At 33.9% G+C, this 72,089-nt stretch overlaps 2 protein-coding genes across 3 annotated transcripts; one reads left to right on the top strand and one right to left on the bottom strand.

The window, feature by feature from the left end:
* Window positions 1–33,920: 33,920 nt before the first annotated feature.
* On the bottom strand, window positions 33,921–34,831 carry LOC120167337 (vascular-related unknown protein 1-like). Its single transcript, XM_039176388.1, has 3 exons — window positions 34,368–34,831; window positions 34,183–34,257; window positions 33,921–34,075 (listed from the first exon to the last, which is right to left on the bottom strand). Exons 1-2 carry the CDS (start codon window positions 34,725–34,727, stop codon window positions 34,255–34,257), a joined length of 363 nt encoding a protein of 120 aa, XP_039032319.1. The 5' UTR covers window positions 34,728–34,831; the 3' UTR covers window positions 33,921–34,075; window positions 34,183–34,254.
* A 31,638-nt stretch (window positions 34,832–66,469) lies between these two features.
* LOC120169568 (homeobox-leucine zipper protein HDG2-like) lies at window positions 66,470–71,364 on the top strand. 2 transcript variants are annotated; one of them, XM_039177694.1, is made up of 13 exons: window positions 66,470–66,583; window positions 67,078–67,296; window positions 67,871–68,091; window positions 68,200–68,317; window positions 68,465–68,653; window positions 68,746–69,168; window positions 69,290–69,391; window positions 69,475–69,675; window positions 69,768–69,942; window positions 70,036–70,307; window positions 70,383–70,478; window positions 70,563–70,958; window positions 71,097–71,364. In XM_039177694.1, the coding sequence occupies exons 2-12, from the start codon at window positions 67,195–67,197 to the stop codon at window positions 70,920–70,922; spliced, it is 2,259 nt and encodes a 752-aa protein (XP_039033625.1). In that variant the 5' UTR covers window positions 66,470–66,583; window positions 67,078–67,194; the 3' UTR covers window positions 70,923–70,958; window positions 71,097–71,364. The 2 variants fall into 2 exon arrangements, with proteins under 2 accessions (XP_039033625.1, XP_039033619.1); XM_039177688.1 differs by having other exon boundaries at window positions 67,853–68,091.
* Window positions 71,365–72,089: the final 725 nt, after the last annotated feature.

Here is a 72,089-nt window from a genome sequence, read left to right as displayed (position 1 = left end):
CTTTGATGTGGGGCATGTTACCCAAACAACATGATATTTTCAAAAGATTTTTTAAAAAACTAAGCCTTCAGGGGTTTCTCGATTTGTAAGTCCTTCGGGTCATCCATAAGACCTTCAGTGCAGGATGTTTTCAAATGAAACTAAATCTTCGAAGGTTTCTTGATTTTAAGTCCTTCGGACCATCCATAAGACCTTCAGTTCAAGATGTTTTCAAATGAGATTTTAGAAACTAAACCTTCGGGGGTTTCTTGATTTGTAAGTCCTTCGGGCCATCCATAAGACCTTCAGTGCAGTATGTTTTCAAATGAGATTTTAGAAACCAAGCCTTCGGGGGTTTCTTTATTTGTAAGTCCTTCGGGCCATCCATAAGACCCTAGGGCAGGATGTTTTCAAATGAGTTTTAAAAACTAAGCCTGATTTTTAGGGATTTCTTGACGATTATTTCAAAAAAAAATTGAGACAATTTTTACTTAAAACAAGTTTTGTCTCTTTTGAGATAATTTCTCTCAAAACAAAAGCCTGAGTCAGTTTCTTTTGAAACAAAGTTTATCTCCCTTGAGACATTTTTTGAAACAAAGTTTTGTCTCTCTTGAGACAGTTTCCCTTGAAACAAAATCTTTGAATCTGTTTCCCTTGAAACAAATTTTGTCTCTCTTGAGACAGTTTCTCTTAAAACAAAGTTTTGTCTCTTTAGAGACAGTTTCCCTCGAAATAAATCTCACTTGAGATAGTTTCTCTTCAAATAGATTTCTTTTGAATCATTTATTTACCTCACAAATGTTTAATATTTGACAGGAAGTAAAAAAAGATTTTGTTTCACAATTCCATGTTGAAGAAAAAGATTTCAGCAAAGAATTAGTCCATTTTTCAATCTTTGAAAATGTGGATCTCAGCGATGATTCGAAGACCTTTGGGTTAGTACCTTAGGGTACTTTAAACACAATTATTATTGACACATAATAATATTTTACAGGTTTGAAAATCTTTAAATAGAAGATAAACCGATCAACATTGCAGTAGAGAATTCAATGAAAAGAAATTGTTCAACTTTTAGCTTGATTCTATCACAGAAAGAGGTAGATCAGCACCGGTATCTCGTTCGATTCCATCACAGAAGGAGGTGGATCGACATTTTTTTTCGTTCAAATCCATCGCAGAAAGAGTTGGATCAGCATCAACTTTTTTTTTGTGATTTTATCACAAAAGGAGGTAGATTAGCACCAACATCTCGTTCGTTTCCATCACAGAAGGAGGTGGATCAACATTTTTATTTCGCTCAAATCGATCGCAGAAGAAGTTGGATCAACGTCAACTTTTTGCTCGATTCTATCACAAAAGGAGGTAGATCAGCACCAACATTTCATTTGATTCCATCACAGAAGGAGGTGGATCGACATTTGTTTACTCAAATCCATCGCAGAATGAGTTGGATCAGTATCAACTTTTTGCTCGTTTCTATCATAGAAGGAGGTAGATCAACACCAACATTTCATTCGATTCCATCATAAAATGAGGTGGATCGACATTTTTATTTTTACTCAAATCCATCGCAGAAGGAGTTGGATCAGCGTCAAGTTTTAGCTTGATTCTATCACAGAATGAGGTATATCAACATCAACATATCGTTCAATTGGATCAAAGAAGGAGATGATCGACTTTTTTATTTTCGCTCAAATCCATCGCAGAATGAGTTGGATCAGCGTCAACTTTTAACTCGATTCTATCACAGAAGGAGGTAGATCAGCACCGACATATCATTCGATTCCATCACAAAAAGAGGTGGATCGACATTTGTTCGCTCAAATCCATCGTAGAAAGAGTTGGATCAGCGTCAACTTTTTGCTAGATTCTATCACAGAAGGAGGTAGATCAGCATCGACATATCGTTTGATTCCATCACAGAAGGAGATTGATCGATAATTTTTTTTTCCGCTCAAATCCATCGCAGAAGGATTTGGATCAACGTGAACTTTTTACTCGATTCTATCACAGAATGAGGTAGATCAACGCCAACATTTCGCTTGATTCCATCATAGAAAGAGGTGGATCAATTATTTTTATTTTCGCTCAAATCCATCGCAGAAGGAATTGGATCAGTGTCAACTTTTAGCTTGATTCTATCACAGAAAGAGGTAGATCAATATTGACATATCGTTTGATTTCCATCACAGAATGAGGTGGATCGACATTTTTATTTTCACTCAAATCCATTGCCGAAGGAGTTAGATCAGTATCAACTTTTAGCTTGATTCTATCACAGAAGGAGGTAGATCAACATCAACATATCGTTTGATTTCCATCACAGAACGAGGTGGATCGACATTTTTTTTCCGCTCAAATCCATCGCAGAAGGAGTTGTATCATCGTCAACTTTTTAGCTCGATTCTATCACATAATGAGGTAGATCGACACCGATATCTCATTCGATTCCATCACAGAAGGAGGTGGATTCACATTTTTATTTTCTCTCAAATCCATCGCAGAAGGAGTTGGATCAGTGTCAACTTTTAGCTCGATTCTATCATAGAAGGAGGTAGATCAGTACCTACATCTCGTTCGATTATATCACAGAATGAGGGGGATCGACGTTTTTATTTCACTCATCCATCACATATAGAGCTGGATCAGCATCATCAATATATTCATTCTTGCTCAATTCATCATAAATGGAGTTGAATCAACAACACCTCTCTAGAGGGATCAACATTTCCAGTGGAAAGACAAGGATGAGAAGAACCCATAATAAGAAGAACTGAAGATGAAGACTCAAACAAGAGAACGAAGCAAAGATGACATCATTTGTAGCAAAGAATCGACAATTTCACAGAAAGAGAAGAATTGACATTCCCCAGTGAAGAGTTCGCAGCGTGACAAGAAGAGACCAAGATGAAAAATGGTGTTTTATTATCTTTGCTCAATTCCCGTTTCACAATAATGAGCAAAGAGGGGCAGCTGTAATCACCATTTTTCAACAAAAGCCCAATACCGGTCCAAGCTCAAGACCCGAGCCCAACAATAGAACCCGTTCATCCAGCCACCAGAGACGCGAGAGAGTTTCATAAAGCCTCCCCAGTCAAGCACCATGCTATCATCATCAGTATTGACCGAACAGTGATCGAAGGCCCCTAAAATATTGAAAACAAAACATTAGTCTACCAAAATCCACCGAATCATCAATGAAAGTAAAAACAAAAAGGAAAAGCATAACCCCGAAAATTACGGGGTCTACCCAATCCAGTCACCAATCTCTTTCTCTTTCGGTGGAAAAGCAAAAATGAGGCAACGATAAAGGAGAACACATGGAACAAAGATAGGGAGGATTCGAGAATTCACAGAGGGAAAACTCACTAACACAGGGGGTTTCGGTTTTTTTGGAGGAGGAACAAGAGAGGCTTTTTCTTTTTCCTTCAAATTTACGCAATAAACAAATGTAAGAAAAAGTGTAATCCTACCATTGTGAGGAAAAAAGAGCAAGCAATACAACAAGATGAGTCTCTCGACTCCTATTTTTCCTCTTGAAAATCAACGTAAACAGAGGGGTCTTCCCCATTTTTTTTATTCAAAGAAAAACAAAAACAACAGAGTTTGTTAAGGTTTCTTCTTACCATGGTTTCGTTTTTTTAAAAAGCATTTTTGTGTGTGCATGTGTTATTTCGAAACAAAAATAGAGTAATGGAAGAGAGTTTTCATTACCTCGTGCTTGTGGTCTCGTTGTTAGAGTTGAGTGTCGATTTAGATTCTTAAGGTTTTCGTTTTGGTTCTAGGTTGTGTGACAAAAAAAGGAACTTAGGTTTAGTCTAAGCTGGGTTTGAGAGAAAGGAGTGCCAATTTATGACGTGTGGTGGTCGGTGTTTTAGGGATTGGTTCTCGGTCGAACCTGGGCATAGGAGAGCATTGTGTTTGCTGTTTTGAAGAAAGAAGATAAGGATGAATTAGGCGGCTGGGTGTGAGTTTAGTTTAATAAGGCTATGTTTAGTTTATGATAAAAATAATATATATATTAATTCAACAAAATGCAATGTTTCAATAGTCGTTTTCATGTGTTTTGCACACAGGGAGGGGTAAATTATGTGACTAATCATTTGAGTTTCAAGGTATTCCATTTGGGTCTTTAAGTTTTTTTAGTTTCCGATGGTAGTTCCCAAGTTTTTGTGTAATTCGTTTTAGCCCATAGTCTTAGAAAATTTAAATCTTTACTGGTTTATACATTGGGCAATGTTATTTTCGAAGTGTTGCATTTTAATCCTAAATGTATGGGTTTATTATATTGTCAATGCTTGTAATACGTGATTTTTGCATTATGTGTTGTGTTATTTATTTATTTTTCTTTTGAGACAATAAATTTCCAGTTGTAAGTATTTAGTCCCTCGTGTAGTATTCTATTGTGATTTCATCACTTGCTTTTATGCTAGTCGCATATTAATTTTGATACTTTTATCATATTTACACTAATATCTTTGTTATAAATAATTGTTTCATGTACATGTACATATATATTATATTATTTAAGTGTATTATATACATATATATTTTATTGTCCATATTATGTAATATACATATATTATAGCATATATAAATAACATGTGTAATACTTTATGTATATTTATAATTATTTTATTAATTTACGCATATATATATATATATATATATATATATATATATATATATATATATATATATATATATATATATATATATATGATTTACGCATATTATTATTTTTATTAAACAACTATATTTGAATATATATATATATATATATATATATATATATATATATATAAGTTTTTATGAGATTTTATTTTATAAGTTTATTTTTCGTGTTAAATATTTCTTTCTACTCTTATATGTAGCATTATTTATGTACATATATTTTACGATTATATTTTGCATGTATAAATGTTTAATATGTTAGTTATTCCCATATTTTGATTATTTATTATGTGCATGGATAATATATATATATATATATATATATATATATATATATGTATGTATATGTTAATTTTTTTATGGTTGATAAATAAAATTTCGATTACATTTTTAAACCTAAGGTAATGTTCACTTATTAGGGAATTAATGGTATATCTCCCGCGATTATGGTCAGGGAGTGACTACTGGTAATTCCCTAAATAAGTCGACATCATTTTCAAAAGCACATCATGTTTTCTAAAATTGAGCAATGTTCGGTTATTAGACAAAATAGTCGATCTCCCGCATTTACGCTCGGGGGCGAATGCTATCGGTCTCAATAAACGAATACCCATTTCAAATTCTGCATCCATAATGATTTTCAAGTTAAATAAAGATCGAACTCGAAATTTCTGATTTTAAATATAGGGTAATCAACTAGGTACCAATTTTTGGGTGCTTGTGGGGGTGCAAATCCTACCCCACGCGTAACTGACTCCCGAACCTGATTTCTGGATTTTTCGTAGACCTCAAAACTCGATATTTTATTAAAATAAAATGTTTTTTAAAATCACTCGATTTTTATGGTGCTCCAATCTCACCTTAAATGATTGGTGGCGACTCCTCACATTTTTAAACGATTTTTCAAAGATAATACCCCCGAGTCGGTATCGGTCTTTCCCCGCCTGGACGAAAAACGGTGTAACACTATCGATTCCTTAAACTGATAGAAACCTTCTCTGGTTCTAGGAAAATCCCAATCCCAGAAAAGATTTTTGAGCCTCAATCTCTCTAGCTTGTTCATTTGAGAGGAATTCATCTCATCTAGAATGAGTCATCCATCCATTAATTCTCCTCTTCTCATCATCCCCGATGTTCATGTTCTTGATCGCATCGATAATGGAGAATGTCTTAAGCTGTGCCATGGCTAGTCATTTATCTTCAAAGGGCTGGAATTCATCTCCAGTTTTGTCAGCAGACATAGTGGCCCGAGATTTTCCCCGAAGGTTCAGATTAGTAGCACCGAGAATAAACTGATGATCCCTGGTGTCCACATTGGTTTGGATCAAATTAGAAGAAACAGCATCAGTCCCAACCATCAACACCGTCTCCACCCCCGTAACAACAACCTTGCAGCAACGTGATCAAGGGGTTCGCGAAACTAATACAAAAATAAGATACAAATCCACCATGCTCATACTTTAAATTTAGCTTTTGAATGCCACAATAATATTTTGTTTCACTTACTGAATAGCAAAATTTAATATTAATAATATTACATGTTGAAAAAAGGGTTTCCTTTTGTTCAAAGATATAAAAGAAAAGAGGGTTTCGCTTTATTCAAATGTGGTCTCGGTAGTGTGAATAAATAGATCTCAATGGTTAAAGGATTTGTTGTTATCCTTTGAAGTCTTGGATTCGAATACAGTGTATATAGGATATGAGCATTTATTACTAAATAGTTAAGAGTAATCTTTGAACAAATGTTATCATACGATAAGATGCAAACAAGACCAACAGGAAAACTCCAGTCGTAGGGGTAAGGGATGAATCATCTTAATTGATATAAAAACAATTCACATCGTATGGTAATGTGATCATCTTATTAATTAAGATGCAAATTATGACCACACAATTCACTAGCTATATTAATGTGTATCCATATGTCTTGTTATTTAGATAACAATATAACATCAAATATAAATCATATATCAACCTTTTAATCCGACCGTTTAATTTAAAGATTAGGCTTTTTTAATTTTTTTGCTATGAGATATTAAAAAGTTAACGATACGACAATAAATCACAATGATCCGGTCGTACAAACATGTGGACATGTTTTTTCACTGGTAATAGTTCAAGGATAGATTCATTCATCTAACATAAAAACAAAGAGATGAAAATGGCCTACATTAATAGTACTCCAAATGTTTGTTTGGAGGAAAAAAGAAAATGAAAAAAAAGTTTATTATTTTTTTCAAATATAGAGAAGAAAATAAGAAAATTATTATCATCGTAGATGGATAGAGAGATAGAAAAATTTTAAATTCACATATAATTTATATTTTTTAGTGTTTTATTTTGATAATATAATTTTGTATATTTGAAATTTATAATCTTGCACCCTTTAAATTTTTAATATTTCTTAAAAGTTCATACACTTGATATAAAATATCTCGCATGTCCCTAATTATCATTGTAATGTATATTGTATATTGATTTGTTAATTGATTATTTAGTTTATTGTATACTTTTTTCATGTAAGATGTATAGAAATACTAATTTGTTTATATAGAGGTATATTATTATTATTTAGTTATTTCTTTTAATAGTTTAAAGTGATTACAAGATAATATATATTCATAATTTTTATTAATCATTAACAAATACATAGAAAGTTATAACTGCTCGAACTCAAAATCTTAAAGAAGAACAACACTCTCTTTCACCATTGAGGTCATCAGTGATGAAGTCACGTGTTGTTGAGGATAGATACGTGTCCACTCTAAAATCTAAATTTTCTTCGATGAGTAACTTATTTTGCTGATAATGTCTACTTTGAAAATTTATTATACCTCACAAAATATTTTTTTTATAGTCGTCTTATTTAAATTTTTATATTATTAATGTATATGTATCACCATCAAAATTATTTCGAGATCCTTTACCGAAGGTCAGTCAATGCGTGTGTAAAACGATGCTACTATTGAGTTGAGCTTTGAGTAATAGACACTTGATCTACCATTAACGATCACAAATCACATCATTAGCGGTTGTTGATAAATTTGATTGATGAACTAATCCATTTAAAGCCAAGAGGTTAAAAAATAAATTGTTTCTTTGATCGGACACTGAGTAATTTTCAATAATATTGGAACTGTATTATTAATTCAATAATCCAACAATGCTAGTAGACCCTTTTATTTTGATTGTTACAGTATTGATATGATAGTTTACAGTGTTAATGTGACAATTAACGATGATGTGATATAAAGGTTTAATTGATATTTTTAGAAAGTTTAAGGGTTTAATTGGGTTTTTACAGAAATCTAGAGGTTTTATTTAATTTTTTTAAAATATTAAGAAATTATTTAAATTTAAAATATAAATTTTTTTGTAAAAAACATTAAAACATTCTAAAATAAGTTATTTAAATTTAAGTTCTAGTTTGACTTCAATGACCATATTGATTATTTTTCCAGTTTAAAGGTTACATTAGGTGAAAAATAAGTTTAGAAAGATTCCTCATGTATCCCAAATTATTTTATTTGTAAAATAAGTTTAGAATTTATTAAAATCTATCACTTTATCATAAGAAAATTATATGATATATATGCTATATAAATTAAAATTCACATAAATCTATATATTTTAATGTTGTATATTTTATTTAAGTATTAGAATTTAAATTTTTAATTTTAAAAATGTTAATTTTTAAAATTTAAGATTTAGGATTTAAATTTTAGAATTTAGAAATTTTTTAAATCTAGGGTAAATATAAGATAATATCTGTTCAAATATAACTCTCAATCATTTGATATTGACTGCTCATATTCCTGACATTCATGATGCTCAAACCTGTAACCTTAATAAATAACAACAATTTCTTTATCATTTCGCTTGATTCGTATAAAATTTATAAAATAATATAAAATTTTACCAAATAATAACCCCTTTGCAATATTACTTCTCTTATGATAAAATTATGAGCAACAATAAATTTTTAACTTTATTTATTCTAAATATCTCATTAACTATAAAAAGAATATCAATAATTGTTTTTTTTCATATATACTAATATATATTACAAATAATCATTTATCTAAAAGTTTATTTTTTTAATCAATCAAGTGATTTCAACGGTGAAAAGGAATGTCGTTCTCTCTAAAAATTTTAAGTTCAAACAATTGTGGCTATGAGATATGTGCATGTGTAGATCGAGGGAGCAGTTGGGGCAGTCGCCACCTGAAATTTTCAAAATCTTCTATAATTAAGATTTTTATGTGTATTTTATGTTGATAATATGTTTTCGTCCTCCCTAAAATTTTATAAGTTCACTTTCCTCTTTAGTTTTATAAATTTGTTTTCTAACATAAAATTTTGCGTTATTCGTTAGGTGTGTATACATTGTCAATTAATTAAGAAAATTTTAAATAGATATCATACTAATCAATTACTCCTTGCATTATTCTATGTTGATCTGCATAAACTTATTTAATCTTCACCATTTGAAACTTTAAAATCAGTTACCCTTTATGGGGTACAGCAAAAATAAAACAGTATATAGTGTTGGATTCCATATAATTCAATTTAGTTATTTGGGTAATCTACATTGGTAGTCACTAAGTTTTTTAAGATATTTTCCTTTGATCACTAAACTTTTAAAACTTATGTTATAGTCTCTAAAGATTTAATTCGTTTTTATCATGATCACTACTATTAGCAGCCTTTAAGAAATATTGATGTGGCACATTAAACTCTTCTGCCCCCTCCACCCAAAAAGAAAAAGAAAAAAAAACTAAGATTCCAAATTGATAACTGTCGTAAAAGGCTAAATTTTAATGAACGGGGCAATAGTTGGTCAATCCTAACAATCAAAAGGATTCATTTGGGCAGAAGATTAACATAGTTTGGTTTCAAGCTGATCCAACGGTTGATTGTGGTGGATCAAAAAATTTTAGTTTTTTTGTTTCGATCAGGATTTGAGAAGATTATAAGGTTATGAAATGAGTTTGAACCAAAGAAAACAAAGAGAATAAGAAGAGATTTTGGTGATCTTTTCGACTGGAGAATCTATCAAACTAAAAGACGATGAAATGAGACGATGATCTAATAGAAACTAAAAGTTAAAACTTTATGGTATGTCATTGTTAACCGTTAGATCAACTTAAAATCAAAATATGTTTATCTTCTTGAAATCAAAATGTGGAGAGGACCACTCCGTTCATCAAAAATTTAGGCTTTTGTAGTGATTGTAAAATTTGGAAAATTAAGATTTTTTTGGTGTAAGACTTTAACGTGCCATGTCAGCATTTTTTAATGATAGTGACCTTAATGAAAGTAAAGTAAAAGTTTAGTGAATAAAGTGAAAATATCGTGCAAAGACTACTAGTATAATTAACCTTTTTAATTTTAGGGTAAAGTACACAAATGGTCCTTCGATTATAAGATACTAAGTTGTTGAGTCCCTCGACTATTAAAAGTTACAAAATGGTCCCCCGACTATAGGGTGTTGCTTCATTGTTCCAAATTCGTTATTTTCTATTAAAAAAATTAACGTCATATGAGCATGATGTTAACATGGTTACTGAGATATGATAGTTGTTTCATATTATGAGATCAGATTTTATCATATCTCAGTCAGGAGGTCAACATCTAGCTCAATCTGCCATCAATTTTTTAATGGAATATAATATATAGTCGGGAAACCATTTTGTAGCTTTTAATAGTCAGGGGATTCAACAAAGTAATATCCTATAGTCAGGGACCATTTTTATACTTTACCCTTTATTTTAATCAAATTAATTCAATATTTATATCAAACAACATGCCTTGCAATATAGCGACAAATAAAGCTTTAAAAGTAATATAGGTCTCTCTTTATGTAGCAACGTAGCTTTTGAATTTTTTTCATATCAACTAATCAACCTTTCCAGAATAAATATGAATAAATAATTAAAATTAGATTTTGTCGTACTGATAGTATATATGAAAAATATTTTATATTTTTAAAATTCATTTAATAATAACCATTATAAAAAATAATAAAAAATTGTATATAAATTTATAATAGGATCATTTTAAGCATCTTTGAATTGTATAATATTTATTTGTAAACAAATTAAATTAAAACCTAAACGAGAAATTATTCAATACAATAACTTATTATTTTCTTCTTCTTTTGTATTCACTGAATGGGGTCATCTTTATTAAAAATTAAAAAATAAAATCCTGAGAAAATGAGATTTGACTAAAATAATATTATCCATTTGTGGCTGTGAGAGATTAAATTATAATGAATTCTAGAAGAATAAAATGGTAGTGTTTTTGCTGAATGGTCGTAACAACTTCGGCTTCTTCACCTGCCCTTAATGCTTGTGCACATGGAGGGGTCTTCCATTGCAGCCCTTTTTCTGAAAAAATTAATTGAATGTCCTGCGAGATGTTGGATTATTAAATATTATTTAAACTTCTGTCCTTTTTCTTTTTATTTTATTTCCTTTCATGGTACAAGGAGTGATAGGTACAGCTCACAAATATACCAGTAAAGAGAACAAGGGATGGAGCGGAGTGAGCGAAGCGAACATCAACTGTCCTTACAAAGAAAGTCTCATAAAGAGGGTTACGATTATGTGGGTTGGGGGTGCGGGGGTGCAGCCCTATGGTACGGTACAAGGTTAATTATGTAATTATGTACTAGGTTTTTTATTATAAATAGAGATGTAACATAAACCTATGAGACATTGAATAAAATTTCTAGCGCCGCCTAGGCACCGAGGACGTAAGCACATTGCCGAACCTCGTTAAAATTCTTGTGTTCTTTCGTTTACTTTTCCCGATTCTTCAACAATTGGTATCAGATGCCAGGAGCAAAATTCGAAGTTGCGAAATTCGATGGTCAGGGTAACTTCGGATTATGGCAAACGAGGGTGAAGGATCTGTTGGCGCAGCAGGAGATCCTGAAGGCTTTGCGACCTACAAAGCCGACGTCGATGGAGGAGGAAGATTGGGAAGAATTGCAACAGCGAGCGGCAGGAACCATACGATTATGCTTGGCGGACGAGGTCATGTATCACGTCATGCATCTATCGTCTCCAGACGAAATTTGGAGGAAGTTGGAAAGTCAGTTTTATGTCCAAATCCTTAATGACAAACTGTATCTAAAGCAGCGGCTATGGGCTGAAGAGCAGGACGATCAGATTTGGCGCAACACGTGAATGTCTTCAATCAAATCGTTTCTGATTTAGCTCGGCTTGATGTAAAAATTGAGGATGAAGACAGAGCGATGATTATGTTGTGTTCGTGGCCTCCCTCTTACGAACACATGGTGACTACTCTTACATATGGGAAAGAGACTATCAACGTTGAGGAGATTACTGCAGCCTTGTTGGCTCACAACCAGCGGAAGCAGAATGCAGGGGAAATATCTCAAGCCGATAGCTTATATGTCAAGGGTAATCGAGATCGTGGACGGAAGACAGAGAAGGCAGGGTCTGGCAAGAAGAATTCCATATCCAAATCTAGGAATAAGAAGACAATTCACTATTACAAGTGCAAGGAGGCAGGATATATGAAGCGAGACTGTCCGAAGTTTAAAAAGAAGACTGATGAGAAGTGTGATGATTCATCCAAGTCTGTGAATGTGGTCGAGGATGATAATTCTGATTGCAGTGAGGGTGATATGCTTTCTATTTCAACGACTCAATTGACGGATGTTTGGATTCTTGATTCAGGATGTTCTTATCACATCACGCCAAATAGGTAATGGTTTTCGACATACAGGTCGGTTAATTCTGGTTCTGTTTATTTGGGTGATGATCGATGTTGCAATATTGTTGGTATTGGTGAGGTCATAATTAAGATGTATGATGGCTCTGTTCGGACGTTGAGTGGTGTTCGGCATATCCCAGATTTGAAGAAGAATTTGATTTCTTTGGGCACTTTGCACAAGAATGGTTTTATCCCTAAGGCTGATGATAATAGGGAAACCATTCGGATTGTTAAAGGTGCTTTGACTGTGATGAAAGGCAAGATGACTGCAGGGAATATTTATAGATTGTTAGGGAGTAATGTTGTAGGTGGAGTTCATTCAGCTGAGTCCTGTGATGATATAACCAAACTGTGGCATATGCGTCTTGCTCATCTTAGTGAACGTGGTATGACTGAATTACATAAAAGAAATATGTTGCATGGTGTTAAAAGTTGTAAGCTCGATTTTTGCAAGTATTGTGTTCTTGGTAAACAGACTAAAGTTCGTTTCAAGATTGCGAAGCACACAACTGAAGGGATTATTGATTATGTGCACTCTGATGTATGGGGGCCTTCCACGACATCGTCTTTGTTTGGATCTAGGTATTATGTTACTTTCATTGACGATTTTTCACGGAAAGTTTGGGTGTATTTTTTGAAACACAAGTCCGACGTTTTTGAGAAGTTTAAGCTGTGGAAATCTGATGTAGAAAGCCAAACAGGACAAAAATCAAGTGTTTGCGGTCTGACAATGGTACGGAGTACACAAATACACAGTTTCTAAACTTCTGTAAGGAGCACAGGATTAAGAGGCATTTTACAGTGCGCAAGACGCCACAACAGAATGGTGTTGCGGAATGGATGAACAGGTCGTTGAATGAACGAGCCAGATGTTTGCGGTTGAATGCGGAGCTTCCCAAACACTTCTGGGATGAGGCTGTTAACATGGCGTGTTATCTTATCAATAGATCGTCAAGGGCATCATTGGCTGGGAAAGTTGCAGAAGAGGTATAGACTGGTCATGAAGTTAGTTTTGATCACTTACGGATTTTTGGTTGTCCTGCTTATGTGCATGTACCTGTTGATGAGAGATCCAAACTTGATGCAAAATCGAATGAGTGCATTTTTCTGGGTTACAAGAAAGGTGTCAAAGGATTCAAGTTCTGGGATCCAGTTGCGAAGAAAATTGTGATCAGTAGAGATGCTATTTTTGATGAACAATCCATGTTACAGCAAAAGACAGGTACAACAGTGGTGGATTTCGAGCAGTTTCCAGTTGAGAAAACAGAAACTTCTCAATCAACTTCTGGTGGTTCCGCTACGGATGATTTGTAGGATTATAGTCTCGCCAGAGACAGGGTGAGACGGAAAAATATAAAGCCTCCAAACAGATTGGGTTTTAAAGACTTGGTCTCTTTTGCACTTATTGTTAGCAGTGATGATCCAGTTACTTTTCATGATGTCGTTACTAGCTAGGAAAACGACAAGTGGATGGCTGCCATGGTTGAGGAGATGGAGTCTTTGAATCACAATCGTACATGGGAGTTAGTTCCCCTTCTTGAGGGTAAGAAGCCGATTGGTTGCAAATGGGTGTATAAGAAGAAATCGGTAGTAACAGAAAAAGAGGGGGAGAAGTTCAAGACTCGCTTGGTAGCAAAGGGTTTTTCACAGCAGAAAGGATTTGATTATGATGAAAATGTTCCTCCTGTGGTCAGGGACACTTCAATCCGAGCAGTATTTGTATTGGTGGCTAGTTGGGATTTGCATTTAGAGCAGATGGATGTTAAAACTGTTTTTTTTTTGCATGGTGATTTAGAGGAGAAGATCTACATGTGGCAGCCTGAAGGTTTCACTCAACCAGGAAACGAGCATTTAGTTTGCAGGTTGAAGAAATTTTTGTACGGGTTGAAACAGTATCCGAGACAGTGGTATAAACGGTTTGACTCCTATATGATCAAGATTGACTACAACCGATGTGAGTATGATTGTTGTGTTTATGTTAAGAGCCTTGATGATGGTTCTTTTATTTTTCTGTTATTGTATGTTGATGATATGTCGATTGCTGCGAAGAACATGGATGATGTTATTGGTTTGAAAACTTTATTGAGTCAGGAATTTGATGTGAAATATTTAGGTGCTGCAAAAAAAATTCTTGGAATGGAAATTTGCAAGGAAAGAGACTCAAGGAAACTGTGGCTATCTCAACGGGGTTATGTTGAGAAAATGCTAGAAAGGTTTGCAATGAGCAGTTCAAAACCAGTTAGCACTCCATTGGCGAATCAATTTAAGCTCTCATCAAAACAGTGTCCGAAGACAGATAAGGAAGATGAAGATATGGAAAAGGTTCCGTATTCTAATGCTATTGGTTACTTGATGTATGCAATGGTATATACTCGTCCTGATTTAGCTTATGTTGTTAGTCAAGTTTGTAAGTACATGTCTAAACCTGGTAAGCAACATTGGGAAGCAGTCAAGTGGATTTTTCGGTATTTAAAGGGTACTGTGGGACATGAAATTGTTTTTGGTAGTCAGCGGGATAATCCTTTAGTTGTAGGATATGTGGATTCAGACTATGCAGGTGACTTGGATAATAGAAGATCTTCGACAGGGTATGTGTTACTCTTAACCATTATGACAGACAAGTTCAAGCATTTGGTAAAGAAGCTTTATGGCGCTGATGAGAATGTTTCGAGTTGTTAAAGAAGTAAGGTAACCTAACCCACATTGAAGTTTCCAAGGGTTAAGATATTCGCCTCACAAATATACCAGTAAAGAGGACAGGAGATGGAGCGGATTGAGCAAAGTGAACATCAACTGTCCTTGCAAAGAAAGTCTCGTAGAGGGGGTTACGATTATGTGGGTTGGGGGTGATGGGGCGCAGCCCCCGCGATACGGTACAAGGTTAATTATGTAATTATGTACCAGGTTTTTTATTATAAATAAAGATGTAACCTAAACCTATGAGACATTGAATAAAATTTCTAGTGCCGCCTAGGCACCGAGGACGTAAGCACATTGCCGAACCTCGTTAAAATTCTTGTGTTCTTTCATTTATTTTTCCCGATTCTTCAACAAGGAGCTTACACTAAAATATTTTTTTTCTATATCTCCTTAAAAATCCTTTACCTAGGTTTTAGTTGGGGTTTTCCAACTATTACTAATTTGATAAATAAATAAATCTTAGAAATATTATCTTGTTTTTCTAAAATTTTAAATTATCATATTGAAAATTGGCTTTTCAAACTAAATATCACCCTATTTTTCTAATATTCCCGATATAATACCGTTTTTCCAATATTTCCCAAAGTAACACCCATTCGGCTGATATGGAGCTAAGGTGCGTTCCCGGGAGCGCACTTTAACGGGATTTACTGATGTGGAGGTAAGACCCATTTTAGGGGAATATTATTCCAACTGGTGTGGTGCCAGGGTGGAAAGAGCATTTTAGGGGTCGCCTTTCAAAAGCTCTTTTAAGGGAATGTGCTTTTCATCTAGTTTTGAATTAGGGTTTTGGTTTAGGGTTGAAGGTGATAATGGTTTAGGGTTATTAGAATTTGATAATTTATTAGGTAAAGGGCTTAAGGTTTTAATTTAAGAATGATTAAAAGTATTTTTTAATTTTTTATTTAGGTTAGAGTGATTTTAGGTTAAAGTGGTATAGAGTTTATTAAGGTAAAAGTAGTGAAGGATTTTATAGGTTAAAGTGGTTTAGGGTTTTTTAAGGTGAGAGTGATCAAGGGTTGTGTAGGTTAAAGAGGTTTAGGGTAAGGTTCAATTAAAATGAAAATGTTAATCACTTGAAGTAAGAGGTAAGTGGGAAATTTATGTAGACAATACACATACATTGGGAAATTGTAGAAAATGCAATTACATTGAAATATTAGAAGCAAAGACATACATTGAAATAGAAAATGCAATTATATAAGTAAGGGTTAACGGTTAAGTGATGATAAAAGAGCTGGACATTTTTTCCTATTGTGGTCGATGTTTCTACAATGCCCACATCATTTTTGTTCTATTGACCTCTCCCGAATATCCATATCACAATGAATTCGAGTCGATTTTGGATGACCTGGGTCTCTCAATAGCAACGAATATGATATAATTGTAAGCCAAGTTTGAATCTCATCTGGGTCTTTTTCGTTACCTATGGGGGAACTCAAATTCATATACCTTGAATACCCTTGAAAGTTGTTATACGGGATCAACATAACTTTTGTAGTCCAAATGAGAATGTGAGCAAGCTGCTATGACATGAGAGCATGGATATTTAAGTTCATGAAAGAAACCACAATCACACCACCTTTTTTACAGATTAACTCCGAAAGAGTTAGATTTAATTCCTTAAAGAGGACGTGGCATTTCGATAACATGAAATAATTCATAGGTGCAAGAAAAATTCATAACCAGCATCACATTTAATGCTGCCACTTTTTTATGTAAATCATCTATTAGTCTTGGGTGATAAATATGGTCGTTCTGCATCCAAGTAAGAGCTTGTCCCCCGAGCTTTGTAAATAGTTGACCCAAGAGAAAATAAGTCATTTCGACCAACTCTATGACTGGTAAATGACGCACCCCCTTTAAGGTTGAATTGATTGCTTCAACCAAGTTGGTTGTCATATGACCATAGCGATACGCCCCGTCATAAGCATTTGTCCACATTTCTTTGTTGATATCCATAATGTACTCGCACCTCTTCTTATTTTTTCCAAACAATTCTTGTAGCATAGACTCAAACCTTTGAGGTAAGAGTTCGTAACCTAAGTCATAAGGAATATGTAATAGTTAATATAAAGTATAAATAAGTAATATGAAAATGATTGAAAAAATGGAAAAAAAAAGTAACATACCCATGCGTACGACTAACTGACGTTCATCATTGTTCTTTTATTTTCCAAAATAGTTTGCAATGACAGACACAATAACAATATTAAACATATGGGGGTTTCAACATTGGACCCAAAGAGTCCATTGCTGCTTTGATCTCGGCTCCTTGGTATGAAATAATGCATATGTGTTCCCTTGTGACAACATGTAAACATAATTTTTTGAGGAAAAAAACCCAATAATAAAACTTGCTTGTATTTCCCATACAAGAAAGTACCATCAATTTGGACAACTGGTTTGCAGTACTTCGATGCATTAATACACTGAGGGTAAGTCCAAAAAACACGGTAGAATTGGCATCGATCATGAACCGCTTGATCATTCACGTAATGATGTTGAGTTTCGAACTCAACAATTGTCCTGGGATTAAGTCTTTGCATAAATTGAAACCAACTGGCCAGCTCGTTGTAAGAGGAATCTCATTCGCCATGAAGTTTGACAATGGCATTATGTTTTGTCGTCCAAGCTTTTTTGTAGGAGACAATATACCCATATTGTGATTGTATAGCATATATCAACACTGTAACAGCTATATGAGAGCTTTGCTTCACAATGGGCATGATAGCTTGGAAAATAATGTTCAAGTCCAAGTTGAGATGGTCCTGGTTTATACCTATTGCACAACATGTATGAGGACCTTTGTATCTTGTTAGTTCCCATAAGTTGTTCTTCCTCTTCCTCTTTGATACACGAACTATCCACTTACATCCTTTATCACGTTGGACACAGTAACAAACATATTTCTCCATGGTACATCGATCAACTCGGGAGTGAACTGAGTTACGAATATTGTAATTCTTAATTGCATTCATTGCTTCCTATTTCGATGAGAACTCCATTCCAATATATAAGTCACCATCATTGACTGATGAGTGAAATCTATAGTTACAAACATTAGGGAGATTCAGAAATTCAGGCCCGTACATTGCATCATAGTCAGCCCCATACATATGTGCAGGAAGTTTGAATGGTGTTGGATTTATGGGAACTTCATCTGCATCATCATCAGAGTGTATGTTAAATTATGGTGAGTCAAGTTCAACGAATAATCCCGTTTCAGTAACATCTGCACCTGGCTCACGAAGAGGTTCTTCTAGTGGAGATCAGGGTTTCTCGGATAATATAATATTGAGGTCAAAGAAGTTTCCACTTTCATGTCATCCCCTTGAACTTGAAGCCATTGTACCATATGGGTTGTAAACAGACTATTGTGGCGATGGCATTTCCATATTCAAGTTGAAAATGGTGGCAAATGAATGTCTACCCCTTGAAGTAGAAGAGATGTTGCCATATGGATTATTGGTGAAGCCACGTGGGTTGAGATCATAAGCAGTTGCTGGTGAATGCCTTCCTATTGAACTTGATGGCATGGTAGCTAGTGTTGGATTTGCCTTTAATGATGTGAAATCATTACAGATCAGTTGAGTAGGGCTGTCAACTTGATCGGCTTGATATGCCAAGTCATAGTGAGAGGAATATGACATACCACAAGAAGCACGAACCTTAATAAAAGTGGCATACATTTCAATAAGAGATTGTGAACTTCCCATATGAGCAGCAACCATCATAGTAACATCATCATCGTTGGAAAGCTGAAATGATGTATATGTGACTGGAAAAAGTTCAGTAGGAAATCTATAATGAACTGAATATAGTCTTCTCATACTTGTAACATGAAGTTTTAACAAAATTTTAGTGATTAACTCCTTAAGAGTGATGTTTCTCTTCAAGGTTAAGGGGAAATAATGATTTGATTCAAAAACAACCCCCACTTTAGATTCCCGAATTTCTCCATCATAGTAAACAGTAGCAGAAAGACGACCTATTTTCAGAGAATATAGGTTTGAGAGTTTGAGAATTTTAGAGTATGAGAGATTGAAAGGTTGAGAGCAATTGTGTGTTTTGAAATTTTAGAATATGTTGCATTTAATAATGTCTATAACCGGGGCACTATTCACGTAAAAGCGCTTCTTGTGGGATGCACCTTTCCTTTTTCTCAGAGATTCTCTGCAGTTCATCAGGTTATAATTGCCCTACTATGTATGATGTCCCCCGACAGGGCACTATTCACTTCAATACCTATTATGTTTGATGGGACACAACAATGTGGTGAAAGCGCTTCTTGTGGGGCATGTCTTTCCTTTTTGTCAGAGAATATGTTACAATTACCCTATTATGTGTGATGTCCCCTGGCAGGACACTATTCACGTCATGTTTGTTACCAATGGAAAGCGCGTCCCCGGAAACGCTCCTTCCGACGTGGCACAGAATCCCGCTAAAGCTCCCCTGCAAAGTGCGCCTTAGCTCCACATCAGTAGAATGGATATTACTTTGGGAAATATTGGAAAAACAGTTTTACATCGGGAATACTAGAAAAATAGGGTGATATTTAGGTCGAAAAGCCTTGAAAATTCTTCATGGAAGTGGAACTCGAATTTAAAATCTCACTGATCTAAGATTTCAATATTTATCAACCAGGGACAGAGCTCTCTTAGGGCCCAAGGGACCTGGACCCTGTTAAAATTTATATATTCGATATAATTTTGATTTAATAGTATTTTGGTTCATGTAAAAATAAATATTTAAATTTAAAAATATAAAAAATATTAAATATTTAATCAAGTAGTGGTCGAACTAAAGAATGATAGTACATCTTCTCAAATTTTTAGTCTAATAACAATTTAGATTATTGTAAATTTAAATATTAGACAAATTAAAAGTTGTCTTGTGAATTTTGAGTTTTTTATTATAAATTTAAGGAAAAAACAAGGTAGTAAATGTATAAAGACTTGCGACTATTTGATAATGAACATTTATACCCCTACATACGCAGTGTTTGAATTCAGGATATCAAGGATAACAATAATCCCCTTAATCACTAAGGTCGATTGTTCATGTTGAATTTTAAGTTTAAATACCTAATAAGTCTTTATATTTTTTTAAATAGTCTAATATTTCGGCCCTATCAATATTTAATTTTAGTTCCGTTCTTGTTATCAGCACTTTGCATTTGAACTTGGAACCATTCATGGTAATAAAACTCGAACTTAAAACCTCAAATATATGATATAAGAGTTAAGAAATAAAGAGGAAATAAAAAACACGTGCAAATGATGACCAACCTCAAAACTGTGGTTTCGCCAACCAAGTAAAAAACAAAAAACAAAAGTAGCGGCACGGAGAGAAAACCTAGACCCTATGTTTGTTTCTTATTTTGCACATGTCGACTCTAATTTTAAAAAAACAAATTTTATCAAAAAAGAAGTTTTCAAACCTAAAAATATCCCCAAAAATAAAATGTATACGTTCAAATAATTTTATTAATGGTTTGTTTGATAAACCAAAAGCTTAATAATTAAATTTATATTATAAAAACCATTTATTTTATTATCGATAATTGATATTAAACATAATTATATTATTCATAACAGTTAAAATTCAATATTAAAAAATCACTTTTAATTTTTACATAAATTTAGGATTATTGGATATAACAATAGATGACTGAGATTAACTCATTATTTATTTCTCAATGAATATCTTCTCATTTTTTATTGTTAATCTCAGTTATCTATTTTCATTCATCCAACAATATTAAATCTATGTAAAATTAAAAGAATTTTACATTATATAATTGAATCATAGAGAGAGGGGGGTTAGAATCCACTTACACAATGTAAAATTATTTAGTTTTACACAGATTTATGATTGCTTGATGAGTGGAAATATATTATTGATATTGACTCTTTGTTTTTTTTTTCCAGTGAATATCCTTTCATTTTCTACTGTTAATCTCAACAAATTATTTTAACTCATCTAACGATCCTAAATATGTGTAAAACTAAAATAATTTTACATTGTGTAACAGAATTATATATATATTAACGTGTAAATGTTGCGTTGGCTTATTTAACTTGTAAAAGAACCATGCACCGGCTATACAATATTATATTACGAGACTAAGCTTCGATTTATTACTTTTTCATTTATTATTTAGAGTAAACTGCAGAGTTGGTCGCTTTCGTTTGAACTTTATAAACTTATGGCCACTAAATTCAAAAAATATAAATTTTGATCACTTACATTATTGTTTTATTAAGATTTGGTCAATGAGATGTTAGTTTCCGTGAGTTTGATGATGTGTCACGTTAGTAAAAAAAATTAATTTTTATTTTAACCCTTAAACTTTAGATAAATTATTAATCATGGGTCATTTTTAAACCCAAAACAGTTTAGGGATAAAAAATCAATTTACCCCCTTTTTTCCAAATGTTTTCTTCCCCAACCCCCATTGTTTTTATCTTCTCCATAGCCTATGACTGCCCTTCTTTTTGGCTCGTCACAAGTGACGCAGGTGGAGTAGATCTTGGATTTTTTTTTCAAATTTATTAACATGATAAGTGTTAACAAAGAACCCTGGTAACCCCAAACCAAAACCCAAACTTCATTAATCCTTTTTGAGATATTCCATCATTTTGTTTAGTAATGGAACCACCAAACAACCCTGGTAATTCTATTACCAATCTCCTCTTGTCTAGTAGTTTGGAGAAATGCTTTGATTTGTGTGATGGAAAGTGTAACACTCCAAATTTAATTAAAAGAAATTTGAGGACCAAATTGCAAGATTACGAAACTTGCAGTCTATTTTAGCATCTGTAAGAAGTTAAGGTCAGTGAAAAAAATAGAGTTAGTGTTGCGGGGTGTCGAACCTGTGTCCCTCGGGAATGATCGTCCATGCCCTAGCTGTTTAGGCTAAGGTATTGTTATGATTTTTTAATTAAAATTATATTTAAGGCTTATAAATTGGGTTTTAATACCTAAACCCTAAATTCCCAAATTTACCAATCTATAAATTCCTAAGCCTTCCTTACCGACCCTCCCCGATTCTCCACCGTCCGGTCGTAGTTCAACACTCCGCCACCCCCATCGTGACAATCGCATTGCTCAGACCAAAACCCCTCCAACCCCGCCCCAGAATTCGTCGTCATTTACCTTAGGGGAGCTCACCGAGGCTACGCCGAAAACCCACTCGACGCCTCGATTATTCCTTGATTCTGATCGTTCAAGGTGTTGACTCTCCTTATCATCGCTTCCACTGAACTCCTCGTCCCCGTGCACTCGAAACCTAAACAATGGTGTCCCCCGTTATTACTTTGTCATTGGAAAAATTAAAATATTTTAAAATTCCATTGCATCCTCTGTATTATCACGGATTTTGGAACAGAGTTAGTTTATGCTTATTACCCATATACCGTCTTGCTTCTTCTCTGGGAAAAGTAATTCAAGACCCGTGGGACATCTATCGTATTTCGTCGAAAAATAACACATGAACGATACTCCCGAGGTACCGATCTACGAATATGGAAAATTTCACACCGAACTGATGATCAAAGCCACCGAACATGCCGCTCCCTGCGCGTAGGTGTCATCTGTCAACCTGGGGAGTGTGCTGACCAATTGAACCGGCTGGACCGAACCGCCTAGACTAAGCAGAGCCGCTTGGACTGAGTCGAGCCAAGCCGAACTAAGCCAATCCATTGATCAGGCATTGACCAAACGTTGATCATTAACTTGTCGTTGACCAACCAAAGATGGTTCTAAAGGTGATCTGTTTGATTCTGCAGTGCAACCAGTTTTAAGAAATAAATGTTCGTAAAGTTTCTCAACCTGCATAATTGATAAGTGTCACCTTTGCTGGGAACTATACAGTGTGATTAGAATTGAAAACCTGTTTAGATGCTTGAAATCTATAATTATGTAAATCAATGCATTCCTTTATTAAACTGAATTACCAAAATTTCTCAAAAATCAGGTAACTAAAATGCCCTTATAAGCATGATTGATGGAATCACTTTAGGAATGTCTAAACCCTAAATAACTTTTTATACAATAATTCCTAAATACCTTTATGATTTATCTGAATACTATGATCTTGATAAATCACTTCCTGAATGACTGATGAATTCATTAGCTATCAAACCCCCTTTTATAGTGATCTCATTTCTAAAATTCAATTAGTTTGAATAAGTTTTGTGTTTTCCCCACTTGATAATTTCTAAGTACATTTGAAAAATAATTGGATCCTCTAGTATGTTCCCTATGCGCTATATGATTATTATATCTGTCCTGAAATGTGATTTACCGAAGTTACTGATTTACTATTTATGACCTATGGCTATATGATGTGTGCTCTTTGATTAACTATTTTTACTGGAAAATATAATCGTTCCTAATTTATGGATCATGGAATCTACTGTTTACTGTATGAACCTATTATTGGGATATTGTCTGAATAGGATTCTTGAGTATGGAGGTTCAGCTCTAATCAAGCTGGTAATTCCTTACAGACCTAAGGTGACCTTGGGTAGGCTCTAAGGCCCCAAGACATTTCCTTGGGTAGGCTCTAAGGCCCCAAGACATTTCCTTGGGTAGGCTCTAAGGCCCCAAGGTACTTTCTTGGGTAGGCTCTTAGGCCCTAAGATACTCCATTGGGTAGGCTCTCAGGCCCCAAGATATTCCCTTAGGTTGGCTCCTACGCCCAATGGGTCTAAGGTAAGTCCTTATGGATGCAGTTCTAGGAACTGCATATCGGGGTTCTGTTGGAGGGTATTATTATGGTTGTAAATTATGTTATAAACTACTATTGTTTTTAAAGGATATGTACACATTCCTTTGTTTTGTTGGAACAAACTAGACTCCCCAATTCAATCTTCTGAATATGTCTCTCTCTGAATACTTGTCATAACCCAATTTATAGAAAATTAGAAATAGAATAAATAAAGATTAAAAATTTAGAATTTATTTGGTTGAAATTTGGGGACTAGATTGTAAAATATTGAAGTTGGGAGACTATTTTAGGAAGTTGCATAAAATTTAGGGCTTGAACCCAAATTTTACAACTTTTATTACCCAGTAAAAAGTAAACCTCTGATCGGTTAACCCCAATTTTCTCCTAAATTATCAAACTAAATCCCTAAACCCAAAAAATCATCTCCCTCACCAACCCCCTTTACCTCCTCAATCTGCCACTATCTAGCCACAATTAGTCACTCCGACACCACCAATAGACTCATTATCGAACATCGATCAAAACTCGACCCCTATCCCAACGTGAATCTCTATCGTTCGCCGTGGAAGAGCCAATAAAATCCCATAGAAAAACCACGTCGCTGAGTATATCTATGACAATTCTGGTCGCCTCCGACGTTGTCTCGCCTCACCGCTACCTCCATTGTATTCATTAGTATCATGCAAGCAAAACCCAACTGGTTTTCTGGTTGATCCACCGTCGCTGACTGTCGTTTGGGGTAAGTTCGATTGAAGATTTCGGTGATTGGTTGGCTTATATTGTTGAAATTGAGGATTGATATTGGTAATTTGGACTGTGTAGAAGATATGGGAGTAATATGCCTGTGAAAATGGCCCCTGTCGCAGGCGCCACACGTCGGCAGTACGCGTGGTGGTCTCCAGATGGTCCAGGAAATATCTGGAACCCTGTTGACCTGACCCAAACTGGGTTGACCCGTCCTAAACCGGGTTGATCGGTCTGACTGTTGACTTTGATCAATCAGATTGTTAACTTTGACTAGTCAGATCGTTGACTTTGATTTGACTGATCTGACTGTTGACTTTGACAGAAAAATTCAAATTTTTTGAAAAGTCATATTTTATGTTTTTCGACATCATGAGTCCAATTTTGAAGTCCGTTTCGCCAAATTCAAAACAAAAAGCCTCCAAATTGATCGTCAAACCCAAATATGCTTATGTAATTAAATGTTTTAATTTTGGAATGATTAAAGAAAGACTTGAGACTGATTAATTGTTGTTATTTGAAGGTACTCGAGATTTATCTGATCGCTTGCCAGCTCGACCCAGCTCTTCTCGATCCGCTAGACCACATGAGCCAATAGTCACTCGTATGAAACATAAACTTTAGGAATACCCTGACTCAAACATTACTTCAACATTAACTCAGTTTGCTATGAATAAGGTTCGAGCATTGTAGCAGAGTGTGACGATGTTTGTTCTCAGTAGATTTACTGTTTGACCTGATTTTACGAGGTGTGTTCACCATGTGCTACCCGATTGTTTTATCTAATTTGAAATATGTTTCAGTGAATAATGTATGATATTTGAATATTTGTTTTCACTAAAAAAATTAATTTTGTTGAATACAGATCATGGAAATTACTGCTCCTTATATGAACTGTTTTATTAATATGTTTTCTTTGGGTAGGCTGGAGAATGGAGGTTCAGCTCTGATCAAGCTGGTAAATCCTTACAGACCTAACCTTAGGTAGGCTTTTTGACCCCGAGATCTTTCTTGGGTAGGCCCTACAGCCCCGAGATCTTTCTTGAGTAGGCCCCATAGCCCCGAGAACTTTCTTGTGTTGGCTCCCAGGCCCCAAGATGCTCCTTTAGGTTGGCTCCTTATATCCAATGGGTATAAGGTAAGACCTATGGATGCAGTTCTGGGGAACTACATATGGTGTACGGGTGGAGGTAAACTATGAGTTTTAAAAACTTAAGCTTTATCAGGATTTCCATGATATTTTATTGGATTATTAATTGATTGCTTTACATATTATGTTTTTATTGCACTATTGGGACACACTGAGCCCTTAGCTCACTTTTCAAACTATTTTACCCCTTTCAGATACTTTTGGATAGGCACCCGAATCAGGCACTCGGAGAATCGACACATTCTTAAAGAACTTTTTGTTGTAATGTTTTTATCTTTCAAACTTCTTTCAATTATGGGGACATGTGCCTTTATTTTGAAGTACTTATTTTTATGATGATGTTTACTACTTTTGGCTACTGATACTCGTTTTACTATGATTTAGATTTATAACATGTATGGTTTTACTTAATCATTTTTAGTTTTATATTTACCAGTTTGGGTTTTTATCGTTATTTATTTATACTTTTACAAATGTTATTTATAACATGATTTTAAATTATCGAATAACATTTTTGGAAAATGATTTAAGATTTTTTAATGTAATCCGTTAGACTTAGTCTAAATGCATAAGCTGAGTCTAGGGGGCTACAATACTTCCTTTAGACTGTCAATTCATGTTTGTAACTGAAGACATAGCTAATGGAATTTGAATTCACAGCTAGAATATGATGATAACTGTCCCGCTAAGGAATATATACTTTACCTTATACCCAATGACCTATTGCATTCATCTGGTAGTTTTTTATTACTAAACTTCCCAAAGCTCACTCTTTACTCACCATTTTAGGTTAAAATAATCGATCCAGTGCAACTATCAACTTCAGTATTGGGAGTTTCTTCGGCTTTGCTTGTAGAGTACAATACAATGTGTAATTAGGGGGCATGTAAGTCATATTTGATGTTTTTATATATATTGAGTCTAGAACTTGTATTTTATTTATAAATTGTTTTACGATTTTACACGTTTTAACAAAAAATTTAATTTTTCCTAGATTTTTACTATGGGTCGCTCTAGTGGCCCTAATGTGATATCTCGGATAGGGTCGAGTCACCCACTTCGATATGAGGGTGTTACATTTAATGATATCAGAGCCTAGGTTGAGTCGAGTCTTTTGGGTAGATCGGTTGATCGACTGTCATAGGATGTCTGGTCTATACATGCCCCTAGATTATGATCGTACTCTTCTGAGCCAGAACTCTGATGTCATGTAAGTATTCTGTAATAAGTATACCAAAATATCTTATCTGTTATGACTCAATCTGTGAAAAAAGAGAATAATATAAGTATTTGTCCCAATCTTGGAAGTTACCTTGTGAGTAATGTTGGAGATTACTTGTTTTCGAGAATTTAAACCCAACTCCCAACCTGAATTTGAGTTGTTACCCTCCAAACGTTCTGTGATGATAAACTCATAGCCAAACTTTATAAATGATGTTATGATATTAAGAAATGCTACCTAGGTGGATTAAAGATCATGATTTTGGTCCAAGATGTGATAAGGTGTTCTCCCACCAAAGTTCTGCACTGATGTACTGAATTGAAGATTTTTTTAGAATCATTTGTGCTCCAATTTTTATGAGTTTGAAACCCAATAAGTGATGAGTTTTGCACCTCAATGATTTGATCTGTATGAGATTAAAGTAAATGTTTGAATGCTTGGTAATGGTGTAAATCTCGAGGTGATGCTGCTCTTATAAAAGAAAATAATTATGTCTACATGTTGTACTGAAAGTAAGCAAGTGTTATTCTGATTAAGGATTGGTAATTAAAGTATGATTGGTTCTACGAGAAGAATTATGTTTAGATTCTGAAATTTTGAAAAAGAAGAGATTTGTGCCTAATCAGCTGGTTAAGGTTTAGTAGAAGCAATCGTAAACCTTTAAAAATATACCTGAGAGATTGAAAAATTGATTAAAGTATATTTCCCACATTTTTATAACTTAGGTAAATTTTGAGGACATAATTTCTTTTAACGAGGGAAGAATTGTAACACCCCAAATTTAATTAAAAGAAAGTTGAGGACCAAATTATAAGATTTCAAAACTTGCAGCTTATATTAGCATCTATAGGAAGTTTAGAGACTTAACTCTGAATTTCCCCATTTTTTTAGTCAGTGAAAAAAATATAGAGTTGATGTTGCGGGGTGTCGAACCGTGTCCCTAGGGTATGGTCGCCCATGCCATAGCCGTTTAAGGCAGGGTACTACTTATGATTTTTTTAATTAAAATTATATTTAAGGCTTATAAATAAGGTTTTAATACCTAAACCCCTAAATTCCCAAAATTTATAATCCCTCAATTCCTAAACCTTCCCCGTCCGCCCTCCCGAATCTCGACCGTTCGACCGCCTTTCAACTCTCTGTCACCCCCATCGTGACCACCGTATCACTCCGACCAAAACCCCTCCAACCTCGCCCTAGAACTCGTTTATCGTTTACCTTGGGGGAGTTCACCAAGGCTACATCGAAAACCCACTCGACGCCTCGGTTATCCCTCAATTTTGACTGTTCAAGGTGTCGGCTCGCCTTACTATCGCCGCCATTGAACTCCTCATCCCCGTGCATTTGAAACCCAATCGATTACGTCCCCTCGTCGTTGTTCCTCCATTGTCACTTGTCGGTCATTGTTGGAAAATTTTGAACATTTTAAAAATTTCACACTCTGCCGTGTTTTGTCAAAAAATAATACATGCACAAGACTCTCGAGGTATCGATATACGAATCAGGAAACTTTCGCATCGAACTGACAACCAAAGCCACCGCACGTGCCACTCTTTGCGCGTGGTCATCGTTTGTCAGCCTGGGGAGTGTGTTGATCGATTTAACCAGTCTGAACTGAACTTCCTAGACTAAGTCGAGCCGAGCCTAGTTGCCTGGACTGAGTCGAGCCAAGCCGAGACACACCGAGCCGAGTCGTTGACTAGGCATTGACTGGTCGTTGACCAGCTGTTGATCGTCATTGATCGGCCGTTTACTTTTTTGGCAACACATATCCTGATGTTTTTCGACGTCGTGAATTCATTTTTAGGTTCGTTCTGCCAAATTCAAACTTGGTAAGTTGTTTTTCACTAATTAACCTTCCAATTCGATCAATTTTTCATAATTAAGCTCCGTTTATGATGTAATTTCTGTTGATATGTATTCGAGATATTATTGGACATTGGATTCAAGTTCGAGGGTATCAAATAGAGTTTAAATGTTTGACCGATATAGCTCGAGAATCGAGGTAATACTTTATTACCCTATTCATGCTTTATGGTACATGTTGGTATTGCTAAGTGCATGGATGAATATATTTGATCTCATTTTGTATAGTTAATTATTTCTAAACTTGATTTGAATATTGCAAACAAAAAAGTAATTGAATCAAACTCTGATGGTTTGTATAAGAAATTAGAAGATTTATAAGGAACAATTTCAAGCTCCGTGATTAACCAGTGAAGCGTTTAACCTCATAACCCTTAAAATTTGATTATTTTCATTAAAAATTGAAACATCGAAAATACTTAGATAAAAAATTACAGAATTACCCCTAAGAGGTCAAAATAGTTCAGATTGACCTTGATTGAGAAAGTATCCCTGAGAATTCATATCTAATCCAATAAATTCCTTATTTAACTGTTAAGTTCCTATTTTGTTCGAAAGATTTTAGATAAACAGTTTGTAACCTCTAAGAAGGCACTAGACCCATAATTTCTAATTTATGAGCATACACCCGAAGGCTAACTTATCGAAAGTATTCTTATTGTCATAATTGTTTGAAATGACTGAAATAAATGACAAGTTTGAATTAAATGGAAAGACTGGACAGAAAGAAAGGCTGAAATACCCTTGAACTATAAAATGACCAAAAATACCCCTAAAGTGAGAAATGACCTAAAATACCCCCAAGCCATGGAATGACTGAATACCCTTAAGCTCTAGAATGAATAAATCTATCTCGAATAAAAAAATGATCTAAATACCCTCATGACCTGGATTAAGCAAATGCTTATGGTGAACTTCTGAAAATACTGGTGAAGCTTTAAATAATGTAATGCCCCTAAGGTTTTACAATATGACCTAAGTAGGTCGATCATCCCTAATACTATTACAATACGAGAAGTAAATAAATATTACATAAATACTTGTTTGTCTCCTCATAATCCACCCAAAGATAGTTCTAAAGGTGATCAGTTCCATTCTGCAGTGCAGTCAGTTTTAATAAATAAATATTCATAAAGTTTCTCTACCTGCATAATTGATAAGTGTCGCTTTTACTGGGAATTGTACAGTTCGATTGGAATTGAAAACCTGTTAAGATGCTTGAAATCTAAAATTTTGTAAATCGTTGCATTCCTTTATTAAACTGAATTACCAAAATTTCTCAAAAATCAGATAACTAAAATGCCCTTATAAGCCTGATTGATTGAATCACTTTAGGAATGTCTTAATCATAAATAATTTTTTATGCAATAATTCCTGAATACCTTGCTGATTTATCTGAATATTATGATCTTAATAAATCACTTCCTGAATGACTGATGAATTCGTTAACTATCAGTTTGTAGAAGTTTCGTATTTTCCCTGCTTGATAATTTCTATGTACCTCCAAAAAATAACTGGATACTCTAGTTTGTTCCCTATGTGCTATATGATTATTTTATATGTCTTGAAATGTGATTTACCGAAGTTACTAATTTACTATTTATGATTTATGGATGCATGATCTATGCTCTCTAATTATATGTTTTCATTGGAAAATATAGTCGTTCCTGATTTATAGATAATGGAATCTACTGTTTACTATATGAACCTATTATTGGGATATTGTTTGGATAGAATTCTAGAGTATGGAGGTTTAGCTCTGATCAAGCTGATAATTCCTTATGGACCTAAGGTGACCTTGGGTAGGCTCTAGGGCCCCAAGGTACTTCCTTTGGTAGGCTTTTAGGTCCTAAGGTACTCCCTTAGGTAGGCTCTTAGGCCCTAAGGTACTCCCTTGGGTAGGCTCTTAGGCCCTAAGGTACTCCCTTGGGTAGGCTCTCAGGCCCCAAGATATTTTGTTAGGTTAGCTCCTACACCCAATGGATCTAGGGTAAGTCCTTATAGATGCAGTTCTGGGGAACTGCATATCGGTGTTCAGTTGGAGGGTATTATTGTGGTTGTAAAATACGTTCTAAACTACTATTATTTTTAAATGATATGTACATATTTCTCTGTTTTTTTTGGAACACACAAGACTCCAATTCAATCTTCTGAATCCGTCTCTCTCTGAATAGTTCCTTCAGACCGTAAGTTCTTGTTTGTAACTGAAGACTTAGCTAATGAAATTTGAATTCACAGCTAGAATTTGATGATGACTTTCCAGCTAAGGAATTTATGCTTTACCTTATACCCGATGGTCTATTGCATTCATTTAGTAGTTCTATATTACTAATATTTTTCAAAGCTCACTCTTTACCACCATTTCAAGTTAAAAGAATCGATCTGATGTAGCTATCAACTTCAGTATTAGGAGTTCATTGGGCTTTGGTTGTAGAGTACGATACAATGTGTAATTAGGTGGCATATAGGTCACATTTGATTTTTTTATATATATTGAGTCCAGAACTTATATTTTATTTATAAATTGTGTTATGATTTTACACGTTTTAACAATAATTTTAATTTTTCCTGGATTTTTACTGTGGGTCACTCCGATGGCCCTAATGTGACACATCGGATCGGGTCACCCGCATCGGTATGAGGGTGTTACATAAAGTTGAGTGTCAAGGCGTTCCTTTACTACATGAGTAATGATTTATTCAACATATAAAGTTTTTCAAAATTATTTTCAAAGCATTTCTCCTCGGTCTGTAATGGAAAGTTTAGTTTCAAAATTGTTTGGAGAAATGTAATTCCATTACCAATAAACCCTAGCAATATCACTTTCACACTATTCTCCTCGGTCTGTGACGCCTTCGAGTCCAATGCACCGGTTCCCCTGGGTTCAACTAGTCCAGGCTCTGTCTCACAAAGTGCCAATGCAAATACCGATGACCCGAACCAAGATGCCAAAAATCTTGTTCTTGGAGGTGAACAAATGACTGCCAGGCTTTACAGATTCGAAGAGGGTGATTAGTTTAGAAAATGCAAGGGAGGCTCCTTTTTGGGTATTAATGCCTTATCATTCAATCCACAGAGGCCTAAGATGCTGATCACAAAGGCTATTAAAGTCGAACATGTCGTCAAGGCTCGTGACAAGGCCCTCTAACCCGGTGCCACCGATGTTTTTGAAATCAAAGCCAGGATCAACAAGCTGAAATAAGAATTGGATGATATATATATTTAAAGGAGAAGGAAGCGATCTTTCGAATGGAAAATGTGAAAGTTGTGGATGCAACACTAATGACTATGGCATGAAAGTGTTTACAAGGGACTTGAGAACCCAATTCAAACGTTTAGACGACATTTGGGTGTGTCATGCTCTCTGTGGTGCTTGGGGTGGTGTTAGACCTTGAGCAAATAATCTCGATTGCAAGTGCTCTTTGTGGTTAACGGCAACGGAGAAGATAAATCGGAGGTGTGCGACGCAAGTGAAAGATAGGTTTGAGAAAAAAAATAGTAAATTGATATTTTATTCCTGAAATATTTTCGGTTTACAAAAATGCTCATGATTAGTAATTTATCTAAAGTTCAAGGGTTACTTTTTTTTTAACTTTTTTAGTAATGTGTCACATCATCCAACTCATGGCATCTAACGTCTAAGTTATCAAATCTTAATAAAACGATAACGTAAGTGACCAAAACTTATGTTTTTTAATCCAGTGACCATAAGTTTATAAAAACTCAAACGAAAGTGACCAAATATGTAGTTTACCCTATTATTTAATATAAATGTAATTGCTATTCATGACTAATTATAAAGGGTAAAGTATACAAATGGTCTATGACTATAAGATACAACTTTGTTGAGTCACTGACTATTAAAAGTTATAAAATGATCCTTTAAATATAGGTAGTTGCTTTGTTGAGTCCCTCGACTATTAAATGTTGCAAAATAGTCACCGACTATTCATTATGATCTAGACTCATCATTTTTCGATAAAAAAACGGTCGTCTGGGCTGGACGTTAATATGATGACTGAGATAAGATATTCGTTTGAGATTATAAGATCAAACTTTATTATATCTCAGCCAGCAGGTTAACGTCCAACTCATATTACTATTAATTTTTTAATGGAAAAGGACGAGTTTGAAACATAATGAATAGTCTAGTGATCATTTTGTAACTTTTAATAGTCGGGGGACTCAACAAAGAAAATCCCGATAATCGGGGGACTATTTTGTAACTTTCAATAGTCAGAGACCCAATAAAACAACACTCTATAGTCGAGGATCATTTGTGTACTTTATTCGATTATAAATATAATTCACATATAACTGAGTACTGTCTATACATGATTAAAATCAATATATTAAAAGATAAAAATAAAATAATAATGAACTCGATTTCAGTCCATATTATGATACAAATGTTTCCGCTCACAAGAAGAAAAAACGTAAATATATCATGTAAATCATTTTCGGGAAATTAAAGGAAATAATTGAGTTAAGTCTTCGATAAAAATAATAATAATAATAATAATCAAGTCTGTATAATTTATAATATTATAAATAACTTTTTTAAAATTAAAAAATATTATCACGTCAACATTAATATGATTTGTTAATATCAATATTTACATTTTAAAATATTTAGATTTTTAATTATGAAGAACACGAACCAAATCTTGGTAACATAAATATATATTATCACAATACTTCATAACTTGTTTTCTAATTTTTAATTGAAAAGTAGGACAACACAGGTGACAACCCTAATATATTTCTTTGTTTCAAAAGTATAAAATTTAATTAAATTTTGATGCTCTTAAAAAATGTGTGTGAATCCTTTTAAACATCATACATGCAATTCTGTCACCAAGAGTAGATGCCACGTCAACTACTTAAGAACTATTGCCGCGTCACAAGCAGGACCACTAGTTCCCCAGTTCTTCGCGGCCATAATAAACAAATAATTAGACGTAATTTTCACGTATTTATATTTAATAAACTTAATATTTATACATATATTTTTTTAATTAATCCTTAATATCCTATATATTCACGGCTATTTGAGATGTTAATATATTTATTAACATGAAATTTTGTGTGTACATAGAGAGAGAATAACGATGAAATTAACCAAAATAGCTAACCAACATTGACAAAGAGGTAAACACACCCATCTTTTCTTCATCCCAATATCAGTTCTCATTTTCTTTTCTTCTTCAATCTGATTCTTGGAATAGTTTTCTGAACCATTAATTTCCTTCACCTGTAAAAGTCAGCAATTTCCGGTATCAGTTCAACTTATAAATTAGGTCAACTTTCTAACCAAAACAGCACTAATAAATATTCTTTGAAATATACAAGTTTAATTACCAGGGAACTATGCATTTGATCTTCTTCTCTTTTTCTAGGATTCATATCATTTGATTTGAAGTTACTTCTATCCTACTAAAAAAGTTATGGAAAGTAAACTCAGACCACTATTTTTAAGCATCAAATCAAGAGAAAAACAAATATTAAAGGTAAAAAAAATGCAGAAAAACGTGTGTTATTGGTACCTGGGGAGTATTAACAGGAGAACTAGCAGTATCTTCCAAAGAATCATCCTCACAGATTCTTTTGGTTCCTGTTTTCTTGAACCTCAATTTGCTGGGAACCGTCGAAGGGAAGGCCAACACATGATGGTCATCGTGGGATTTTTTACGCGCCACGACGGCCGTCGTTGCGGCGTCGGAGATCAAGGAAGAGCCGCAACTGAAACCAGGAGAGTAGGTTTTTGGTTGATGAGAATGATTGTTGTTGGAGAAATCTTCGAAGTAAGCAGTCCACCCGCTTTCTTCGGCTGATTCCTTGGTTGTTGTTGTTCCTTTGGAAGCAATGGATTTGTGTATAGACGAAGTAATAGAGTTATTCTCCATTAATCATACAAGGCTAGAGATTAGAGATTTTAGGTGTAGTTCTTTGGGAAGAAAAGGTGGAGAGGCTCTTAATAATGGGCATTTGTCTATAATTTTAAAAATATTAGAGAAAATGGAACCCATAATGTAGATTCTTGGTGTGGCCAAGGTGAGTCGATGGAAGTCAAAAGCAGCGGTTACAACACAATATTACAATTTAAATCTCAAATGTTCGTTAACTATGGAATAGTATCGATGAAGGAAGTAAAAATTATTTTTTAAAAAGATTATAGGTTTAAGTAATTGTACATGTAAAAATATTTATATTTTTAACGACTAGAAAAAAATTTAAACATATATTATTTTATAATTTTTAAATTATTAAAAGAAAAATTATAGTTTTGTTGTTTTATATTTATTTTTTAATCAACTATGGTTTATGTAATAAACAATTACCTTTAATTTTATTATTAGTATTTTGTTATCTTTAAGAATGATGTGATAAGTCATTTGTTATATAATTATCGTATAAATTTTAAAGAATTAATATTTTATGCGTCAATTTGATAAATTTATTTTTAATTTTGTGTCATCATTAGATTTATTGGGGAAGCATAGAATTATATATTATCACTATATCAAATAATCACTCCGTTTCAAATAATAATGTCTTTGGTGGACCTATTATTTAGTAAGATCTCATAATTTTCCTTTACCGAGTATCATTTATCACTTATATATAATATATTATGTGAGCTTAATAGTAAAACGAAATATTTTTCTTAAAACAATCTAGATGCAAGTAATTATGTCGTGCGAGATGCGTGTGCATTATAAATAGATTAAGAAAAAAAATTGAACAAATATTATCTTATAATTACTAACGTATTATTCCAAAAAAAATATCATGTATATAAGAGTATGTTCTAAATATCATAAATCTTTTTATAAAAATTAAGTGATTCTTTTAAAGAATATATCATTATACTCTCGATCATTTGATAATGAACATTCAATCACCCTTGCAGTTACTAGTGCTCGAACCCATGACCTCTAGAAACAACACTAATTCCTTTAAACACTGAAATAATTTAGTTCGTGCTTAATAACATTTTTTTATATCTCAACAATGGTAGAAAATGAACTTTGAATAACAATTAATGAGTGGATTAAGAACATAGATTCTAATTGAACATGAGCCAAATTCAAATAATGTTAGGCTTTTAATACCAGCAATGCTTAAAGTTGGACTTAAGATCAAAAGGTTGGAATTAATTAGGCAAACCCCACCTACTGCTTAGTGGATAACCTTTGCTTGCTCTTATCTCTCCTTTGATTAGATGTAATTGTCATATTTGTGTATGATTAAATGTAAACAAAATTTTGGGTCCAGATGGCTTGAATTCATATTTCTTTCAAAAGTTCTAGATATTGTAATATTTATACTAATTTATGAACGAATATAAAATTTTATATTATAAATAAATTTATAATATTTTAAGAGAAAATATATATAATTCTAAAAAAGTGAAAATATATTATTAATATATTATTCTTGTAGGATAATCATGATCCTTTTGATTTTATCTGTTCATTCTATTTAACCACTTTATCTCAATATTTCATTGTAAATAATGTGATGAAAAAGATTATTATATAAAGTAACAATTAAATAATTTATTATATACAATGACCAAGGTTATATTTGTTGGCCTTAAAGGTTCAAATAGAAAAAAATACTGCAGTGGAAGTTTAATTTTCTTTTTTCTGTAAAATCAGATCAGTTGTAATATTTTATAATATTTCAACTTGATTTAGTCAGAAACTAAGTCAGAGATGTCATATTGGCTTATCAAAACATAGTTAAAGTTGAATTAAAACTAAATTAGATTATAAATCAATTAAACAATAATCAAATATTTATTTAAGGACTAAATTAACACATATGTCAAACATAGGGGTTCAGATACAAATCAAAACATTAAAAATTTCTAAATTGTAGTTCATACATTTTAGGGACTTAATTATAAATATTAAAAATTTTAAGATCACTTAGAATATTTATTTTTTACTGACTAACCCTATTTTTATACCCATGTCAAATGCTAAACAGACCAAATATGAACACCTTACAAAATAAACGAACGAACATGATATTAAAATTTAAACGAACATGAATTCCTTTAAACATAAACAAACGAATATGATCTTGTAGTTCAACCTTAATTCATTTACACTCCTATTTAAAGTTAAGGACTGTGACACCCTGAAATTGAATCTATATTTATCACTCAACTATTAGTCATTATTAATAATTTAAAAAATAAATAAAATATTTCATTCTATCCACGATGTGAATGTGACAAAATTTAGTATTATATATACATCAAAATCCAATAAACATAAATTCAGTTGAAAATATTTCATTATACTGGGACAAATGGATAGTGGGCTGTGTCCATCAAACATATTTCAGTCTACCAAATTTTGAGATGGGAAATTGAGCTCGATTTGTTATTGACAGTGACATACTCCATGTTTAATGGGCTGGGCTTCAATAATACAACATCACTAACCCCAAATTCTGATAAAGTTTGGACCAGTAAATTTTATTCACGACTATAACACACACACATATATATATATATATATATTACGAAACAACTTACCTCAGTAGTTAAAAATATATTAATTGGACCAATATAATTTTATTAAAATAATTCATACATATTTTTATTTAGGTAAACAAACTACTTGGTCACCCACATATTACTTAATTTATACTTTGGTCATTCAAATATTATTTTTTTCAAAATCATGCATAACCTTACGTTTTGGTTTTGTTTTGATCACCTACCGTTAAAAAATTAACAATAATGTTAACATGATATTTTTTATTATTTTTCAATCCTGATGTGACATTATTTTATGATGGCACGTCAACATCTCTGCTAATTTTTTAAAGACGAGTGACCAAATCAAAACCAAAATGTAACATTAAGGGTGATTTAAACTAAATAATAGTTGGGGTGACCAAAACAGAAACTAAATAATAAGTGGGTGACTAAATAAATAATTTACCTTTTTTGGGCATAGGCGGGTCATGGCCTAGGTAGGCTTAGGCCTAGATACAACTCTGGATGGACCTCAGCCGCCCATTCTGAAAATTTAAAATTATCGTATATTTTATATTTTTTATATTTTCGCCCCCTAGAATTTTTTTAAGTTCACCCCTCTAAATTCCTTTGAAGTTTGTCCATCTAACATAAAATTTTGTATTCGTCCCTGTATATACGATTTTTAGTGCTATTTTTAATTATATATATATATACACACACGTTGAGACAAAATCTGAAACTTAGGGTTTACAAGTTAAAGAAAACCTGGGATTCAATCGAAATAGTGAGGGAGGAAAGTTTCAAAGGGAAGCAAACAAAAAGGAAATAAATTAGGGTTTACATTTGAGGCGGCTAAATAAAGAAAAAATCATTCTTCAATCGCCCCGGTTGACTGTAATTGACTTGAAACCAATAAAAACCATAATAAATTTAGGGTTTTAAATGTATTGACCTCCAAGTCTCATCATTTTCACCTGTTTTTTCACGTTATAACACTGAAGGTAAGTTGGCTGTTGGCATAGCCTTCAATGACACCAACAACATGACCCCATGATCGATGCTGATCCGACACCATCTGCATGCCCGCCACTGGCCCTACACCCTTACCTTGTGTGTGTGGTTTTTTCTTAATGTCATTGGTATTCGATCTATTTATTGATTAATTTATATCGAATTTTATAATAGCATATTATGGTGTATTAGGCAAAGTCGTCGGTAGTTTGTTTTTATACTTTTAGAATTAAGTTGACAAGTTAAAGTACAAGGATGAAAACGAAAGTTTTCAAAAATTGGCCAATTTAAATGAAACCTTGAGGAGAAGGGAAGAAATTAAACTATGTTGGTGTATGAACTATAAGTATATTATGAAATTTTGAACAGAAATTAAAATTATGGGGATCAAAAGAAACAAATTCAGAAAGAATGAATTTGTGTGTTTAATTTTGAACATTTTGGTATAATAAATAATTTTAAATCTTTGGCTTATATTTTTTTCAAATATGATATTATCGGAGTCAATGGCAACTGTTTTAGTTTGATTGCCATTTTTGTTTGAAGCATGGGGACCAAACTAAAAGAAAATTAAAAGTATATAAGCCAAAATGAAAAGTTTTAAATTTTTGTAATACAATTACACGTATAAGATCTTTATAAATAATAATATATTTTATGAAAAAATAATTATTTTTTAAAGTTAGGCACGTTATAAAAGAACGAAATCAAAGATTTAAAAATATCAATAGAAACCTAAAAATTAAAATTAAAGGATAAAATAATATGTTTAGAATGAAAAATAATCAATTTTGTCTTCTTTAAGACTTATTCCATGAAAAATTAATTTCATATATTTTAAGATGTTTTCCTTGAAACTTTGATTTTATATTCTTTAAGCCCATTTATCTTGAAACACCAATTTTATCTTCACTAAGAACGATTTCGTTGAAACATCAATTTCATCTTTCTTAATATCATTTCTCTTGAAACACCAATTTCATCTTCCTTAAGACCGTTTCTCTTAGAACATCATTTCCGTCTTCTTTAAAATTATTTCTCTTCAAACATCAATTTGTCTTCCATAAGGTTTTTTCAAAAGAAACACCAACTCTATCTTCCTTATAATTGTTCTCTTGGAAAATCAATTTTATATATTTTTTAAGACAAATTCCATTGAAAATGTGAATCTAAGGAAAATATGCAAAACAAAAAGAAAATAACATTAAGAAAATAAAAGACAAAGGAAAAAGGAAATAATGACAACTACTTATGTTCGAATTTATAAAATAAAGGATTGAAGGTGAGCCCATGAGTGGAAAAGGACATGAATACAAGAGTATTCATCAATAAATCTAACATCTTCATGTTTGAATGAGGATATTATTATCAACCAATATGGTGTCATCGTGTTTGAAGGAGCTGTTGAAAGTCAAATGCACCGAAAGTGCATTGTTGAAAAAAATGGTAGGAATCGAATTAGGTGCAGATTTTGTTGAATTTGGGTAATGGGAAAATTGCTTATTTAGTCCCTAGACTTTAGGTTATTTACAAGACTAGCCATTAAGCTTCAACTATAAATACCCTAACCCATTTTGCTTCAAAATCATCCCAAATCATTCTAGCTTTCTCCCAGTAGTAGAGAATTTAGGAAATTTTCTTGAGAGTTGTTTTCTCTTTTTTTATCAAGAGAGATTTGTTATTGTTTTCTCCTTGTTAAATCGAGAGAAATTGTAATTCATATTTTCTCATAGTAAAATTCTTGTACCATTGTCCGTGGGTTTTACCTTATATTATTTAGCGATTTTCCACGTAAAATTTGTGTCTTCTTTATCTTCATTTTTATTTTCTCAAATTATCAGTTGAGATTTTGCTCTATCCGATAGCCGTATTCCAAAACAATTGGTATCAAGAGCCAGATTAGAGTGTGTAATATCTACTTATTGTCTTTGTGGTTGCCACCAAAAGGTAGATCCTCCAACATAAAAAAGTAAGAAGTTATTACCCATTCTTTGAAGGTTCTAGAGAACTATTCACGACAGTGAAATAGTGGGAGTTATACATAATAGAAGTTATGACAACGAAATTTGATATTGAAAAATTCAATGAGAGAAATTTCTCATTGTGGAAATTGAAGATGAAGGACATCCTGAGGAAAGACGGTTGTCTAGCAACTATTAGTGAAAGGCCGGTAGATTTCACAGATGACAACAAATTGATCGAAATGGACGAGAATGTTATGAAAAACTTTCATCTAGCATTAGAAAATGAAGTATTGTCGAGCGTTGAGGAGAAGAAGACAGCTAGAATGATATGGGATCATCTCATCAAAACTGTATTGATGGAGTAAAGGGGTATCTATCGCTTGTGGGATCCCACTGCAGGCAAAGTGATCATCAGCAGGGATGTTATCTTTGTAGAAGATAAACTACAAAGAAAAAAAGATGATGATAGCGCTGAAAAGTCAGAGACTACACAGATACATGTGGAAAAGGAGTTTGAACAAGGAGATTCTTCTGAAGCAGAACCAACACATGATGAACAAGAACCAAAGAGTTCTGAAGCTCCAACAACTCGTCAATCAGATCGTGTGAGAAGACGTCCCAATCGACACTCAGATTATGTTATAGAAGTAAATATTGCATATTGCATTTTAACATAGGACAGTGAGCCATCAACATACCAGGAGGCAATAAACAGCTCAGATGCTTCACTGTGGATGATGGCGATGCAAGAAAAAATTGAAGCCCTTCATAAAAATAATACATGGGACCTTGTGCCACTACCACAAGGAAGGAAGCCAATTGGTAACAAATGGGTCTTCAAAATTAAGCGAAATAGTGACGATCAAGTTGAGAGGTATCTTGCAAGACTGGTGGTCAAAGAATATGCTCAAAAAGAAGTATTGATTTCAATAAAATCTTTTCTCCTATGGTTCGACTAACAAAAGTTCGAGTAGTCTTGGCAATGTATGCTACATTGAACTTACATCTAGAGCAGCTAGATGTTAAAACAACTTTTCTTCATGGAAATCTTGAAGAAGAGATTTACATGCTCCAACCTGAAGGTTTTTAAGAATACGAAAAAAAGAAATTGGTTTACAGGTTGAACAAATCTTTGTACGGTCTAAAGCAGGCGTCGAGGTATTGATATAAGAGTTTTGATTCATTCATTATATGCCTTGGATACAACAGACTTAATGCTAACCCTTGTGCTTATTTCAAGAGATTTGGTGATAACATTTTGTTATATTGCTGTTGTATGTGGATGACATATTGGTTGGAGGACCCAACAAAGATCATATTGAAGAATTGAAGGTACAACTGGCTAGGGAATTTGAAATGAAGGACTTGGGATCCGCAAACAAGATTCTAAGGATGCAAATACACCGAGACAGAAGTAATAAGAAGATTTAGCTTTCACAAAAGAATTACCTGAAGAAGATATTGTCACGATTTAACATGCAAGATTGTAAGTCAATTTCTACCCCTCTTCCTATTAACTTCAAATTATACTCCAATATGAGTCCTAGCAGTGAAGAAGAGACGAGTGTCGTATGCATTGGCAGTGGGAAGTTTAATGTTCACTATGATATGCATAAGACCAGACATTGCACAAGCAGTGGGAGTGGTTAATCGGTACATGGCGAATCCAGGCAAAGTGCATTGGAATACATCAAAGAGGTACAAGGTATAAAGAATGGTGTGAAAATATGATTGTTCCAATCAAATCTTCAAGTGGGAGATTGTTGAAAGTCAAACGCACCGAAAGTGCATTGTTGAAAAAAATGGTTGGCACCGAATTAGGTGCAGATTTTGTTGATTTTGGGTAATGGGAAAATTTCTCATTTAGTCCCTAGACTTTAAGGTATTTACAAGATTAGCCCTTAAGCTTCAACTATAAATACCCTAACCCATTTAGCTTTAAAATCATCCCAAATTATTCTAGCTTTCTCCCAATACTAGAGAATTTAGAGAGTTTTCTTGAGAGTTGTTTTCTCTTTTTTATCAAGAGAGAATTGTTATTGTTTTCTCCTTGTTATATCGAGAGAAGTTGTAATTCCTATTTTCTCATAGTGAAATTCTTCTACTGTTGCCCGTGGTTTTTACCATATATTATTTAGAGGTTTTCCACGTAAAATTTGTGTCTTCTTTATCTTCATTTTTATTTTCTCAAATTATCATTTGTGATTTTGCTCTATCCGATAGTCGTATTCCACAAGCCGTATTCCGCAACAGGAGCAGTTTAGTCGACATCCTCGTGTTCGAAAGAGTAGATTGTCATCAACCAATTTGACCTCCTTATATTCGAATGAGTACATCATCATCAATCAATTTGGCATCCTCGTGTTCGAATGAGTATATCATAATCGATAAATCTGGCTTCCTCGAGTTTGAAGGAGCATGATCATCATCAACCAATATGACTTCCTCGTGTTCGAAGGAGCATATTGTCGTCAACTAATATGGAATCCTTGTGTTTGAAGGAGCATGATCATCATCAACCAATATGACTAATTCCTAGTGTTCGAATGAGCATATCATCATCAACTAATATGGAATCCTTGTGTTTGAAGGAGCAGATCATCATCGACTAATATGACATCCTCATGTTCAAAAGAACATATAATCTTCAACCAATATGGCATCCTCGTGTTCGAAGATGCACATCATCATCGACCAATATGGTGTCCTCGTGTTCGAAGGAACAAATCATCATCGATAAATTTGGCATCCTCGTGTTCCAAGTAGCATATCATCGTCAAACAATTTGACATCCTCGTGTTCGAATGAGTACATTATCATTGATAAATCCGATGTTCTCGTATTCGAAGAAGCATATCATCATCAATTAATTTGACTTCCTCGTGTCCAAAAGAGCATGTCATAGTCAACCAATCTGACATCCTGTGTTTGAAGGAAAATATTATCGTCAACCAATCTGTCATCCTTATATTTGAATGAGCATATCATCAACCAATATGACATCCTCGTATTTGAAGGAGCATATCATCATTAACCAATATGACATTCTCATGCTCGAATAAACATAGATTAACTTTATTCTTTAAAAAAAACTGATATTTCAATTTCAATAAAATTAATATGAAATCTTTTTCAAAAATAAATTATTTATTTTAATTTTTAAAATTAAAATTTGAAAATTAAAATTTTAAATTTCAAAAACTAAATTTAGATGGGGTGTGCACTTGAGAGGCATAGGAGCAGTAAATGGCCATTTGCCATGCAGAGGCAGTGTGGCTCAGTAGCATTTAATGTGAAGATGCAAACAGATCGAAGAAATAGAAACCGCAATATATAGAGTGGAGTGAGAAATGAAATGAAATTAGTCGAATTTATGAATATTATTATTTTATTTAAATATTTTATTTTATTTTTTAAAATGTGAGTTGAATTTATAAAATTTAAATTAAGTTAAATTATATATAATTCTGTTCAAATTTGAATCTAATTATAGGATAAACTATATCATTACTCACTATCTGTTTCTATATTTTAAATTTGGTCGTCAAATTATATTTTTGGCAATTTCATTATTAATATTGTAGTTTTTTTATCATTAGCCATTGAAAATTAATAACATGTTAATGTAGATTTGTTATATATTTATATATGTATAATACATATAAGGATATGATCATGTTATACAATGTAAAACTCTTTTAGTTTTATATAGATTTAGGACCATTGGATGAATGAAAATAGATGGCTAAGATTGACTCATTGTTTTTTCATGTAAATATCTTCTTATTTCCTACTATTAATCATAACCATCTATTTTCACTCATCCAACGATCCTTAATCCGTGTAAAATAAAAAGAGTTTTAGATTGTGTACATGATCTTATCCTTATATATAAATATATAATTACAGGACATTTTTCTCCCTTTACATGAGTCATTAACGTGCTATTTTTTTAATATATTAATATTTTTCAATAAGATGATGATACATGTCACCCCTTTATTAATCAAATAAAATCAAGAAAGATGATAATGATGATAGGAATGAGTAAGGAAATTGAGAAAATCGATATGAACCACAACTTCAGTTCAAAATTTTCATTTTACTATTCGGTTTGGATTCGATTAGATATCCAATTTTATAAGTCGGTTTGATTTTAATTTTTTTCGTATGAAATTTGTTTGTACCAATTCAAATCGAATTAAAAAAAGAAATAATGATCCATATCAAAGATCATTTTGAATTTATTATAAAACAAACTTAAATAAATAAAGTCATGAAATTTAACTTCTAGGTTTGCATTTGATTTAAGCTTGAAGTTCGTATTTTTAGATGTTGAGTTTGAAAAATAGTGAATAGTTAAAAAAATATAAATTGAACTAAACAAAACAGAAAATTAAGGTTTTATGTCATTCGGTTTTGATTTCATTTTTAGAAAAACTGTATAGTGCAGTTCGATTTATATTTTATCAAAAAATTGAATCAAATCGAACATAATACACACCTAATTAATGAGGGAAATCAAACTTAGGATCACTTGTACATGGGTCCAACATTTAGCCACTAAACTAGGTTAGAAAGTTGTTAAAATTCTACCAAAATTAATATTTATGTTAAATTGTGCACGAACAAATGATTTTAGTGGTTAAGAGATTTGTTGTTATCACTTGAGGTCTCGAATTCAAACATTGTATATGTAAGAGTACGAGCGTTTATTGTCAAAAGATTTAAAAATATTTGAACAAATACTATATTATATTCGGGTTTATAAGAAAAAAGTTGAATTGTGCACAACTTGTTCATATCACGACCTTATTGGTAAGTACTATTTTATTAAAAAAATGACACTTGGATTGTTGGCGTGGATAGAGAAAATAACAAGTATAATAAAAAAATATAAAAAATACATCAACAATATTATTCATTTTTTTAACGATCGAGAACCAAAATAGAAAAAATAAATATTAATGACGATTTTACAAAATATAGTTCAGTGAATAAAGTAGAAAAACAATAATAATTCGGTGACTAATAGTATAATTTACCCTTATTTATAATTTTATGATATTAATTATTTCTAATTCAAACTATTTCTATAATCATATATATTAGTTTATTAAAACCATCAAATAAGCTAATGAAATGTGTTGTTTTATTAGTAGAAAAATGAGATAAAAATAGATACATTTGAAGACATTTGAACCAAAGATACTAAGGGTGCGTTTGGTTCACGGAATGTAAGATTACTTTTGGGAATAACATTACTGGAATGTAACATTACCTAATACATTATTGGGAATGTTACATTACTATGTTTGGTTTGTTTGACGGGAATATAAGATTACAGTGTTTGGTTGATGGAATAAAAGATGACTGGAACATATATTTTACCAATTTGTCCTTGTTCTATATGTTTTAACAAGTGGAATTCTATAAATATTTATATAAAAAATCATCGAAAATATATTGCTTTATTATTTTAAATTTATATATTTTTTTAATAAAATTTATATATAATTTTTTATAAATTTAAAAGATAAATGGATAGAATAAAAGAGTAAATATATTATGTATTATTTTAATTATAAATAATATTATTTTTTTACATTATTTATCTAAAAATATATTAAAATTTTACATCAACATTTTGGTATTTTCGGAGAATTGGGTATTGGGGGATCCTATGAGATAATGATGGAAGGTCCCTAAAAAATTCTCAAAATCAATTGGGTTGCTAGATCCTACATGTGTGTTGCTTCCTTGCATCTTCTTGGTTTCCTTCATATCAACATATTATAGAATCAGATAGTAATCTGGTTGTTTCATGGATTAATTCACCTTCTTTTGTTCCTTCGTGATTCAAGTTGGACATTCTTTTATGCCATCGTCTTTGTACTAAGTTCTCGTGGAATATCCAAGCAATTCCTAGAGATGTTAATGGTGAAGCAGATGTTCTAGCCAAAAATGGGATAGGGTCGTTGATCAGTGGTCGTTTTTGGGTGTCCTAATGTTGTTACTTGTTATTCCTGTTTCATCTGGTGGATATTACTATCTGGTACGATCTATGCTGGTTGTTGTAGGGGTAGCATATTTTAATCTTTTAGCTGGTTTGGTTGTCCGTGTGAATTCATCGCTAGTGGAGTGTTGCTTCTTTGTTTTTCCTATTCACTGCTCCAGGTTTGTGTACCTGTTGTTTTCAAGTAAGGTTGTCTGCTATTTGTTTTTGGGGCTCTTAATCTATTGTATTATGGCCATGATCTGTGGCTTGCTCCTCTTTTATATTTACAAAACCCGTGGTATTCTTGATACCCAGTAAAATAAATTAGGATGCAACATTTATGAGGAACACTGGGAAGCAATAAATTTAGCCTTCAGATAGCAATCTCAAATGAGATAGACTGACAGAGAACACTAGCAGACAGCATGTTCAAGTAGAATGAAAAGCAAAAGTGAAAACTGAAAGATAAGAGATAAGTTTACATTCTTTATTTAGCTTATAGAACAAAACTAAGTATAACATTAACCATCAAAAGCAACAACAATGTTCAGACTTACAAAAGATAATAGCCATGCCACTCTAAACTTAAGCATATATGTTGGATATATTATATACACAAAAAATTCTCCAAGTCAAAAGGTAGACATATACCTGGTGAAGCTAGAAAAAAAAGTTGGGACCATATTCTAAAGTCAAAATCAAAAAGAGATCGACATATTTCTAGAAGGACCAAAGTCAAAAGGATGGTCTAAAGTGATGGCATTCAGGTAATTGCTTAATCACATAATCGTTTTTGAATTCTTTTGGCAAAGAAAAGAAGAAATCTACCTTGTGTGCATCTTTGCTAATATACTCTCCTGCAGTAAGCATTTCATCATTGGAGAAGCCTTCAATTTTCATGATTTCTATGAAACTTGACATTCTTTGATCATTTCCTTCTACCTCTTTTTTGAATAATGCAGTAATATCTTTAATTTCTTGGGCAATTTCTCGGTATGTAGCACCAAACTTACTTATCTCATATACAAGCTCGGCCCATCATCACTTCGAGACCTTTTCTTGCTAGCTACTTTTTTCATTGCAGGGGTAGAGGCAGTAGCATCAGATGTTTGGCAAGTTGAAGCACCCACATCCTCTCTTGATTCAGAATATAAAGTGGTCTTAAACTGTTCAAATATAAAGTGGAGGTCTTTATAAAACTTGAGGTTAAGTTTTATTGCTTGACATTTTTTGGAGTTGTATCATTCTTTTGTTCTTGTCTATAAGAAAATCTTCTAACACTACAATTTCAATTAGAAAATAATTTCTCCCATTTTACATTTTCTTCTCTACTATCTCCCTATGTTCCTTTTGACCAGAGGCCAATCAACATCACTAGGTGGGGTCGATTATAGAACCCCGGATGCCTATGTCAGCAATTAGAGTCAATACAACTCCTAGGATAGCTGGAGCATAGGGAAGCCAATCAACCCTCCATCCCGGTGGCTGGCCCATTTTAGTGCCACTCTGGCAATGAGGAAGTAAATTGACCCCCTCTACCACCTAAAACGCTGAAATCCAAAAATCTCTCTCTATATGAAACACCTCTCAGGGAAATTCTTAAAATATAATTCTCAAAAAATAATCCTGAATTCCAATTTAGAATCCCAAAAGTAAACCCAAAATCAATCCAGAAAACTCATCACTATCCAACACATATTAGTAAATACCCTTCACATCCAAAGCAAAATTGGGTTTTCGTTTCAACCTAAGCATTGTTTTTATTTGTTCTGTTTTATGCATAATGTATACAAACTTTATTTGATTAGCAATTTGGTTCATATGAAAGTATAATTTCGGCATGAATCAAGTGTAGGATGAGATAAGATCATACACAATATCACAAGTTTAACATGCATAATGAGCAAACTTAGGTAGTTGAAAATTCATGATCATGTAATTCAGTAAGGCAAAGTATAATGTAGTAGTTGGAAGGTTGTGAGATATTTAGTACACAATTGTCATCACTATGAAGAAGGCCATTCAGTCTACTCTGCACTAATAGACAACCACAATATAAGATGAGAAAGCACAAAATATATGTGTCTGTCTTTGAGTATGTATGTATACTGAAGAAACGTGGCTTTTTTGTCTAAGGCACTGCTAAAACAAGAACAAACTGAGTTGAGAATTTTACATATAATCACGTAAGCATAATCATAGATGAATTTATCTTAGACAGTGTTTACATGGAAATGAAAATCCTAGCATGATTTATATAGTTGAGGCATCAGTAAATGAGAAGAATTGAAGTTATTGTGAACTGTACCAAAGACTCATAGTCTACCCAAAAAAGTTTGCTCATCATTTTCCTTATAAACTGAATGAAGGATTGATTTCAGTAAACAAACAAATTTAACCTTATTTCATATTCTAATGAGTAATCCAAACATAACTGTATCAAATTAAAAAAAACTTCAAAATTCATTTACTCGTTTTCTAACAAACTAGATCTATTCAACTTCTACCTTATTATCCTTTTCTATGATACAACAGCTGTGAAAATAATCTTCTGTTGTACTGAAGAGAATAACATAAACGAGAAAATTAAAGAGCATAAACATACCACAGATATTGCTTCAGGGTATTACTGTAGAAGATCACTCAGAACAAATCTCACTCCTTGCCTGGTTAGGCTCACTCGCACTTTGGGTAGAATAGGATCGTGATACTGCTCTTTCCTAAGAAGAAGAAGCACCTCCAGAGGTGGCTTCTCAAAGTATAGCTCACCTATCGGCAACCCACAAGATAAAGTTGTTAGTGTATCCTCCACCTCATTCAAATTACGTCGGACAAAATTAATCCTCACATCGTAATCACGTGATAACAGCTCAAGAGTCTCCTCCACCAGCAGATCATTCTCGGGGCCAGTGGAATGATTATTAAACAGTCGAACCACTTCCATATTATCTGACTCAAGTTTAACTCGACGAAGACCCATCTGCCATACATGAGAAAGCATGATAAAAATGTTGGAAATGAAACACTCACACAAACAACTTTTATTGAAACTCAAACAAATATTACAAGAGCACTCTCACTCAAAAACAAGAACTACAACTCACTCTTAAAAGACTTTGCTTCTTCACTCACTTAGAACCTCTTAAATTTTCTTGATGTCTAAACTAAAATGGGGAGGGGTATTTATACTACTTAAGAATAATCATACACCACACAAATAAACTAATTTAAACTATTAAAAATATGAGACATACCTAACTCTCACCTAACTAAATTGATGTAAACAATGACATATTCACCTAATTAATGTAAGCAATGACATCAAATTAGTTTGGGTGTGGGTTTAGGCTCCCATAATGGATCAAGTTTATGATACAACACCCCCCTTAAACTTGATCTTGTAACTTCACGTATTCAACTTCCATATCATTTCTTGCAACACATTCCCTTATATAGTGGTAGCGAATATTGATGTGCTTGCTTAGATCATGGAATACTGGATTCTTTGCTAATGCAACAGCTGACTTGTTGTCGACACAAACCTTGGTAGGCTCTTCTTGTATCAAACTTATCTCCTTCAATAGATTTCTAAGCCAAATTGCATGACAAACGCATGAGGTAGCAGCAACATATTCAGCTTCACAAGTGGACAATGTGACAATCGATTGTTTCTTTGACATCCATGTTAAAGCAGTATCTCCCATGAAAAATACGAATCTAGTAGTTCTCCTTCGATTATCTATGTCTCTACCCTAATCACTGTCACTATATCCAAAAAGCTTGTAATCATTATAAACTGAATAGAATAAGCCGAAGTCAATTGTACCTTTCAGATAGTGAAAAATTCTCTTTGCCGCTTTAAAATGGGTGGTTGTTGGAGATTCCATGTAGTGGCTAACCAATCCAACTGCTTGAAGAATATCAGGCCTCGTGAAAGTTAGATAGCGTAAACTTCTCACCAAACGTTTGAAGAATGTTGGATCTACACTTTCACCTTCTTCATGTTTGGACATCTTGATCCTGTATTCTGTCGGTGTGCTTATTGGCTTATAGTTCTCCATCTTGAACATCTTCAGGATCTCCTTTGCATAGCTTTCATGTGAAATTAAAATTCTATATTTTTGTTGCTTAACTTTAATGCCAAGGTAGTATGCCATGAGCCCCATGCATGTATGTCCTCTCAAATTCTTTCATCATCATACCTTGAATTCATTAAACATGCTTGGGTTTCTTCCGGTGAAGATTAAATCATCCACGTAGAGTCACACGATCAAAATATCTCCATCTTTGATCTTGATATATAGAGTGTGCTTGTAGGGACATTTGTTGAAACCATTTTCTTGGAAATACTTGTTGATTCGGCTATTCCATGCCCTTGGTGCTTGTTTTAGCCCGTAAAGAGCCTTATTCAACTTCAACACCTTGTCTTCGTGCCCTTTGAATTAATAGCCTGATGGTTGTTGAATGTAGACTTCCTCTTCAAGAACTCCATTTAGGAAGGTAGACTTTACATCCATCTGTTGTATCTTCCACTTATTTTGAGCTGCCAAAGAAATGATTAGTCTGATAGTCTCTAATCAAGCAACAAGAGCAAATACCTCATCATAGTCAATTCTAGCCTTTTGAATATAGCCTTTAGCAACTAGCCTCGCCTTGTGCCTTTCAATATCTCCTTTGGCGTTTTGCTTTGTTTTGTACACCCATTTGACACATATCACCTTATGTCCCTTGGGAAATTAGGTAAGTTTCCATATGTCATTCTTCTCGATGGCCTTGATTTCTTCGTTCATCGCATCTCTCCATTGCTTTTCTTGTATTGCTTCTTGAAAGCTCACTGGTTCTGTAACACCCCAATTTAGGGGCTAAATTTTAAAAATTATAAAGTGGTGAAATTAATTGGTATTTTGAAAGAAACGGTGGATTAAATTATAAAATTTCAAAGTTGGCAGACCATTTTAAGAAGTACAAGAAATTCAGTGGCTAAACCCATGATTTAACCATTTTTTATATATGATGAAATATAACTCCCCCACCCGTGCTTAGTTTCCAGATTTCCCCCATTTCCCTCCCCCGTTCACTCTACTTCGATCTCCGATCAACTCACCGTCTGATCTTCGATAGACGAACCGAAACCGCCATCGTGTTCGTTATCGATTGGGGAACAAAACCCCTCAAACCTTTTACCGTGAATCATCGCCGTTTGTCGTTAATTTCAGTCGGAAGTATCATCGGAAATAACTCGATTTTAATTGGTTTTTTGTCGATTCACGACGATCTGGCAATCCGTTTAGAATCGAGCTCTCTACAGTTCAAAATTGTGAACCGAGCTTGATATGTGTCTCAAAATGCCTTAAAATAATTTTTAGGAATTTTTCCGAGAATTTTTCGACACTGTATCACTGTTCACGCACCACCCCCGAGAGTGGGCATCGTCTGGTTGTAATTAATTTATGTTTGGGTGCTATTTGTGTAAAATTCAGGGTGTTAGTTTCGTAAATATTTGCAGAAGGTGGCTAATTTTGTAATTAATTTCTATTAGGGTGATATTTGTATAAAATGGTCGACTGTTGACCGTTAACTTGCGTTGACCGGTATTGACCGGCGTTGACCACAGTTTACTAGAACTTTGACCAGCGTTGACCGGGCATTAAACGACCTTTGACTTTGACTGAGTATATCTATCTTGCCGTTTTTCGACGTTCCAAATCCGATTACGCATTCTGTTTTTCAAAATTCGGACTCGAAGGCCTCGAAATTGCCAGTCAAACCCGTTGACTTTGATTTTGACTGAAAATTCCAAATTTTCGAATAATATTTTATGTTTTCGACGTCCTGAATATGAATCTGAAGTTCGTTTCGCCAAATTCGAACCCGGTGCTATTTTTCACTAATTTATCATCTGATTCGATCCGTTATTCAGAATTAAGCTTCGCTTTTTATGTAATTTCTATTGATATGGATCCGAGGAAATATTGGTAGAGGATTTCAAGATCGAGGGCGTTTGAATGGAATTTTAATGGTTTATCAGTATTGTACGGAAATCGAGGTAATACTTTACTAGCTCTTTATGCTTTATGGAACATGTGAATATTGGTAAATGCATGAATAAGATAATATTGGTCTCATTTGGGTAGTTAATGAATTTCTACACTCGATCCAAACACAGTAGGAATTTGGTAACTGATTATGGTTCAGAGAACTTTTATAAGAAATTGAGGAATTGTTAGAATTAAATTACAAGTTTATGATTAGTGATAAAGAAATCAGTCATGGATTTGTAACTTATATTTTATATCATCAAATGTCAAATGTTAAAGGTACTTGGATGAGAAATTATGAGAAAACTTTGGTAGGGTAAAATTAAGAAAATACCCTTAAGTTGTAAGATGTCAAGAATTATCCCTGGAAGTTGATTAATAACTCTGAAAGGATATATTGATATGATAAAACTACAGATGTGCATAAGAAATGCTAGTTTGCATAGAAAATTTGGATAATCGGTTTTCAACCCCAAAAGGGTTTATGCACGATACTAGAAGTCTGTTAAGGAATCATTTCAAGATTTGAGAATGTTCTGAAAGAAATTAACCATAGGATCTTTGAATTATAGTTATTTTCTTAAAGAGTTAATACTGAAATTATTTAGTTAAGAAATTACGAAAATGCCCTTGAGAGGTAAAATAATCTGAATTAACCCCGAATGAGAAAATACTTTGAGGATTCGTACTTAACTCGATTAAGTACGGATTTGGTTGTTAAGATCCTGACTTAGTGAAGAAAAATTCTTGATATTCCATTGGTCAAAATATGAGAAGGTACTTAACCCGAAAATATACGAGTTTTAAGTAAATACCTAAAGAATAGATTATCGGGGGTGTTCTTTTGTCAGAATTGTTCGAATGGACTGATATAAATGATAAGTTTGAATTCAATAATAAGATCGGACGGAAGAAAATGATTGTAATACGTTGGATCTGTAAAATGACCAGAATACCTATAATGGAAATAACCCAAGAATATCACCAAGCTCAAGAATGATTAGAAATCTTCGAGCTCTGAAATGAATGGAATAAAACTGAGCACTAAAAATACCTTTATGGCCTAGACTAAGTAAACGTTTTAGATTAATTAAGGAATCCAAGTAAATGTGGGTATTGTATTACTCTTAAAAGTTATGGATCACAAATTAAGTGAGTTGATCAACCTTAATGATATGTCAGTACCCGATCTGCACGGATATTACTTGAATGAGTGTTCATCTATTCAAGTTTGGCTCGATGATAATTTTTAGAAGTATTCCTCTCAGCTCAACTCTATATCGTGTTAAGCACTAAGAATTGGATATTTGTTCGACAAATCAACCACGAAGACCGAACTGAACACAAGTACAATATGTATCCGAAATTTAGAGACGTCCAAATTAATCTGGAAAACTCTGAAGTAATTAGAATGGATTTGAATACTAAGCGAAATAAGTAACCTCAATGACTAAGATTTTAATAAGTGATTTGGATGAGTCTGAAAACGTAAATGAACATATACGATGTACTATTCTTCTGGATCATGAACTACAAATCAAGCACATCAGTATTTCATGATATAGTGGAAGCGTAAAAATAAAATAAAGACATTAGAAGATCTATTCAGTGATGATTCCGAAGATGATCTATGGATAAGCATTTTTGGTACTAAAGTGTAAATACCCTAGAAGGACAACGAAATGACCAGTCGATAAGTATTAGTTTTGGGAACTATTCATCTATGAGTTGTTCGATAATCCGATCAATCGACATAGATTATAAATGTCTTGAACCTTCAATTATTCCTTATCAGCTCAAGTTATATTCTGAATAACTGATGATTCTGTTAGTTATTGAACTATTCCTCTAGTGATTCTAAATTCTGACATTCTATCGGTAAACTGAAGATCCTTGTTTCTCTGCACAATAAGATTATCCAGTATCTCTGAAGAATATCTGATAAATATTTTGATCCTCAAGTGTGTTCCACATGTACTATATGACAATTTTATATGTTTCAAATGAGTTTAACGAAAGTATTAATTTATTGGTTTATGAACCATGACAACATGGTATGTGATCTCCGATTACGGTTTTCATCAAAAAGTATGAATTATACATGATTTATGAAATAATGGAATTTACTGGTTTATGAATTATGGTTACCTCAAATGTGTTATCTGGTTTCCTATTTTCACTGGAAAATATGAATTGTTCCTGATTTATGGAATCATGGAATTTAGTAGGTGTGCAGGTGGGTGTAAGGTTCTGTGGAACCTACACATTACGGAGTGTTGGTTGGAGGGGATAATATGATTTTTGATAAACGTTTTATGGGAGGGTGTTGTTGGAAGAAGTTATCGTTACTGCAGGCTCCTCTACTTTGTGCTCAGGGTAAGTCCTTATTTGGTGTGTATGTGGGTGTATGGTTCTAGGGAACCTACACATTATGGAGAGTTTGGTTGGAGGGATTAATATGGTTTTTGAATAAAAATATGTTTTTAAACTACTACTGTTTAAAAAGAAAAGATTTGTATCTCTTCACTGATTTTATGGGACACACTAGATAACCTATTTGATCTTATTTGGTGTGTGTATGTGGGTGTATGGTTCTAGGGAACTACACATTATGGAGAGTTTGGTTGGAGGGATTAATATGGTTTTTGAATAAAAAATGTTTTAAACTACTACTTTAAAAAGAAAAGATTTGTATCTCTTCACTGATTTTATGGGAACACACTAGATAACCTATTCTGATCTCCTGAACCTAGACATCCAAAATATTTATCTGAACTGAAACCTCATTTTCCGTTACCACCTGAAATATCAGTAGGATCTTCACTCAGCATAAAAATCTATAGATATCTGAACCAATAAGGAAATATATGTTTATCTGTATCTGCACGTTCTTCAGCATCATTTGGTAGTTCTGTATTATTTAGTTTTCCAAAGCTCACTCTATTACTCAACATTTCAGGTTAAAAGAATTGTAGCAGTGCAACTATCGTCATCAGTATGGGAGTTCTTCCGGCGTTGCTTTCAGAGAATGGTACATGTGATTAGGGGGCATGTAATTGTATTTTGTTTTATATAAGAGTTTGAAAATCTGTTTTATTTCTACATAATGATAAATTATTTTATAAGTTACATGTTTTAATTAAAGTTTTAAATTTTCCTCTATTTTTACAGTGGGTCGTCGCTCCGGTGGCCCTAATGTGACACTTCAGATCAGATCAGGTTAACCACATCGGTCTGAGGGGGTTATAGGTTCACAATCGACAAATAGACAAAATAATGTAATATTATCTTTTCGTTCAATTACCTCATAGAGATCTCTAAGACTTCTTGTACGTTGTACAACTCTTTCACTTTGACTCCCACTTGACGATGACAAAGGTGATGAGTCTCATAGAGTGGTTGATGTTGGTGAAGTGGGTGGAGTTTCAAGCTCTTGCTGAGGTTCACCTAGTTGTTCCCTCATTGTCTGCTCATCTTTTTCAAACTGAGGAAAGAAATTTAAGTCATATGCATGAGAGTTAAAATCTCATTCTCCTTCTTCGTTGAAGACCACATCTCGACTAATCACAATCTTCTTATTGTCTGGATTGTACAGTTTGTAGCCTTTCGAATTGGCATCATAGCCGATGAAGATAAAACTCTCACTTTTATCATCAAGCTTCGTTCTTCTCTCATCTTATACGTGAACATGGGCTATACTTCCAAAGGTTCCCAAGCGTGTCATGTCGAGGATTGTTCTGTTCTTTCTTTCTACCACACCATTTTGTTGGGGGATCTAGGAACTGTCATTGATCGAAGAATTCTATTTGCTTTACAGAACTCTTGAAACTCCATTGAGAGGTAAAATAATCTGAATTGACCCTGAATGAGAAAATACTTTGAAGATTCGTACTTAACTCGATTAAGTACGGATTTAGTTATTAAGATCCTGACTTATTGAAGAAAAATTCTTGATATTCCGTTGTTCAAAATATGAGAAGGTACTTAACCCGAAAATATACGAGTTTTGAGTAAATACCTAAAGAATATATTACCGGGGGTGTTCTTTTGTCAGAATTGTTCGAATGGACTGATATAAATGATAAGTTTGAATTCAATAATAAGATCGGATGGAAAAAAATGATTGTAATACGTTGGATCTGTAAAATGACCAGAATACCTATAATGGAAATAACCCAAGAATATCACCAAGCTCAGGAATGATTAGAAATCTTCGAGCTCTGAAATGAATGCAATAAAACTGAGCACCAAAATTACCAAAAATACCTTTATGGCCTAGACTAAGTAAATGTTTTGGATTAATTAAGGAATCCAAGTAAATATGGATATTGTATTACTCTTAAAAGTTATGGATCACAAATTAAGTGAGTTGATCAACCTTAATGATATGTCAGTACCCGATCTGCACGGATATTACTTGAATAAGTGTTCATCTATTCAAGTTTGGCTCGATGATAATTTTTAGAAGTATTCCTCTCAGCTCAACTCTAGATCGCGTTAAGCACTAAGAATTGGATATTTGTTCGACAAATCAACCACGAAGACCGAACTGAACACAAGTACAATATGATCTATGGATAAGCATTTTTGGTATTAAAGTGTAAATACCCTAGAAGGACAACGAAATGACCAGTCGATAAGTATTAGTTTTGGGAACTATTCATCTATGAGTTGCTCGATAATCCGATCAATCGACATAGATTGTAAATGTCTTGAACCTTCAATTATTCCTTATCAGCTCAAGTTATATTATGAATAACTGATGATTCCGTTAGTTATTGAACTATTCCTCTAGTGATTCTAAATTCTGACATTCTATCGGTAAACTGAAGATCCTTGTTTCTCTGCACAATAAGATTATCCAGTATCTCTGAAGAATATCTGATAAATATTTTGATCCTCTAGTGTGTTCCACATGTACTACATTGACAATTTTATATGTTTCAAATGAGTTTAACGAAAATATTAATTTATTGGTTTATGAACCATGACAACATGGTATGTGATCTCCGATTACGGTTTTCATCAAAAAGTATGAATTGTACATGATTAATGAAATAATGGAATTTACTGGTTTATGAATTATGGTTACCTAAAATGTGTTATCTGGTTTCCTGTTTTCACTAGAAAATATGAATTGTTCCTGATTTACGGAATCATGGAATTTAGTAGGTGTGCAGGTGGGTGTAAGGTTCTGTGGAACCTACATCTTACGGAGTGTTGGTTGGAGGGAATAATATGATTTTTGATAAACGTTTTATGGGAGGGTGTTGTTAGAGGAAGTTATCGTTACTGCAGGCTCCTCTACTTTGTGCTCAGGGTAAGTCCTTATTTGGTGTGTATGTGGGTGTATGGTTCTGGGGAACCTACACATTATGGAGAGTTTGGTTGGAGGGATTAATATGGTTTTTGAATAAAAATAAGTTTTTAAACTACTACTGTTTAAAAAGAAAAGATTTGTATCTCTTCACTGATTTTATGGGAACACACTAGATAACCTATTCTGATCTCCTAAACCTAGACATCCAAAATATTTATCTGAACTGAAACCTCATTTTCCGTTACCACCTGAAATATCAGTAGGATCTTCACTCAGCATAAAATTCTATAGATATCTGAACCAATAAGGAAATATATGTTTATCTGTATCTGCACGTTCTTCAGCATCATTTGGTAGTTCTGTATTATTTAGTTTTCCAAAGCTCACTCTATTACTCAACATTTCAGGTTAAAAGAATTGTAGCAGTGCAACTATCGTCATCAGTATGGGAGTTCTTCCGGCGTTGCTTTCAGAGAATGGTACATGTGATTAGGGGGCATGTATTTGTATTTTGTTTTATATAAGAGTTTGAAAATCTGTTTTATTTCTACATAATGATAAATTATTTTATAAGTTACATGTTTTAATTAAAGTTTTAAATTTTCCTCTATTTTTACAGTGGGTCGTCGCTCCGGTGGCCCTAATGTGACACTCCAGATCAGATCGGGTTAACCACATCGGTCTGAGGGGGGTTATAGGTTCACAATCGAAAAATAGACAAAATAATGTAATATTATCTTGTCGTTCAATTACCTCATAGAAATCTCTAAGACTTCTTGTACGTTGTACAACTCTTTCACTTTTACTCCCACTTGACGATGACAAAGGTGATGAGTCTCATAGAGTGGTTGATGTTGGTGAAGTGGGTGGAGTTTCAAGCTCTTGATGAGGTTCACCTAGTTGTTCCCTCATTTTCTGCTCATCTTTTACAAACTGAGGAAAGAAATTTAAGTCATATGCATTAGAGTTAAAATCTCATTCTCCTTCTTCGTTGAAGACCACATCTCGACTAATCACAATCTTCTTATTGTCTGGATTGTACAGTTTGTAGCCTTTCGAATTGGCATCATAGCCGATGAAGATAAAACTCTCACTTTTATCATCAAGCTTCGTTCTTCTCTCATCTTGTACGTGAACATGGGCTATACTTCCAAAGGTTCCCAAGCGTGTCATGTCGAGGATTGTTCTGTTCTTTCTTTCTACCACACCATTTTTCTGGGGGATCTAGGAACTGTCATTGATCGAAGAATTCTATTTGCTTTACAGAACTCTTGAAACTCCCTGGAAGTAACTTCTCCACCTCGGCCAGATCTCATGGCTTTGATATTTCTATAGTTTTCTCTCTCCACTGCTGCTTTGAACTTCTTGAAGATTTCGAAAACTTCTGACTTCTATTTCAAGAAATATACCCAAGTTTTTCTTAAAAAATCATCAATGAAGAAAAGAAAAGAGTTACTATTACCGAGAGAGCTTGGCTTGATCGGACCACACACATCGGTATGGACGAGCTCAAGTGGCTTTTTGGTTCTTGTCTCTGACTCATTTGGAAAACTTTTTTCTGAATTATTTCTCGACTAGACACCCTTCACAAAGCTGGTCAGGATGGTTGATTTGAGGTAATCCCTTCACCATCTCTTTCTTAGATAGCGGCTCTAGACCTCCAAAATTGAGATGGCCAAATCGAAGATGCCAAAGCCATGATGCATCTTTGTAGCAAGCTTTCAGGAACTTTGCAACATCATTTTGTATGTTGATCAATAACATTTTATTCTTTGACATTTTCACTTTAACAATGAAGTTATTATTATCATCTTTTATAGAAAGATTATAATTCTTCATATGATTATCATAACCTTTCTCTACCAGTTTCACTAAACTTAAGATGTTATTTTCATGTTGGGCACATAATAGACATTTGAAATAAATTGATGTCTCCCATCTTTCAAACGAATAAGGATGTTACCTCTCCCTTTCACTGCTATTGTGGAATCATCTCCAAATGAAATATTTCCGCTTATTGACTGTTCTAGCTCCACGAACATGTCTTTCTTTCTACACATGTGATTGCTTGCACCACTGTCAAGATACTAGGAATTTGCTTGGCCACCATCAGTTTCCTTTCGTGCTAGAAGAAGAGTTTCTTTGCCATATGTCTTTTCCTCCACGTAGTTGGCCTTTTCCTCAATTTTTTTGTTGGGAGCTCTACATTCTGAAGCATAATGCCCAAACTTTTGACAATTATAACATCGAACTTGAGGTTTGTCATATCTTGAGTTCGGATTGATTCTTCCACGGCCTCATGTTGAGTTTTCTTTTTTCTCATAGTTGTTGTTGGAATTGTTATTATTGTAATTCCAGCCTCGTCCACAATCGCCACTGCCACCTTGTTCATGGACTCTACCTCTTCCTAGGCCACGTTGACTTCTATCATTGTGTTGGCTTTCATGCATATCCTTGAGTTGCAGCTTGAGGAGTTGCTCAGTAAACCCATGCTTCTTCTTATGCTTCTCTTCGTATGCTTGTAATGATTATTGGAGTTTCTTGATCGTCATTTCTTTCAAGTTTTTAGTTTCTTCAATCGTCACGACTATATGCTCAAATTTGGGATCCAACGAACGAAGTATCTTCTCTATTATCCTCACATCTTCTAACTTTTCACCATTTCTTTTTAATTGATTGGAAACAACTACTACTCTTAAGAAATAATCTAAAATAAACTCAAATGCTTTCATGTGTAAGGATTCGAATTCACCTCTTAATGTTTGGAGACGGACCTTCTTCACTTGCTCGGATCCTTTGTAAGAGGTTTGTAGCTTCTCCCATGCTTCCTTGCTAGAGCTTACACTCGAAATCTTTTCAAAAGCATCATTATCTAATGCTTGATAGATGAGGTAGAGAGCCTTATTGTCTCTGTTTCTTGAATCCTTCAAAGTTGTCCTTTGATATGGTGTAAGAGTAGCAAAAATAGCATCATCCTCAGGTTCGTTATAGCCTTTCTCTATGATATCCCACACATCTTGTGATCCAATAAGTGCCTTCATTTTGATACTCCAGTTGTCGTAGTTGTTGTGGTTAAGTGTCGGAACTTGGAATGGTGTCATACTATTTTCCATATCTCTCAATATAATGAGAATTTACAAAATCCAATTGCACGGATGAATCCAGAACGCCGAAAAAACTTGGGAGGGACTTGGAAAACTCGATCAAGGGGCTCCAACTCGGCTGACTCGGCTCAACTCGGTGAGTCAACTCATTTTTCTGGCAGTAGTCTTCCGACTGTGTGTAGTAGCGCGTCAGAACTCATATTGAGAAGATTTTGGCAGCGTCAGATTCCTCTCGTCGAGACCTTCGATCTTTCCAACTCGCTCTGATGCAACTTTGTTGGAAATGAAACACTCACACAAACAACTTTTATTGAAACTCAAACAAATATTACAAGAGTACCCTCACTCAAAAATAATAACTACAACTCACTCTTATAAGACTTTGCTTCTTCACTCACTTAGAAGCTCTTAATTTTTCTTGATGTCTAAAATAAAATGGGGAGGGTATTTATACTACTTAAGAACAATCTTACACCACACAAATAAACTAATTTAAATCATTAAAAATATGAGACATACATAACTCTCACCTAACTAAATTGATGTAAGCAATGACATATTCACCTAATTGATGTAAACAATGACATCAAATTAGTTTGGTTGTGGGTTAGGCTCCCATAATGGATCAAGTTTATGATCCAACAAAAAATAGCCCCTAATTTAGCCATAAAGATAGAACATTTACCCAGACATTTAGTGAATCCAAACAACCGTGCTCATTCGCCATCGTGGGGACGCCACCCGTGATAGCATCATTATTTTCTAAGTTACAAGCTCCATCTACAAGCGCCTTAACCCAGTCACATAGAGGCCTTTTCCACTGCAAGTTGTCAGAGATCATAGAGCGAGACCCACAACTCCCATTAACATTGCGGATGGCGAAACTTTCTTCAAATTCCTCTGCTAAACAACAAGAGAAAAATAAAAAATCCTCTTTCTCGACAAAGTGCTCATCAAACAACACATTACAATGATCACTACAGCAAAATAGAGTTTTAGCGGCGTTTTTAAGCATCGTTAAAAGCACTTGCGGCGATAGGAAAAACGCCGCTAAAGTTAGCGACATTTTTGGAACAAACGCCGCAAAAAATTGATATCTCTAGCGGCGTTTTTGGAACAAACGCCGCAAAATATCGAGATATATAGCTGCATTTTTTGAACAAACGCCGCCATAGGTCAAGATCTATAGCGGCGTTTTTGGAACAAATGCCGCAAAATGTCGAGATATATAGCGGTGTTTTTTAACAAACGCCGTAAAAGGTTAGATCTATAGCGGCGTTTGTATCTAAAAATGCCGTAAAAGGTCATATCTATAGCGGCGTTTGTATATAAAAACGCCGCAAAAGGTCAGATCTATAGCGACGTTTTGGGATACAAACGCCACTAATTACCTCTTTAGCTAAGATTAATTGATTTTGCATATTTCATTTCTGCTTTACATCACTTAAATTTAATATCATGTAGATTTATCTAATTAACAACAACCATACATTTACATTAAGCACAAGTTATGCAAAAAAATACTTAACAACAAAATAAATTAAAATTTATAAACATTAAAATTAAATATAATGTTGTTTGACATTGTTCTTCATTGCAATAATCCAATAAGACATTTTTAATAAAGGCCAAGGAAATTAAAAAATGACACTCCACTTCCAACCATACCCAGAATTACATGTAGATTGAGACCTTCTTTACCAAAGAAAATGAAACCCAAAATCAGGACGAGAATAGTCTTCATATGGCCAAGCACTTGGACGATACGACCGTAAACCTGCCGATGCAGATAAATTGGCTGAGGTTGGTCCCCACGGCAATGGTGCAAGATAGGATTATGAAAAACTGCAATAAGAGAGCATCACATATTATTTACAACAGTCATAATTACCTGCATGCAAAATATATTTATAATCCATGTCAACTTGCACTAGCACATGAACTTCAGAATGTAGACTTCATGTTCATAGTTCTCCAGTTACAAAAACAGAAGAGGACAAGATTAAAAGTAAGTATGATGGTTAAATTTTCCACGTTTTCTTAATCATTAATCCTAGTTATATGACCAAATGCAAGGATGGAAGTAAGTTCTCAGTAAGCTCTATACAGACGAAGTATTTCTGATAAAATACCAAAACAACTTAAGTTAAAATGATGTATCATAACCAACTATATTCTAGTAAACTCTTATAAGAACCGTACCATAGATATGGCAGTGTAGTTATAGGCATAAACCTTTTTCTTTGTTAACCAGTAGTCCACAAAAGGACCAGAAAGCAGCAGGCTTGCAGCTTGTACCGGAGCAGTATGCCCCAATAAATCAAAAGATCCTAAAGAATGCTTGCGTTGAAGATAATGTACATACTGCAAAATGATAAATAAAATTAAAAAACAAAAAAGGAGCCAAAATATCAATCCAAGTACCAGATCAAGGAATGGTCTGTGCTTCATTTATGGAATGGATCAGTCCATGACAAATACATAGAGAACCTTGTTCAATCATAACATTAGTTGAAATTACTATCTGAAATCTTACAACTTAATTGTAGCTTTGGCACAGTAACAAATGGGACACAAAATCAAAGTATTTCTTAGGTGAATATTGTTAACTTTTGACTTGCACCATCAGAACTAACATAGTCATAACAAATCATATTATAAAAAGATACTTTTTGATATTTAAGGAATTTAAGACAATGAGAGTAGCTCTCTCTCATCCCACAATAGTGACCCATTGACAAGTTATCATACACAAGCTGAAGAAAACAATGCTGATCGAAGTTGACTACATTGTCTATCTACCATTAAAATATTATGTTCACTTCTTAACCCTCATCCATTCGTAAAAGCTCTCAAAGGAATATGCCAAAGCATATTAGAAATGCTAAAGTATGGTTTGGAATCTTCTAATCAATTTCTTATGCATGTGTACCCACTATATCTGTACAATATTTGTTTAAAATATATTTTTATTCATAATGCATGATTGCATTGACAAAAAAGCAACAGCATTATAACATCTAAACTCAACCTCCAAATCCAATATTAGTCCAGATAGTTCTCAAGTAATATCAAGCATTATACTTCTCTACATAAATTCTATCTCTAACAATATTTTATTGTTTATAAGAGTTACTAGGCATTTGAAAAAGTTAGTTCTGCTTTAATTGGAAAGGTTTTTTATTTTTTCCATTAACTGAAGAAAGACCATCTCCTGGAAGATAGAAATATTACCTTTATTAACTTCTGGCTTTTGGTGGATGTTCATCATGGTTGGAACATATGGTTCATACACATCTACATCAAGCACTCCTACCTTCAATTCATACATGTTAGCTAATAAAACCACCAAATTAACTATAAATATTGCAAATAAACCAACATGAGTGAAACAAATCCCTGGAAAAATGGTATTCCTAACCCATGAACATGAAAAAAGAATAGATTACCAGCAGTGGTAGACTTGCCAACACCACCTTTACCAGAGGCAACATTAATCACATCGTTAACCCCTTTAATTCTCAGTTGATCGTTTCTTAACAATAAATAGTTCCTAACGCCCCCAAGCCTCTACCCGAAGGAAAAACAAAATTAAAAACTTAATTTTTGAATCAACCCAAAAACAAGAGTCATTTTCTCAAAAAGAAAAGAAGGTTTTATTAGTGAAACCAATGAAGCACAAAGGCCTTTAATCTTATAGCAAAGGGTCGCCAGAAGCCCTTCATTGGAAAATCACTTAACTAACAGTTAGCGAGACTCACAAACAAAATCATAACAGCAAAAAAAATTGCATCTTTATTCACTAAGACGATGCGATGGTTGGGAATAAATTGTTAAAAGAAGGTGAAGGGGAACGCTGAAGCCAACAACATAGATCGACGAAACATACATGTTTTCACAGCATCTTTAACACCTGTGCAACAAGGCAACATAGAAACAAACGAAACCGAAGCAGCCTCAATTTTCCATAATTTTCTTGAAGCTGCTAAATCTAATCTAATTTAACAAAAATGAAACCGAAATTACACAATTCTAAAACTAAAAAAAAAAGAATCATGAAATATATATAAGAAGAAACTAGAACCTTTGAAAAATTCTTCAAGTTCTGAAGCACAAAGCTTAGACCCATCGATAGTGTTCTGAACAAAGAGACGGTTGTCTTGGTAATCTTCTTTTTCTTCGACCTTCTCTAGGGCTTGTAGATTTGGGGGGGATGAAATGAGGAGCCATTTTTGGTTTTAGCAGAACTTTAAAGCGAGAGAGAGCTTCTCTACTTTTGAGAAAAAAGTGAACTTAAAAAATGAGCGGTATAAACCTAAAAAAGGAAAAGGGGATCTGCGAGATTTTAAAATTTTCGGCGTTTGGAAATATAAATGCCACTAAAAATAGGAAAATGACGGCGTTTGTATAAAAGCGCCACTAAAGTACAATTCTTTAGCGGCGTTTGTTAAAAAATGCCACTAAAGTACGAGTCTTTAGCGGCGTTTATTGAAAAAAACGGCACTAAAGTACGAGTCTTTTGCATCATTTGTATAAAAACGGCCACTAAAGTACTAGCGGTATTTGTATAAAAACACCACTAAAGTACGAGTCTGGATGAACCTATTGCGGCGTTTATTTAAAAACGCCACTAAAGTACTACTCTATCGCGGCGTTTTTATAAAAACGCCACTAAAGTTATCATTTTGTGGCGTTTTCTATGTAAGCGCCGCAATATATTTAAAATTAGTGACATTTACTCTCAAAACGCCGCTAAAATCGCCGAACAATTTTGCTATAGTTAATGCTTCCAAAGCTGCCAAACAATTGTTGGAAAGAAGATATTTCAATTAAATTTGACAGCAATAAAAAAATGTTTTATCTTTTGATTCAACGAATTTTCAAACGTAAACAAATATAAGTTGTTTTCTCATTTAAATTAAAAAAAATGTTTAACTGCAGAATAAACAGCAACTGATGCAGATATGGCATCGTTTCCGTTATAGGATTGATACACATAAATAAAAATTTAAACACAAATGAAATTTTGATGAAGAATCTTGAATTTTTTATCTTTTATTTGTTGTCTGGCTATAAAGCTAGAATATATTTCAGCATGAATCAATGTCATGATCCCTAAAAAACATGCTGTGGAATCTAAATCATGTTTTAAAAGTAAATCTTGATGCCAACCTTTTCCCCTTCGACATTAATGAAACGAAAAGAGGGTTTCACGTTATGAAAAGAGAAGAAATAATAAGATCACGGATCTAAATTGTGATTGTGATCGAGTTTTTTTATTGTGTTGTACTTATCATGATTGCAGCAATATCGTATATTATTATTACGATCAGTACATATATCGTAATTATACATTTTTACTACACTATATAACGATTGCCGTTTCAATCTAGAATAAGATAACATCAAAGTAAAGTAGAAAGGAGATGAGAAATACAATTTTATGAAGTTTTAGTAGTTTTCATTCGTGGCACCATTAAATAAAACAAAGAACTTGTGGGGTTGAATTGAATAAAAAAAATCAATATTTTAAAGACTCAAAATTCTCTCTCTCTCTCTCTATCTCTCTCTCAATAGCATTTACAGCTTCTCCTCCATTAAATGCAATTGCACCATCTCAATACACTTTGCAATAACTTCTTGGCTGCCCCAGTTTTCTCCATCTTCTCCCTCTTCTTTGATTCTCCATCTTCTTCTTCATCACCATCATCTTCTTCTTCTTTATATGTCACTTTGTTTCTAGACCTATGCCCCTTAAACATACTTCTTATATATACCATTAAAGATCAAGCCTTACACTTTTTGCAGAAACCATTAGCTACAGGTCACAAGGGATCAAAACAGTTCCCTGGGGGTTTTTCTAGGGTTCTTTTTTATTAGGTAAAAAATTTATATGCGACAAGGTTTTTATAGAGTGTTTTAGTCTCTCTTTCTTTCTCTTTTTTGTTGTAATTTTTACTCTCAAATGATGCAGACATAGCCGAAGAACTAAAAGGGAAGGAAGTTGATTTCGAGGCTGACAAAGAAGGCATAGTCAGATTCTCCGTGATCTTCGTTGAAACGTTACCGGGGAGATTTTTTTTTATCAGATTCTTTCATTTTTCAACTTTTTCAACATTTTAACATTCCTGTATAGATCCTCTCCTGCTTCGTACATTGGCACGTAAGGAACCTTTTCAACTGCTAAAAGGCATAGTCAGATTCTCCGTGATCTTCGTTGAAACGTTAGAGTTTATCAGATTCTTTCATTTTTCAACTTTTTCAACATTTTAACATTCCTGTATAGATCCTCTCCTGCTTCGTACATTGGCACGTAAGGAACCTTTTCAACTGCTAAAACAAAAACCAGAAACTGCTTTGTCTCTCACTGCTAGAAAATCGAAAGGAAGAACATACATGAACAAATATTGGTTAGGGTTTCCGGGATTCTGAAACATGCCAGCCGGAGTAATGATTCCGGCGAGGAACATGCCGTCGATGATCACCGGTAACGGGAACGGTTTCGGAACATCATCCTCAGGACTTACCCTTGGTCAGGTTAGTACTCCATATTTGTGTGTCAAAGGGTTCTTAGGGTGCCTTTTGTGTGTTTTTAGTTCATATTTGTGGGTTAATCTCTTGATATTTTTTCCCCAGTTCTCATATTTCTTTTTTACCTTATCAGAAATGGGTATTTCCTTATATTATATTACCATTCCTTACCATCACACACTAAATAAAACAATAAATCTTTCTCTCCTCTTTTCCCCCTGTTTGGAACTTGAGAAAATGTGCATTTTTGTTTTACTATTCCAAGCAAAATCCTTCTCGATATTTGAGAACCGCGTAAAGCTTCTTTTTCTTTTTCTTTTTTTAAATACATAAATCTAGCTGCCCTGATTCTTCTTCTTCAGTTAAATTACTTCCATAACATGCATTTGTCGCATGTAAATCTAGTCTACTTATCATATACAAGTCCGTACGCTTAAATTTACTTTGATTTATTCTTTTCCAATGTGGGAAATGAGTTCTTTTAAGGTTTTTTGAGTGGGATTTCTCTCTCCCGATTATGCATGTTAGATTGAAAAATCATTGGAATCTTAAAGATCTGTAGATAATGTTCCAGCAGCAGCCTAACAACATGGTGGAAGGCCAACTTCACCCCCTTGAGATGACACAAAACACTTTGGAAAGTGAATTTGCTCGAACCAAAGACGATGAATTCGACAGCACTAACAAATCCGGCAGCGAAAATCACGAACTTGGTGGCTCCGGCGACGACCAAGATCCTCGTCCCAACAAAAAGAAGCGTTACCATCGCCATACCCAGCATCAGATCCAGGAAATGGAGGCGTAAGCTAAACAAACCCTTTTTTATTCAACACATTAATTTATATACTACACTAAAAGCTAAAAAGGCTTCTTTCTTTTTCCTTTGAAAATTTTCTACTTTGTTTATAGATTTTTCAAAGAGTGTCCTCACCCAGATGACAAGCAAAGGAAGGAACTTGGGCGTGAGTTAGGGTTAGAACCATTGCAAATCAAATTCTGGTTCCAAAACAAGCGTACCCAAATGAAGGTATATAACTATATATATGTGTGTGTGTGTAAAAACGTGGTATTTTCCCTTAATTTAAGTAGTTTGGCTTGAAGCTACCCTATATTTAAGCTATGGGTCTTCCGTGAATTAAACTAAACCTTAAATGTCAATGTTTTTCTTCAACAGACCCAGCATGAACGCCACGAGAACACACAGCTTCGAACTGAGAACGAAAAGCTAAGGGCTGACAACATGAGGTATAGGGAAGCTTTGACCACGGCATCATGCCCAAATTGTGGAGGTCCAACTGCTGTAGGACAAATGTCATTCGATGAACATCATCTCAGACTTGAGAATGCTCGATTAAGGGAAGAGGTATACGATTAGACTTTAACAACTTTTAATAGTGTTTGTTTTTATAGATTTCTAATGTTTCTTTTTTCTTTTAATTTTTCAAAACAATTTAGATTGATCGTATATCAGCAATAGCTGCAAAGTACGTTGGCAAGCCACTGGCGAACTTTCCTCTTCTTTCTTCTCCTGTGCCTCCTCGACCGTTTGAATACGGTGCGCAACCTGTCACCGAGGAGATGTATGGTGTTGGTGATCTGCTTAGGTCGATAAGTGCACCGTCCGAGGCTGATAAGCCGATGATTATCGAGCTTGCGGTGGCGGCCATGGAAGAACTAATTAGAATGGCTCAGATGGATGAACCTTTATGGATGGCCAGTCTTGATGGCTCGACCTGTGTGCTGAATGAAGAAGAGTATATTAGAACATTTCCTAATGGAATTGGAACAAAACCTACTGGCTTCAAATCCGAAGCTTCAAGAGAAACTGCTGTTGTTATCATGAACCACGTTAACCTAGTTGAGATTCTCATGGATGTGGTAAGCTTTTACAATTACCATCAATATATATATATATATATATATATATAATATATATATGTATATACCTGACTGAAAGCAAGAACAACACTATATTTTGGGATTTTGTTTTGAAATTCAGCACCAGTGGTCAACTTTGTTTTCGGGAATAGTTTCAAAAGCTTCAACTTTGGATGTTCTCTCAACAGGAGTAGCAGGGAACTATAATGGAGCCCTTCAAGTGGTAATGTGGAATTTCATGTTTACATCGATAAATAGTTGAATCAGTTACTACAAAACTTTTTTTTTTCCTCTTTCATTTCTTAGATGACAGCTGAATTTCAAGTTCCTTCACCTCTTGTTCCCACTCGTGAGAGTTATTATCTAAGGTACTGCAAACAGCATGCAGAGGGAACTTGGGTTGTTGTTGATGTTTCCTTGGATAATATACGCCCAAGTCCCACTATCAAATGCAGAAGAAGACCATCTGGTTGCCTGATTCAGGAAATGCCCAATGGGTACTCTAAGGTAACCTAATTTTCGTATGATTTATAGTCTTACATATCAATATCATGTTTGTTTTACTCTTATCTTTCTAGCTCCACTGTTATGCAATGTAGGTTACATGGGTTGAGCATGTAGACGTGGATGATAGAGGTCTTCACAATCTGTACAAGCAGCTCGTAAGCTCCAGCCACGCGTTCGGAGCAAGACGTTGGGTGGCTACTTTGGATCGACAGTGCGAGAGGCTCGCTAGTCTTTTGGCTTCGAACATTCCCGCCGGTGAAATTGGGGGTATAACATGAACACATCTCTTTTAGCTGTATATGTATCGGAATAACTACAAAATTGTGATGTTTAAATCATGTTTGAACAATATTTACCTAGTCATAACAAATCAAGATGGGAGAAAGAGTATGCTGAAGCTAGCTGAGCGAGTGGTAATCAGTTTCTGCGGTGGAGTGAGTTCCTCGACTGCTCACACGTGGACGACATTATCGGGAACCGGGGCCGATGATGTGAGGGTGATGACACGAAAGAGTGTAGATGATCCAGGGAGACCTCCAGGGATTGTGCTTAGCGCTGCAACTTCCTTTTGGCTCCCTGTTTCACCAAAGAGGGTATTCGATTTCCTCAGAGACGAGAATTCTCGAAGTGAGGTATGTATCGATCAAGATCTTTCAAAGTATTGCAAGTGTTTAACTGATCCTGCAACTTGGTTCTTGTAATCACAGTGGGATATTCTTTCTAATGGAGGAGCTGTCCAAGAAATGGCACACATTGCGAATGGTCGCGATCCAGGCAATTGTGTTTCACTGCTTCGGGTAAACGTAAGCTCTGCATTTACTAATTCCACAATTGATCGAATTCGGAATTTAGTTTGGTTATTTGTAACATGAAATAAATTTATGCAGAGTGCAAATTCAAGCCAAAGTAACATGCTGATTTTACAAGAGAGTTGCACTGATTCAACAGCCTCTTTTGTTATCTACGCTCCTGTTGACATTGTTGCAATGAATGTTGTCCTAAACGGAGGGGACCCGGACTACGTTGCCCTCCTTCCCTCGGGTTTCGCAATTTTGCCCGATGGAACCGATGGTGACATTGCTGATGCCAGCGGGTCCGGTGGATCTCTTCTAACTGTTGCATTTCAGATTTTGGTCGACTCCGTGCCAACGGCAAAACTTTCTCTAGGATCGGTTGCAACCGTGAACAATTTGATCGCATGCACCGTTGAGAGGATAAAGGCTTCTCTGTCATGCGATAATGCATGAACTACTACAGCTTTACACTGTAGCAATCTTAGCTAGGTATGATAACACCAACTTTGAAAATTTGTTGATTGGGAGATATTGATGATCCAACATCACTTAAATTGCGGTTGCGGTCACGTTTTTAGTTCCGTTATTTAAATCCATGATCACTAATATATATTGTGTTTGATGCAGTGATTAACCTAAGGAGGAAGCAAGGGAAGGTAACTTAAATTAAATTCGATCTTTGGAATTACAGAAAAGAGAAGGGATGAAGTCAAGAACGCACCTTGCATGATCCTCTTTGACATGTTGAACTTTTGTTTGGGAGCCAAGAAAATATTATGACCTAAGAAAATTCATCAAGTGTTTAAGAGTTAGAGGTTCGGGAATTGACTTCCCCAAGGAAAACAAATGAACGAAAGTGAATGCAAAAACTTTTTATAGAGAGACCTTAGGGTTTTAAAGTTTTGCATAAGTAATTGGATATTTACTTCCCTTGTTTCATTATTTCCTTTTGATTGATTGTTTTTCTTAATTAGGTACAAATATGATTGAACATTTAAATTTAAAATCATTGACAATTTAGTGGAATAACTCTCAATTAAGAATGCATAACATGTTAATGTACAAATTTGATGACGATAATGCCAAATGGTCGACCATGTAATAATCAATTTCATAAGTATAATTATACAACTAACATAGTTACTAAAAATAAATAATATTTATACTTATAATTAAAAAATTTGTAACATGTTAGACATTTGTAAGTAAAAAAATTAAACAAAGTGATATTAAGGTATAATAATAAATGTGCAAGAGATGATAATGTTTAACGTGTTTTGATTTTATTTATCTCCACGGATTAGAGAAAAAAATAATTCACCATAAATATATGATCACAAAATGTATTCATAATATCACATACATTTCAACACATGATATATCTTAAAATATTTTCTCACATTCTTATAAAACTCATTTATGCAATGTAAACCTCAAAAGTTGCATAAACTACAGAAAGATCACTTCTTTATGAAATAATTCTTTCTCGTGATTCTAAAGGATAAAGTCGATACTTAATAGTATTTGTTCAAAGACTCTCAACTATTTGACAATTAACGCTCATACCCCTGATATTTGCGATGTTCAAACCTAAAATCTCAGGGGATAACCAACGAGATC

This window comes from Hibiscus syriacus, unplaced genomic scaffold (assembly GCF_006381635.1).
Source record: "Hibiscus syriacus cultivar Baekdansim isolate YM2019G1 unplaced genomic scaffold, ASM638163v2 tig00003041_pilon, whole genome shotgun sequence".
NCBI lineage: Eukaryota > Viridiplantae > Streptophyta > Magnoliopsida > Malvales > Malvaceae > Hibiscus > Hibiscus syriacus.
Note: the sequence above shows the minus strand (reverse complement) of the source record. Positions and strands in the feature narration are given on the sequence as shown.

Bases quoted from the DNA above. Each gene is read 5' to 3' on its own strand.
- LOC120167337 (XM_039176388.1), bottom strand. From the start codon at position 34,727: ATGGAGAATAACTCTATTACTTCGTCTATACACAAATCCATTGCTTCC.
- LOC120169568 (XM_039177688.1), top strand. From the start codon at position 67,195: ATGCCAGCCGGAGTAATGATTCCGGCGAGGAACATGCCGTCGATGATC. The intron at 67,297-67,852 runs GTTAGTACTCCA...AAAGATCTGTAG, and splicing joins CAGGACTTACCCTTGGTCAG to ATAATGTTCCAGCAGCAGCC. The intron at 69,169-69,289 runs GTAAGCTTTTAC...TTTGAAATTCAG, and splicing joins TTGAGATTCTCATGGATGTG to CACCAGTGGTCAACTTTGTT.